This window comes from Eumetopias jubatus, unplaced genomic scaffold (assembly GCF_037043125.1).
Source record: "Eumetopias jubatus isolate StellerSeaLion01/CBP00866 unplaced genomic scaffold, mEumJub1_p1.0 scaffold_12, whole genome shotgun sequence".
In the NCBI taxonomy this organism is placed as follows: Eukaryota; Metazoa; Chordata; class Mammalia; order Carnivora; family Otariidae; genus Eumetopias; species Eumetopias jubatus.
This window is the reverse complement of record NW_028274818.1, coordinates 57,694,671-57,755,618: the sequence shown is the minus strand read 5'-3', so window position 1 is coordinate 57,755,618 and position 60,948 is coordinate 57,694,671. Positions and strand designations below refer to the sequence as shown.

Below are 60,948 nucleotides of genomic sequence, written 5' to 3'. Positions count from 1 at the left end.
TTCTATCCTTTGTCCAGTCCTTAGTGAAAGCACTTAGCACTTTCTGTTTTAATCATTAGACCTGCTAACCATACTCTGTCATCACCGCTGTAGTCCTGGTGCCTGGCACGGCGCTTGGCGCAAATCACAATGCTAAGCTACATTTTCCGAATGGATGGGATGAATAATTGGAAAGGGAAGGGGTAGAGAGCAAAAATTGACCCTTAACATTTGCAGCATAGTGAATGTTAACATTTTTATTCCTTTTATGATGAAGAGAGTACAAAGGGCTGGGGACAGAGACATCACAGGAGGGAAGATAGTGTTACCTCTGCAAAAACACCCCTGAACTATCAATAGAAGGGAAGTGAAGTCTCAGGGCAGCCTTTCCCAGGTGAGTTTGCCTGTAAGTCCCATGGCTGCAGGCATATGCCAGCCTTCCTGGGAGTCCTGGACACAGCTCCAGGTGCCAGTGACTCAAACTGCCCTTTCTATGCCCAAAGCAATCTGGCCACTCTTTCTTTCCCTCTAAGTTCCTAACACGAGTCCCATGCTCTCTGTCTTCTTCCTTGTTCCCGTCTGACTTGAGCCAGATTTGCATAGGTTTCTCTGAGTTCTGCATCGTTGTCATTACTGGGTATGCCTACAATCTTCCTTCAACTCAGGAAATTCTTCCAATGCTAAGGTTTTCAGCTCTGCCCAGACTCTTTTATTCCTCCATTTTACCTCCCTGTCTCCTCCCTCCTGGGGCACAGAACTCTGCACTTTGGACTTCCAGACAAGCATGGCTGATGTGGTGGGGGAGAGTGGGCACATGTCCCTTCAAGGCTTGGTGAGGACCCCTGGTTTCATTCAAACACACTGACCTGCTAAGAACCTTCATTGATTGCCACTTTCTTCAGTTTCTGCCGTTCACACAACTACACTGAACCTCTTCACAGATATTGCTCAGCCCCAGCCCTGCCTGTAGCTCACTTGGTAGCAAAAGCTGTGACAGGTGCTCTGGGAACCAGGCTTTTTTTCTGGCTGTGAGCATGCACACTGTCTATGCAGGGTGCAAGAAAGCCATTGTCAGTCATATAAAACGGTTGCTATGGAACATGTTGAAAGTGAGAACACGATTTCATTGTGGATTTTATTATAAGTGTGATACTAGTCAGAAAGGCCCAGAAAGCTGGTGCTACAGCCACTAACCAGCTCAGGGAGAAGAAAAGAGCAACAGAAACCACATCGGAGCTCCAGCTGATGTTGATGTCTGTGGACATCCTCAGGTCTCCTGGCCCCCTTCCCCTCACCTAGATTTGGTAAGTGGCAGATCTAAGCATTTGCAAATTCACAGTCATAGTCAGTCATCCGGCACATTATGAACTTCCACTGGCGATCCCTGTGGGGAGAGAGTCAGAAAGCCAATGCCAGTGAGAAAAATCGCTGCTGAAGGAAAAGCAATGAACAACCTCTGGAGAACTTAGGAACACAAGGGGCACCTGATCTCACTTTGTTCTGTAGGAGGTCTCTGGAAAACCAACAGGAAATCATCTGTGAAGTCAGGAGTCCTAGACCCCTCCTCCATCAGTGCAGGTGGCACCTTGCAGGTGACTGATTAGGTACCTCGCTATGTGGAGATCCTATTGGTCACTCAGGGTCAGCTGGCACTACCCTGAGTACCTCAAGGACAAATAGGTTAACAGCTTGGAATAAAAGCATTTATTTGACATTGTCTCCATTCCATTGTAAAGGATTTTCTCTTAAATAGGCCACCCATTTGCTCATTTATTCTTTTACTGAGAACTTACCATGTTCCAGGCTCCATACTATACATGATGTGTAGCCCTCCAGAAAACACTATTATAGGGAAATGAAGTGAAAGGAGACAACTCTAAAAGCCCCTAAAGTGAAAAAGAAAATGCCGGCCAACAGAAATCGAATTGCATGTTTGTTCTAGAGGTCAGGCACGTGTATGAAAGTACATAGAATTGCTCAGTCTTGGAAAATGTGGTGTAGATACATTTCAATGAATATTCTTTGCTAAGGGGAAGCCATTGTTCTTTGTTCACCCACTGAACAAAAATTTATTGAGTGCCTACTCTGCATGGTGTTCTTCCAGTGTAACATCGTTTAATGGCGATATGTTGATCGTAACCACTGTGCTCTGAGTGAGTTCAGTATATCAAGCATTGCAACCGTGTACAGAGGTATCTCCTAGATACCTCTGTACACCATTTAATCTTCACCATGATTCATGATTTGGGTGGAGAAGCAGACTCAGAGAAACATGTGACCTTCTTTAAGATAATGAGGTGACAACTTCAGATTCCAAGTGTGTTGAACTGAAATCTTGCTCTTTGTCTTATACTACAATATCCCCATAACTACTTGCCCATAACCCCATCAGAGGACATGGCTGTCACATCATTTGCAAAGTCCCAACAAAGGGCAAAAATAAAGAGTCATTCCATATATGATCATGCAAATCCTTCCAAAGCACAGCTGGGTAAGTTAATCTTTGAATTACCCTTCTCCCTTTCAACCTGCAAGGCTTCTTCCTAGGTTGGTTTATCTTAAACAACAACCAATACCTAGAAGGTCTCCATCCAGCCTCTGATCTGGAACGTGGGACTGACCCCACTTAGTTCTAGGAGATACCTCTTGCCAGCAGCTAGGGGACATGCTGGTCAGCCTAAGTCAGGCTTTGTAGTTCTGAGTCTGCTGCTCCAAGTCATTTGTTTGCAATGATTAGGAAGAGGGTCTCCTGGTACAAGTCCTGAGAGTCTTGGTGCCCAACTACGTATTAGTATTTATTCCTACAGCTGTCAACAGAGGACAAGGCTTCCTTTAGATGGAGATTAGCAAATCGGTGGCGTGCATGTTTATCAGATGAATTTCATTACTGTAGGCAAGTCTTACTTATCTGTATACCAACAGACTGATAAGTAGGCTCTTAAGCCAGGCATTCACACTACTCTTTCAAGAGACTGTTAATTGATGCGGAGCAAATTTTAAACTTGGTCCTAAGAGAACCAAGGGACTCAATCAGGCTCAGTCTTTGATTTCTTTCCAGGACAGTGGTTCTGAAGCAGGGACACTTTTGCTCCCCAGGGGGATTTTATTTGTTACAACTATGGGGGAGGGGAGGTTACTACTGCCATCTAGTGACTGGAGCCAAGGATGCCACTAAACATCTGGCATGACAGGACAGCCTCCTGCAACGGAGAACTTGCCTGTCCCCGATGCTCAGGCTGAGCAACTCCGTTCCAGGAGGAACCCACTCTGATTTGCATATGGAAGGAAAGTCCCTGCCCAATAGGTCCTGCACTGATGCTATTTTCTCCGAGGCGGTGGCCTTAGCATCTTTCAGCAGAGCTGAAGGAACACATGCTGTGGATCTTTAAGCCACCGAATGTTAGTGACAACAGCAAAATCACAAGGGCATGTTCATTTTAAACAAATGCATGACACGATAGCTCAGTTTTCCAAGGTTCTGGGTTAATCTACATAACTGAAAAATTTCAAGCCACTAGGAATTGGATATTTTGATATGTATGCAGTGAAAATATCCGATTATATATATGCATATATATGTGTATATATATATATATAATTTTGGATGGTATCCTTTATTATATTCCTTCTTGCCTTCTTAACCAGGCAATGCAGAACTGATTTTCTTATTGACATGGAGACATCATTAAGAATTTGAACGCCCTACTGCACTGTTTTCCAGTCTGCCCTTGGGGGTGACACACTTGCTAATTATCTCCAGGCTCCCATGGTTTTGAGTTCTTAAGTCTTTCCTTTTCTTAAATATATTTTGTGTGTGTGTTATGTCATTTAGCTATTCTCACTGGTGAAGAGTTTCATTTTATGTGTTATTTTCCCTGTTCAAATTTTGGTTTTCTGCTTCTAGCAAATAGATAACTAAGCTACTTAAAAATGGATCTAAAATAAAAATGATTAATGTGTGAGACATGAGGGGCTCTCTTAGGAATAAATATAAAGGTCTTTGTGGAGCCTGCACCATGTAGTGTGCCTTTTCAGAGCGATTTAATGTTTGTTCTATTGTTTGTTTGTTTTTTAAGATTTTATTTATTTATTTGACAGAGAGGGACACAGAGAGAGAGGGAACACAAACAGAGGAAAGGGAGAGGGAGAAGCAGGCTTCCCATGGAGCAGGGAGCCCAATGTGGGGCTTGATCCCAGGACCCTGGGATCATGACCTGAGCTGAAGGCAGACGTTTAACGACTGAGCCACCCAGGGCGGCCCTGTTTTTGTTTTTTTTAAATTCTGGGTCATGTTACTTTGGTTAGGTGAGATGTCATTTCACTTGAAAACATAAATATCCCTGAAAGATAAGTCACACATTCATCATAGTCCATTATTTAAGGAGTTAATGTAACTTTTGTTCTGTTTGCAAAACGTTTATTGGTGACTTTTCAGGAATTCAGGTGCTGTGTAAAGTGATTATCACCTGACTGAAAATACCTGAATTTATCGACACCTCTGTCTATACTAGTTGGGAGAAGAGTTCTCATGTTCTTATTGTTTTGTTTTGAATGTTTGGGATATGATTGGGGAGCTTATTAGGAAAGGAGATGGAAGAAGTTTGTTTTGCCTTCAGGTTATATAAATCCTCCCCTTTCCTCTCTAAGTATGGTGGAGTCCCTTCCCCTTCTCTTCTCTTCCTCCCTGCAACCCAAGATGGGGGTCATCTAGAGACCAGCATCGGCATCCGTGGGGGTCCAATTTGACAGTGGATACTCCTTCAACCATTTTTGCCCTCTCCTCCTAACATTAGGTCAGAAAAAGTGCTCTTTGAAATCGAGTGAAGGACAGAGCTTAGAACATCACGGGAGACCAAGCTGAGGCTCTTCTGCTCTGAGTGGCCTGGAGCCCATCCTCATCTCCAAGGGTGAGCTATTCCATGAAATGGGTTTATGAGAATAGCTCCATTCCCATGGCCTTTCACCACCCAGGAAACTCTCAGTGAATTCTAGACCAAGTAGAAATAAAGTAGGGACACTACATCAAAAACTAATGCTGTAATGTATGGTGATTAACATAACATAAAAAAAAAAAAAGAAATAAAGTAGGGAAAATCCCGGATATAAATTCCTGCTGACATGGTACTTGCTCAGAGCTGATCCCTGGCTCCTTTAGCTCCTAGCCCCTGGGAAGTCTCACCTTTCCACTGCAGAGAAAGTGGTGGTTGCTCCTCGCATATAGTAGTCGTAATTGTAGGAAATCATGTCCATTTCTTCCCCATAGTGGCCTGGATATTCTGTGGTCAGCCTATGCGGGAAGAATAAAAGTTTAGAGAAAAAAGATCAAACACACTATTATTACAAAGAAGAGATGGCATTTGAACTTCACAGGAAACGCAAGCCAGAGTTAGATGGCCTCCACCAAACCATTTCAGGCTATGAAAAGATGGGTGGCTTCCTCCGGCTTCTCCTTTCTTCTTGTCGTTAAACTACACACTGAAAAAGATGTAGCTAACTCCCCAGGCCTTGAGGAAATATTAATTAATATCAGTATTAGTCCATGCCATTTAAGTCTGCTGGAATCATGTTTCCAAACTATGGATTGGATCCAATTGGATTGATTATTAGTGGATCATGAAATCAATTTAATTGGTTCTTACCAAATGAGCTTTAAAAAAGAAAAAGTAGAGTAGAAAATATCAGAGCACACACTAAAGATAGGTTCTTGTGTATGTGTGTAAAAACTTTGTTTCAAATATACTGTATATGTGTATTTATGATGCATATATGGTGTGACAGTTTAATATGTATTTTTTACTGAGTCATGATTAAAATGTATGAAAAATATTAAAGTGATATTTAATCCCCACAAAATTCCCCTTTTCCTTGCCCACCATTGTTTTGTGGCACCTGAAATAGTTCCTGCTACGTAGTATTTGTTGAATAAATAAATGGCCTTGGGAGAGTCACTTAATCTTAGTTTGCCGGTCTACAGAAGAATGAAAGTTACCTTATAGGTCTGTCCTTGAGACTAGTACCGATGTGTGTGACGTGTAAATGGTAGGTCCCCTTTAATATTAAGTCAATTCCAGGCATCTCTCTAGGTTTGCTGTGGTCCGCCTGGAATAAATCTAGAATCTCTTGGTTCTCATAAGGGGATCTTTGGGACCAAAACAGTCCTTTCAGTGTGATATGGGTCTGTCAAAGTCTTTATCTGTATCTCCAAGGCAGTTATCGAGCATCAGTAATTTCAACTGATTTGGGTTCACCAGGTCATTGTATGTTGTTGTTGTATATCTGTTGATGACAGAAAGATGTTCCGCGATGTAGACTTAATATTGCAAGGATTGTCATGAAATCTTAAAAAGACTGATTTATAAACTAGAAGGTCTCCTAGGAGGATCTCAGTGCTTAGATGCAGCAAGATCAATGGTTAGCTCAGGATAACATGGAGTTAGCTAGAGCCCTGAAAGCCCATTCTCTAGGCTTACAATTGTTTCTTCACATTTTATAGCTGTCCTTGTTCTGAGACTTTTCCCAATACATAATTATGCTTTATTAGGATGTCAAGCCCAACCCAGATTGGGTTATATGTGTTTTCACTTAATGTATTCATGAAGGGAAATAAGGCTCTGCTAATTCAGAAATCTATTTTGTGCTTCTAAAGAGACCGAGAACAAGGACTTCTTCTTTCTAATAAAAGTGTTAAATGACTCATAAATGGACTTAATAGGGCCTCACTTGGATCCCATTGATTTGTGATCCCTGAAGATTCTAACAAGTGCTAGACTAAAGTTTATCCAAAGAAGAGGCATTGGTGGGAAATGTGAATAATGCAAATTAGGATTAAAAGACATAGGGTAGGAGGTGTTTTCCTTACTTCAGGGAATACAAAATATTTTCCAGAACTTGGAAGCACTCTTGGGATTCAATGTATAAAAGCTAATTGCCAAACATTTTGATATGTTCTAAGGCAGAATCTACATATGGCAATACTGCACTAAACTTAATATAATTGCCAAAATTATTTGGAAATAACCAGCCTAGATATTTATTTTTTAAGTTTTTGCTGATTTGATGTCAGATTACTTGGTTAGTTAAAGAAATTTGGAATAAAGTGGAAAAGAGAAGCTTGCATTTAAAAAAAAAAAAGCATGAAGTTTTAAGCTTCAAAGGGGAATAATTTATCCAATACTTTAACTGGCATTCTCTATTGCTTCATTTTTGGCAGTGATCAGATACTGGCCCCCCGATTAACTGGACAGTTTGTCTGGAAGCCTCTCTGGGGGTTACTGCTATTCAGTAGATTTCTAGATTGCCCTAGAGAAGGTGTGGTGCATGCTCATTGGTACATTTCCAACTTGGTCTCAGCTGAGTTTTTGTTTTACTTGATTTTTGGTTGTTGTTGTTTTGTTACAAAACTGTGAGATAAGTTTAGCCTATCTTACAGAACCTTGGATTAAGGGGACCAGGGAAGGAATTTGGATATTGACAGAAATTATGCCTACTTTATGAAACTAAAAACAAAGAGGAAAATGGCCCAAATCATTAGTAGAAAGTGAACCTCGCAAAGACCATATATAGAGGGGACTGCTGTTTCAATATGATCTAAGATTCTGAGTTTTAGAGCCAAATAGATGTGCCTCCATTCAGTTCTTGACAACATCATGCACACACAAAAGTTCTCAATAAATGAAAGCCCCAGTAATAGCACCTCTGAGAAAAAGCAGAATTTAAACGGTCAGCTAGACACCGAGACAGGGCATAGGGACTTGTCAAGAAATTAAAGGAGGCTACAAGGAAGTAGAAAATCAGGGTTTAAGAGAGAAAAAAAAAAAAAAGAAAATCAGGGTTTCATAAGCGGTGGCATTGGGCTTCCTGAGGGCAGGTGGGGAAGAGTTCTGTGTGGTTCCAGCTTCCTTGTGAATTACTAGGTCACTCCAGGCAGCTTTTTGGCAAAGTATACTTCGTACTAAGCATTGTCATACATTCTTAGACCAATTACAACAATCGAACAAGCCTTCAGCTTGGTAAGATGAAGGGAAGGGTCAGTCAGTAAGGCGCCTTTATTCAAAACACTGAAATGGGTATATAACTGAAGCTCTTCTTTTGGGATCCTTACATACCCTTTTCCAAAGAACTTGTGTGTGTGTGTGTGTGCGTGTGTGTGTGTGTGTGTGGTGTGTGTGTGTGTTCCTCCTATCACTTCTGGATGAGTGACTATTGGGGTACACTTTCTCACCCCATAATATTTTCTCTGCCAACTGCAGGCAAGACAAGACAGACAGAGAACTTGAAAAGAGCTTGAGAAAAGCTTAGCAGGAACTTGATAATGTAGAACCACTTGCACAACATCTTAGATGGGGTTGAATGAGATGGAAGAAAAGTAAATAAATCTTAGGAGCTGAAGACAACCCAATCAAACTGAAGTGATTTTTAAGACTGATAGAAGATATTCTCATCTAAGATTCTTAATGCACTGAAATTATCAACAGATCCGACTAGAATCAAAACATGGCAGCTGAGCGGTCTGTTATCAGAATCGGAGCTGCCTGCCGCTGAGAGATGACCTAGCTCCTATGCTGTGAAAATGGGACAGAGCCAGCCCAAATATACGTTCTCACACCCATTTTAAAGAAGGGAGTAGAGATACAATTTAGTTGGATAAAGAGTCCAGTTTTACTTGTTGTCAGAAGTTTGATTGAGGACCAGTCTTAATAGTTGAAAGAAGGGGTGTTAAATCTATTTCTCAGAAGAGAGCAACTCAGTGTAAAATGGCATCAAAATCCACCTCTAGGGTGCCTGGGTGGCTCAGTTGGTTAAGCGACTGCCTTCGGCTCAGGTCATGATCCTGGAGTCCTGGGATCGAGCCCCACATCGGGCTCCCTGCTCGGCAGGGAGTCTGCTTCTCCCTCTGACCCTCTTCCCTCTCGTTCTCTCTATCTCTCATGCTCTCTCTCTCAGATAAATAAATAAAATCTTTTAAAAAAATCCACCTCTATTAGTGATTAAGGGGCAGTTAAACCTAGAGTCAAATTTCACAGCAGCAGGATCTGTCTGCCACATGCCTGATCTGCTGCCAGTGAGGACAACTGGATTACAGTCAGCTAGGGTCACATCCTCCACCTTATTCTGCTTCATGGGACACCAGAGAAGCACACCCCACAGCCTCCCTACTGTAGGAATTGGAAGAACATCCATCATTTACACGTTAACAAACCAGAATGGGGGTGCCTGAGGAAGCTTCAGCTTTTCTCTAAACAAGTATAAACTGAGGATGTTTTCTGACCCATTCTTTGGTGAGCAATCCACGTTCAAATAACATTTTTGAGAAGCTTCTTCTGGTCAACCCAACCTCTAATTCTGTTTTGCCCCTATTTTCTCTACTTCCCAATCAGCACCTTATTTTAAATATCCTATTCTAATGTCCTGTTACTTATCAGCACCACATATGTAGCATTGATTAAAAAAAAAACAACAGGATTCCTCCCCCGCCAAAACAAAACAACAACAAAAACCCCCAGGATCCCATAAAAGCATCTTGTTTCATGATGCTGACCAATCTGGTGAGCTCTTTAAGGGGTCAGTGGTACCTGGCAGCATATAAATCTTAACAATCTAGTTCACAGTGGCATGGACGAGAAATTCAGCCTTCGTAGAATTGATGTGTTGAGGTTGGCTCGCATTCTACTACCAGCTACAAGGAGTATGTCCCTCTCGGACAGGCAAAGCAGTGAGAAGTTCTTAAATAAACAGAATTTGTTCATGATCGATCCTCTTGCATACTGCTTTTCCAAGGAAGCTAGCAGGAATGAGCATATTTCAGGTTAGGCTAATTTGCTAATGGCCTGGCATCCCCAATAGGAGCTGCATCAGAACCTGTTTGAATTATTTTTGCAAAGGTGAGAAAGATAAGACCCAAATGCAGTTATGCATGAAGGAAAGCACCTGCAAAGGAGCAGCCACCTGGCTTCCCCCACCAGAGAGCTGGGGAACTGACCCCGTGGTTCTGAATGACCAGGTCTCTTGTGGCCACCAAAGTGCCCTTCTCTGCACTCAGGAGAGACCCTAGACCCTGGGGGGATGAGAAAGAACCTTGCATGTTCATGTCTGTCTTCTTGCAGCATTTTGGAGATTTATATTTCAAATGGTTCAAATATGTATCACCACAGAGGAAAACATACTTCCAGAGATATCTCTGACTTAAATTAGAAGGAAGAAAACCTCTAAATATTTTCCAAATTGCTCTCTTGGAACCAAGTTTCTAGCTCACTGTCCACGCCCAGGGCTGCTCAGCAAGCACATTTGTTTCCATCCCTACTGGCTTTCATCAGCCACATTACGTCATGGTCACCTTGCTCCTAAACACTGATGGGGACAACTCAACCTCCAACATCTCTGTTCCAGCTGAAATAACGCCTTTCTTCTTTGTTTTCTCCCAGATGCCTACTGTGTTGCTACCTGATACTTCACCCGTGTGGGTCTTACTTTCTCCTCTGGATTGAGAGAGCTCAATACCGTGTGGAAGCATGCAGTTGGGAGGCAGACAGAACTGTTTGAACAGAGTTTGGAACTTTGAATGGGTCACAACTTCTGCACCTCACTTCCCTCATCTGTGTGAAAGTGCCATATTTTCTGTGTGTGAGAAGTGAATGAGCTAACACATGAGCACATGCTAGGTGCTCAATAAATTAAAGTATCACCATCATCATTACAGGGAACAAACGGAATCAAAGTCTATAAATTGTCCTATTTTATATCCATTCACATTGGCTGGCTGATTAAATATATTAATGAATGGAGGAATGAATGATTGTCTCTAGATTCCAGTAAAGGCAAGTAGCTAAAACGGAGTGTGGGTGACTTTATCTCTATAATAACAGCTTCCAACTTGCTCAGAGGAACCATCATAGAAGCTGCCCTTCTTACCAGCCTCTGGGCACAGTGCTGAGTGACACCTGACCAGGGGCGGGAGGCAACAGAGACAGCCGTAGGGGTGCCTATGACATCATTCTTGTCCCTGCCATGATATCATGGGGGACTGGTCATGCAAACATCACCCATCTTGTATTAAAATCGGAGCCATGAGGTGAGGAGTTACAGATTAGCTTTGATCGAGTTTTGGGGTGGAAAGAGGAGAAGAATGTTCTAGTTAGCTGATTTTGTTGTTGTTAACTAGAGCTACCTAGGAATTAAGAAAAATATTCTCTGGTGTAGTACTTGAGCTTCAGGGAGAGAGGGGAGATAGGCAGTGGAGGAAGTGATATGCAAGAGTCATCAGATCTCAAGGTTGGGAAGAAACTGAAATGTCATCTATGTTGATTCTGAGGAATAACATTCTTTTTTCATCAAAACATAATATGTAATAAATGTAATGAAAGGCCACAGGTCTGGAGGAGAACCATGGAAAAGGAAATCGATGCTCAATTCAAAACCGTCGGTTCCCAGGACCCAGAGCCTGTGCCTGGCCAGCCCTGCACGCCGGTGGGGGACAGTCTGGTGTGGGGCAGGGAGCAGCTGCAGCTGCTTGGAAACTGGGGAGTTATTACAAAAAGGCTCTGAAGGGTTGCAGCTTCTTCAGTGACATGTGTTTGTGGTTTGTAGACGACTGGTCTAAGAATGTGAATTCTCATATATAAATAAATATGTGTAAAATTTACATATGCATCCAACCCAGTGGGGACTGTTTGTTAACAGCATGTTTGAATCTATCAGAAATTCACTCTCTGGCCAGAGTTCAGCGAGGCTGTAATATCCAATGAGAAACTTCTCAGTCTGAAGTGAGAGCCGCACCTTGGTCCCCACCAAACAAATAAATCTCGTACTCATTTGGGAGTTGGTTGGATGATTTGTATTGTTTTCCTGCCAGAGCAGTGCCATTTCTGAATCCTTAAATGTTTGCAAACACAAAGATGATTGATGCCCATTTAGCTAGTTCAAAACACGGTCAGGCTCAGTGCTACAGAATGGCTTTCGAAGTGGGAGAGAAAAATGTCCCCACCCACACGTGTCCAGTTCCCTGGGAGGTAATTCAAGCCAGTTTAAGTGACATGAGGGAAGGCTTCAAATAGGAATGTTATCAGCAGTTTTCACAGTGGGAAGCTGTGGGAAAAAAAACTTCTCACTCTGACGGGCTGTTAGAAGGATCAAACAAAATAATGCTTGTGAAAGAATCCTTTTCAACTCTAAAACATCATCATATCAGTGTCAGGTTTCACCACTGTTACTGTTCCTACGGGCCTGCAACATTCATTCAAGAAATTTATTAAGGGTCTCTTTTGTGCCAGGCAGTACGCTGAGATGCTGAAGAAATGAGACTTAATTTTTGCCCTAGAGGTTTCATGTAGTTTAGAAAGACATAATATAATGTCATGACTCAGGCAATTTAAAGATGCCACTAAAACGTCTAGACACTGCAGTGGGATAGTGAGTCATGCACTGCATACCATGGTGCATACTGCAATCTCATTCTGCTGCTTCTCCAAGTTTCCCTTTGAAAAAATACCATTTCCTTAGATAACCACAGTGGCTCTCAGCTCTAACACCGTGCAGTCAGAAATAGATGCAGCTAAGCAAAGTCTTCCTCAGAGGGGACTTGCTTCCAAGTTGACTTGTTGTGTCTTTCTGAGTAATTCTCTCCTCTTTCCCCCCATGGGTTCTGCTGACTATTAATGACATGTCTCAGTGGTGGAGTGGGCGGGGGGGAGGGCGAGGCAGGCCATTGCAGACCAAGGCTCTGGGTAAGTTGTGCCACTGGGCTCTGAATGTCTCGGGTAACTGAGGAAAAGATGCTCATCTCTAACCTCAGGACTTTGTTCCTACGTATATATTTCCATGTTCATTAAATTCTTAACATCTTAGCAATTGGTGGGCTGCATCTAAGAGAACTTGAAAAGTCATTTCTAAAGTATGTGAGCCGAAGGACATCCAGTGCTTGTGGGGAGCAGGAGGAGCCTGGAACCCACCCTGCAAATGACCAGTGGACATCTGGAGCATCATTAGAAAATCAGTGGAATTTTGAGACATAAAATTCTGGATGTCTTTTGGGTCTCAGCATTCAAAGAAACAGGGTAAACTTCAAACAACAATGCTCGGGATAGTGATGCAGATCACAGACTCCATAGAGTCTAGGGACTCTGGGAAGATGAGCTATTTCCCCTTCATCCCACCCTTACCTCCATTCATCCCCACCTCTGCTGTGAGGCAATTTCTCCAAAATGAGTGAGACTCCGTTTCTTGCCTGCCTTGTCACCAAAAACCTTGGGCCCTAAGTCCACTTCCTGTTGTTACTCTGTTTGGCCAGAAGCCAGGTGACCAGCCAGTGACTGCGTGACCAGTAGAGGGGCAGACTCTCCCACCTGTCTTGGCAGAGAAGTTGGTCCTCACAGTGATGGAATGGGCTCCCTCCTCTTCTGCCTGGGGGGCAATGAGTCAGTGGCCCCCTAGTAGACTGTCCAAGTGGACCGTCTCTTGTTTCTCTGCACTCTGTGATCCAGCCACTGGTTCTGCTTCCTGCAGGGCGATCCCACCCCTGACTGTGATGATCTTGGGTAGAATCAGCCTTTGAAAGGCCTTTCAGTGAGGAGGCTGGGTCTACCCTGGAGCTGGGAGGGCTGCAGGGGACAGGTCAGCCCTGTGTGATCATAGCCAGTGGCAATACCAGACATATACTATCTCATGTTATCCTCGCAGAATTAGGAAGTAGGCCAAAGTTATTCATTCATTCAACAAATGTTATTGAGTGCCTAATAAGTGCTTGTTACTAGTTAAGGGCTTGGAATATATCAATATAGAGATCTTTGCTTGTGTAGAGTTTACATTCTAGGGCAAGGATGGGAGAGTGGGATTTAAAAACAGAATTAAAAAAACAACAACAACAAACTTTTAGAGTAAGTAAGTAAATTATATTTTCTGGACCTCTTCACCTTATTCTGCATGCCCTTCAGAATCATGTATTCCAGTACTCATTCAATAATTATCAAGCAGACACCACATTCCAAGTATTACACTGGGCACTGGGGATGCAAAGATCAATGAGTTCCCTGTATGCTCCAGAGGCTCCCAGTCTAGACCCAGTGCAAATGGAGTGCACTAAGAGCTGTAACACATCCATGAGGGCCAGAAGCTAGGGTCCCCAGACACCTGGTCCTCCCACTGCCCTTAGGCTGTGCATCCCCCCCACAGCAGCCCTGAGGTTTTCCTTTGGAGCCTAAGGGGAAGTCTTGCTAATGTGGTAATGGATTAACTATTAGTTTGTTGCTCTTTCAGATAATTTATTTACATTTTAACTGACTTTTAATGCCTCTCAACAAGGGAGACAGATTTCACCATGGGGGAGGCTTTCTGTTAGCAGACTGGGGACAGGAAAATTGGGGAAAGCCCTGCTTCTCAGGTCACAGTGGCAAGGCAGGCTCCTACGTTCTCTCCCCACTCAGTGGTCCCAGTCATCTTTAGGACCTTCACCCTGTCTTGGAAGTCAGTTCTGGGCATCTGGATTGCCTTTTGCAAAAGCACCTTTGGCGTCAAGGAATTTTTAGGGCTCAAAACAACCTCAAAGATCTTTTCGTGGCCTTCAAGGAGTTTGAGGGCTCCTGGAAATTCTGTGTAAACTTTTGTCTAAATACGCTGAAGTGGATTTTCTTTTTCCTGAAGACAAGAGTTCTAGCTTCCATCAGATTTTCAAAAATCTCAGAGACCCAGCAAAGTTGGCCATCATTTTAAGTGATGGACTTGAGGCCCAAAGAGAAGGAAAGTGGCATTCCAGAGACAGCACAGTTCTGTCCTAACACCCTAGCCATGCCTGCTCACCTGCCGTGGTGGGGTAAGAACTGCTTTACGAGGGCAGCTTTGGAGAGCTGGAGCAAGCCCCTGCTCTATCCTACAGCTACTGGCTTTGAGCTCTGAGTTTACTATTTATCATTACTTTAAACAGAAAACTCTTAGCTTTTGGAGTTGCCTATGCCGAGAGCCATGGTGCCCTGCTTGGGCATCCGTGAAATAATACTGTCTGGTGGCAGAAGAAAGCATAACCCACAAGGCTGTCCTTTCTAGCACCACACTGCAGAGAGATAAATCCCTTGAGTGAGCCACACTTCAAACACTTCAAAAAAGTTGACACTTAGGATCCCTTTGTCCAAGGCAGAAATGCCTGGCTTGTTTTTAGACTGAAGAACTTGGGACAAGTTGTGTTGTCAACACCCATTGGAAGTTATCTGGGTAAATAAATATATACACATTCTCCCAGTCAATTTGAAAGCTAGGTCAGGGGATATTTGGTATCAGCCCAGGGAGCAGGAAAGAGCAAAATTATACAAACTGGAATTACAAATTGATCTAGAAAACACTAGCCTCTTTCTTTGGTCTATAATTATAGAGTATGTTTGCTACCCTGACCGGTGACAAGGAAAAAATAGGTTCCCAAACAGGTCTAACAGCCTTGGATGTGACGAGAAGTTATTGTGATAGAGGGAAAGAGTACTGCAACAGGAGTCAGTAGATCTCAGCTCTAGGGGTGAAACTCCCACGAAATGGCTGCATAATTTTGGACAAGGGACTTCCTTGTTCTATAGTTCTGTTTGTTTCTCCCTGCCAAAAGAGGGGTGTAGATGCATTGGCCTGATGAACTGTGAGGTCCCTCCCAGGGAGAACATTCTTCTAGCCTTTTCATGAATTTTGTACATTCGTTTCCTTCTATCTGCTGCCTGCTGCATTCCAAACTTGTTCGTGACAGCCCAGGCTCATCTGAAGTCAGAAATGGGGACCGGAGCACCCCGCCCCCACCAAGCTGCCCTCCAGCCCCAGGAGTCTTGAGGCGTTGCTTTTGGCTGCCAGGCTCACCAGCAGGAATACGGACATCTCTTGCTGTAGCGACAGCAGTAAAATTGCCATTCCCGATCCAGCACGGACTCAAAGTAGCGGCTCTGGAACCCTGCCACCAGCCCGTTGTTGGAGCATGTCTGGTACCTGGAGAGAAGAGAACAAGTGAACTAACGGCAAGGACACCCAAGACCCCAGCTCCCACAGCTCCTGAGCCAGGCCATGCTTTGACTGACCTAGGTTCCTGACAATTTATGCCTCTTGTCTTAGAGAAGGAGGGGGAGGGGCAGAGGGAGAGGGAGAATCTTAAGCAGGTTCCATGCCCAGCACTCAGCCCCATGCGGGGCTCAAACCCAGGACCCTGAGATCATGACCTGAGCCGAAATCAAGAGTCGGACACCTAACTGACTGGGCCATGCAGGTGCCCTAGTTTCTTCCGTTTCAATGCAAATAATAAAGACTTTGCTATATTTCTGGAAATAACATATGCTCACCTTTAAAATTCAAATGATTCAGAATATTTCAGCTGAAGGAAATTGGGAAGCTCAGCTCTTGGTAGACTTCTATGAATTTATAGTTAGAAGCTAGCATAAACGGATGGGTGTAGAGGCATCTAGACTTTTACAAATGCAAGATTGTATTATTTATGCTACTTAAAAGAGAATACACTTTTACTTGAATTTAAAATAAAAAGAAGACAAAGAGAAACACAATGACTTGATTCACTTCAAACAACATTTCTTTTGCTCAAGAGCAGAGCCCTGGGAATTTGCACGGGGCACTCATTCACTCAAGCCCCACGTACCTGCAAAGCCCAGGTGGGCGTGGCACTTGGTGCAGGGCACCCGCTGGGAAGCTGGGACCACATCCCCAGGTTCTCACCACTTACCCAGGAATCTTCTTATTGCCCACTTGACTGTAAGCTCTACGTGGTCGGTGCGGGTTTTGCTTGGATTTATCCTAGTGCCCACAGTGGCTCCTGGCATACGGAAGCGCTCCTTACAGGGTGGTGACGGGACAACCGACCTCCTCAAATTCCCTGTAGGGGTCTTTTTTCTGTCTTGGATGTTCTGTTCTAATTCTTCAAAGAAGGTGACCCTTCCTCTCTGGTCTACAGACCCTCCCCGTGGTTGTTGTTCCAATTGTTTGGGTTTGTTCTGTGCACTCGGATCACCACAGGGGACAGTGTTCTCAGGGTGGTAAGTTCCCTTAAGTAAAAATACGTGTAGCAAGATAAGCTGGCCTGTTCCATGGAGTACCAGTTCTGAAGGAAATCCAAGTTCCATGAATTCTCTGCCAGCTGTCAGCCAGGCAGCCTGCCCCACGATCCTGTATGGGAAGTGTATGTGTCACTCCCTCACACACCACCTGCTGCCCTGTGAAGATTAGAAAACCAAGCAGAGTTCTCTTCCAGCTTCTGTCCCATGGTCATCCCGTTTGGTAGAGCAAGCATGCACTGGAGTTTGGCAGTGCATGTGGCCAACACAATGAAATCCAGAATTGGATTTTTGTTGGGGTACATTTTCACACTCATGTAGGGATCAGTAGAGCAGAATGGCTAAGAGCATGGACTGTGCTGCTGGACTGGCTGTGTCACCTTGGGCAGGCTTCATACTCTCTATTGGCCTCAGTTTTCTCATTTGTAAAATGGGCATCATTATAGCACATACTTATTTAAGTTATTGTGAAGACCAAATAAGACAATGCATATATATTCTGGTGCTTAATAAATTCTTTATTATTGTCATCATACTTTCATTTTGTCCACTCGACAATTGTGAATGTACCTGGCCAAAGCTGCCTTGGCTCCCTAGTCTCCAGTCAGAGCAAAGCTGGTGGACTCCAGTGTATTCCCTGAGCTGCTGTTTCCCTAAAACCAAGCTCACGGAGGTTGGCTGTCTTAGTTGTGACACACACCCACTTCGTAGCATAGATACTTGAGTGGATGGTAAAGTCCTTAAGGGAAAAGATCACTCAATCTTCAGTTTGAATTCCCCATGGGGCCTGAAAAGGTGGGTCTAGCAGATGTTTAACAGAAGAACGAATGAACGGATGACTGGTCAGGCGTCCTCCAACACCAGAGGCAGAGTTGACATTGAAGAGCCCATCACTCAGATCCAGAAAGGGCCCTGACACTCCCCCCCAGAAGTTTCCAGGATCTGGAGTGAGTGATGATCTCCCCACATCCACCTTTTCCCTCAGGAACCAAGCCTGCTCCGGCTGAGGGCGTGAAATGAGCAGAGCTTTGGGCCTTCCTCCCCTCCATTCTTGTCCCTTTCGATCAACTTTTTGTAAAAGCACCTTATTTGGCGAGACTCACTTAGACATTTGGCCACATCTGCAGGATCACAAACATGGGAGCAGGCAGGAGAGAAGAGGGGTGAGGGCAGCTGTGAACACGAGGGGCATGGGGAAGCAGGAGAGGGCTGGCATCACTGATGGGATTCAAACTCAATTTTTAAAAAGTGGCTGGTGATGAAAAGACACACCGAAGGCTCTGCTCCACTTCTCAGCACCAGCTCGATGCTCCTGAATGGGCCCGCAGAAGAGTATGGACCCAAGACTGCAGGCTTCTGGGTGGATTGTGACAGGACCCCAGCAGAGCCGTGGGCACGGACTCCCTGAGAACGTCCCCTTGGAATCTGAGTCCTTGGTGCCCTGCTTCAGAAGTTGTCTACTCCCCATTTCAGAAGGCAGACTTTCTTTCTCACCATCCCTTTGAAGGCTGAAGGCTCAATTTTGTTTCGCAAACTGGATCATTGTTGGCCCTGCTCCACCTAACAGAAGAAACTTTCTAGAAGGCAAATCACAAGGCAGTTAGTTATCCCTTCCCTGACAAATATTCAGGGACCTTCTCTGGGAGGGTGGCCTTTTGAAAGTGGCTTATCTCGGGACCATCCCCCAGAGAGCAAAGACAGAAAACCTCCTGTGTCTGCAGCAGTAAAACAAAGAAGCGACGGGGTGCAGACGAAGAGCTGTTGTTGAGGAAGCAGCAGACCCAAGTTCTGTCCCCACCCTGTCATTACCACACTGTGTGGAGCCTGTCACTCTTGGCCAAGATGGAACCAGGAAGAGCAGGATCCAAATGCATTTTTCTGAGGCCAAAACTGTACATGAGCTATCAGGGAGCACAAAGGATTGGTCGAAGACTGTCTTCTGCTTCTGGTCCATTCTCTGGCCAGGCTTTCTCTCTGTCTCCTGTAGTCTTTACTGGGTCCAGGGCTCTTGGTCAGACCAAGTGATGGAGGCGGGGACTGGAAGGTGTGCATATGTCTGGTCTTGTTGGTGAACCCTTCTGTGGAGTTTTAGTGCTTCCTTCCAGTCTTTACTGGTTTTGGCCCAAACTTATAAAAAGTTCAAACTTATGGCGATGGGCCTGGTGTAGAACAGGGTAAAGTAGCGCCATCTTGGTCAAGCTTTCATAGTCACATCAAATGGGTGGGCTGGTTGTTCTGGTCTCTTTCCTCCCAGTTCCACAGACATGCAAGGTGCTCCAGGCCTGTTAGCCAGTCCCCAACCACACAGCAGAGATGGAATAAGAGCTCTCTGGATTGCGGAGACCATGTGACACAGCCTCCATTACTCCCCCCCGCATTTTTTCCCCCAATCCAGCTTGATGAGGGCTTAAGTTCCACCAAGAGAGATTCTTTATTTTAGAATAAAGCTTTGAGTCCTGTTAATTCTCTTTTCCCCAGATTAATCCTTTGAGTTGCTCTAAGGCATTTATAACATAGAGCACAGGGTTTTAGAATGTTCCTTAAATCTTCTAACAAATCCTCATCAGAACCTACTCTCTGCCTGGTACGATGCTTGGTCTAGAATTCTTTCCAGAGGGCTATACCAGTTAGCCAAGGCTATGGCAATACAAGGGATTGGAGAGAAGAAGTAGACTGGCCCTCCAGTCAGAGAAGAGAAGCAAGAGACTGGGTGGGGACATTGGGCCAGGGAAGTGGCAAGAGGCAGAGACAAACCCAGTTTGGGGGCAAGGTGCGATACTGCAGAGTTTCCGGAGGTAAGTGCTGCGCTGTTGAGCGCTGGGCCTTCTGCCACTCAGGTGGGGACGTGAACAATCTGTTTGAAGAGCGCTGCACTGAATGCAGTCTCTTCTCTGCCTGCCCGCAACTGAGGAAGAGTTCTGTCTTCTCTGCGTCTGGTTTCAAGTCTGCCTGCCTGTCTACCAGGTTTCCAGATGGTGACGCACAAATGGCCTGCCGAATAGCTTCTCTGGATTAGAAAAACAACAACAAAAAACAGCGGGACAGAGAGAGAAAAACAAATTCTCCCCAAAATACCAACTCCTGCCCCATTTTGGAAAAATACAAGCAGTAGAGACTATCCCAAAGGTGTCTGAGAAGATCCGGATTATCTTGTGTGACGTAGTAATGTCTTGAGATCAGTTATGGCCTGAGAGCAAATCCAGGTCACGGAGGGATCTCAGCCTCAGCCACAGGAACCCACGAACATCAATTATCACAATATTTGTTAACCCAGAGATCTAACGCTGCCTCCCTGTCTATCTGAAAATGTGACCGATATTCAAGACACTCATAACGTACGCTTAGATATTTATAGATCATAACTGAATTATATGTTCCCCAAACAAAGTGGTACACATACATCAGGGGCCTTTGTAATGTAGCAATTTATATTTGAGCTCCAGCTTTAAAATGGACTGTGTGATATGTATCTCTTTGAGTTTCAGTTTCTACAGGCTAGTCATAAGAGTAAAAATAAGTAACCTTTGTCAGGGACTTAACGGCATGCCAGGTGTTGTGCTCAGCACTCTAACCCGGGCTCATTATTTCGGTCATCAAAACAATGTCATGAAATGGGCTCGCATAACCAGTTCTCGCCACCACCAGAGTGTGACACATAAGGAAACTTGGGTTTAGAGATGTTATGTGATTCTCTCAAGGAATGAGAGAATGAGAGAATGCTTATATAATATATAATGCCTATATATTATCTCATTTACTTCTCACTACACTTCTGTCTTTGTAGAGGTAGAAACTGGGGCTCAGAAGGTTGACATAACTTCCATGAGCATTAGTGGGGTGGCATTTTGAGAATTGCCCTGTTTGACTGCAAAAGTTATCTTTCCATTACTTCAAGATAACTTGAAGAAACACACACACACGGTGCACACGCACACGCACAGAGGAAGATATCCTAACTCTGTGGAAATCCTTATTTATTGGGAAGATTATGTCTGGCCGGTAACCCCCACAGAAGAAAATCCCCTACCGGGATTAGTGAAACTTTGCCAATCTTATCAGCACGGCCAAGAGCCATTTTTGCAAAACTCAAGTTCCCCCAGACACCTGATTCCTAGTACTTAGAAGAAGAGTGACCTTGATGGAGAGTTGGCAAGAATCCTGGAGCTGCCATAGCCCTTCTCCCACACTTGCCTTCTTGCCCTCAGAAGTCACTCTTACGTGGATGTGATATCTTCTTTAGCCCAGCTTTATCCAAGAACAGAAATGACACCAACATTTCACATCGGCCAGCACTGGGGCATCAGAATGTCTGGCTTGGGCCCTGCCCTCTACTGCTCACCAGCTCCCAGCGGGCAAGTCTCCCAATGCTCTGAGCTACAGTCCCTCATCTGTAAAACAGAGAAATAGTAGTGCCTGTCTCCCAGCAGCACCATGAAGATCAAATAAGATTAGACTGCAAGTAACTCAAGGGCATAGACCATATGGCATTCATCTTCATGATCTTGGAGTCTGGCACAATTTGTGATCAAAAGCATTTGGTAGTGAATGAATGAGCAAAGGAACATATAAATGGGGAATGCTTATAAACTACCAAGCACCGCAGAAATTAGGCGTAGGGTAATAGCACCTACATGGAATGCACCTATCTCATGGGTTTTTCAATTGCTGACTCTCTTGGCCTTCATTCCTCATCTACGATGCAAGGACATTGGTATGGATTTTTCTCCAGGCCCCTCCTGGCGCTAAGCTTCTTTGATTCTGTTGCTGTTTGCCTTTTAAACTACAAGTATGTACTCTACTAGCCAGCATCCTTACTTTTAAAAATCATTTTAGTTTGAAGTGATTTTAGATTCACAGAAGAGTTGTTCCCCTGATCTTATCTTTCAGAACTCTGGTTCCTTGATCAACACTAAGGAATTATCACTGGTACAACCCTAAACTCCAGACTTTGTTTGGATTTCATGTTTTCTTACTAATGACCTTTTCTTGTTCCAAGATCCAAACCAGAATACCATGTGGCATTTGGTCCATGTGGCTTTTGAGATAAAGAGCTCACTGTTGCATTTTTGAAAGCTTATTGGGACAGTAAGATTTGGGGGGTAGTGGGATGGAAATCTAATTAAGAATTCATCCTGAGGTAAGTGTGTCCAACATCCTCTGTGCATGTTTTAGAGAACTTCAGGAAGTCTCAGAAGACCATCCTGCAGGGCAGCAAATGCAGCTAGCCAAAATGAGAGGTGAACAATAAAGCTGGGCCCTATATTGTAGGTAATGGGACCCTGAAAACCAAAAATATGAACAAAATGGTTTCCCCTGCAGGAAAATCTGCAGGCTTCTTTGTTGAGTGGCAGGGCGCGGGGGGGCGAGGGGCACTGACTGGGATTTGAACTACCCAAAGCACTCACTAGTCTGATTTAGTCTTGCATACATATTTAGTGGTGCTACCATGCACCGACATTATTCTAGGCCCTGGGGAATATCCTATGCAGCGTCAAATAAGACAAAGTCCCTACATTTGTTAAGCTTGTTTTGAAGGAGACAAACACTATACAGATACAAATCAGCTAATGACAGGTGCACCGCAGCAAACATAAAGCAGGTTGGCGAGTAGAGGGTGGGAAACTTGGGTTTAGACAAGGTGGTCTGAAAAAGACTCTCAGAGGAGGGGGGCGCTGTGTGTCCTGAGTGCTTAGAACCATGAATCAAGGGGATTGCTCTGTACGACACAGAGCCCTGCTCTCCAGTAGAGTCAGATTATGGCAAACTGGGTTTCTGCCCTCTATTCTCAGCTTCAGATTGACCTTAATGCTAACACAGCTCTTGGGACAGTTTTCCTTTCTCCTCTTCTCCGTCGCATGACTGGTCTTTTGTGAATTCATAAATTTAAATTGTCAGCTCTAAGAGAAGCTGCCATTTGAAAACACCTTCCTGAGATCCTTTGAAACCCAGGGCCCTCGCCAGGGGAGGTTAGGGAAGCAGGTAACAACAAACAGAATGCTGTTCCTTTGAATTCAGGCTCCATGTAAATCTGGCTTGCCCCAATACCAGCCTCATCCAATTCCAGATTCATTAAACCTTTATTGACCACCTGTGATGTGCCAGACATTTCTTTACATTGAGATTTAGAGTCCCCCCTCTATACATTTCTCCTGCACACACACAGTGACACCCCCTATTGTGAGGCGGGTGCTGCACCCTCCTTTTTTCGGGAATGAGGAATCAAATGCTCAGGACCACAGGGCTAAGAGATGATAGAAACAGGAGCTGTGAATCAAGATTTCCTGGTTTTAAGACCAGAGCTCCATCTACCACACGACAGCTCAGCCTCACTAGTGAATTCCAGCTTCCATTTTGCTCCACACAGGACCCACCTGTCCTCTAGCCTGTGCCACATCGAGTTAGAGATTCCCTGAGAACAACCGAGGCGTGCCCTGAAATGGCAAAGTGCCACTCTTGGGACTCAGGGAAAGCCTCCTGGTGGTCATTAATAGGGGAGTCAGCTTGCACACTCCAGAATATGGCACCCGAAGAGGTGGTTTTCTACAGAGAAACCATAGCGAACAGCAGTGTTACAGGCCACCCAGCCCATGCTTGGAACATCTTTTATTTTATTGATTTATTTTTAAAGATTTTATTTCTTTATTTGAGAGAGAGTGAGCAGGAGGGAGAGGGAGAGAATCTGAAGCAGACTCTGTGCTGAGCGCAGAGCCCAATGCGGGGCTTGATCGCAGCACCCCGAGATCATGACCTGAGCTGAAGCCAAGAGTCCGACGCTTAACAGACTGAGCCACCCAGGCGCCCCGTGGAGCACCTTTTAAATCTGTGCTTCAGTTAGCCTGTGTCTTTAGTAGGTCCTATGTATCATTGTCAAATCTGTGTTTTAGACTCCTCCTCCCTCTTAAAATAAACCTGCAAGCTGATTCACTTATATGAGGCAGCCAAATTCACAAAACCGTCCACAGCTCTTCCCCCAGAGCAGATTACAAGCTTGCAGCCCCTGGGGAAGTCTAACTGCCCCTCACTCAGCCTATGAGCAAATTCTTTCCTTCCAGATTTTTCACTGGGACTGAAGTCTAAACTCAAAGCAATAATCATCTAAAAAAGTGTTTCTGGGGTAATTGGTATCAGACCTGGGGCAGTTGAGTTTTACCATAAAGTAACTGTTTTTCATGTTTGTGCATTTTTCACTCTGTGATTAGCAGAGTAGGAGGCAACAGGGGGTGGAGAGGAGAAGGAAAATCGTTTGAGTCAGCACAGCCCAAAATGTGGAGGAAGAGGGTGGAAGAGTGATCTTGCCCATCAGCCTCTTACTGGACTCCCATTGGCCAAACAAAACCATCGCATGTCCACTCCCTTCCTCTTTTGCTTTGCTTCAAACAGTCTGGGAGTTAATGACAAACCAGATGCAAGTTGGCAAGTTTAAAACTAAACATCATTTGCCTTCTCTCCCTAGCAGGGATAAACACAAGGATCAACAGAATGCAAGAAAAATCCAAATGCATTTTCAAGGCCAAACAGAGCATGCGGTATTGGAGTTGCGGATTCTTCTGAGATCATGTAGTGTGACCACTCATTTTCCAGATGAGGTGGGAGCCTAGAGAGTTGAACCCCTGGGGCAAGGTCACGTGGTCTTTAGAAGCTGGGTCTGAATCCAGGCCTTCTGACTCCGAGCCCAGGGCTCTTCCTTTGGGGTTAAGAAATCATCTCTGAGTGTTGTTTTACTATATGGCTTTAAAAAGGGGCCCCACCCATATAACGGCCCCCTAGATGGGTGGACTAAGGTGGTGCTGTGCTCCATGCCAGGCAATGGGCCTGGCTAAGGGGATCTTTGAGGTAAGGCTGGACTCTGAGTTGGTCACCTTTCAGAAGGAGTTTTGAATAATTAAATCTTCTCACCAGAGGCAGTGGGGTAGACAAGGGAGGCCCAGTAAAGGGCCCCACCTGCAGCTGCTTATTTGACCCACTCCCATTCCTTCCACGGGCTGAGTCCCTCCTCAGTCACAGTAACCAAGCTGGTCCCCAAACCTCCCGGGCTCGGCTTCCACTATGACCTTGCAGATCCCATCCTCCCAGGATGAACCACTTCCCTGAGTCCAGTCCCGGCCCCTGGCTGGGCCGATGGCCCACATCAGGCGGGGGCAGCAGGCTCTCGAGAAGCTCATCACTGTGGCCAAGCACATACACTTTGGAGTTAAGACTCACGAGATCCAAATCCTGCCTTTACCGCTTTTGGGCTGAGGAAACACTTGGGTGTCCAGACCACAGTTTGTCTACCTATAAAATGACTTATAGATTTGTTTTAAGCCTTAATGAGATAATCCATATAAAGCATCAGCATGATGCTACCTCAGGGTAAGTACTCAATAAATGGCAGTTGTTTTGACTACTCAGAAGTCCTCTCTCTTGCCCAGCTCCTGCACATACGCGTCAGTGTCTTTCCCTCCCAGGGTCTCATCATGGTTCAGTCTGCTGATTGCATGGTCCCCCAGAGTTTGACCACCCCTAACCCACTCTCCACCACGTGCTGCTGGAACCCTCACAGAGTCCTGCTCTCCAGAAAGCCCACTGGCAGCTGGGCCTCTTCCTCGCTGGACCTGCCTCCCCCAGAGCCCACATCCCCCATACCACCCCCCAGGGGTCCTGACCCCCATCCAGGCTGCATGAATAGCCAGTCTCACAGGCAGTAGTACTGGGATGGGCTCCTGACCAAGCTCTGGGGCTGCGACTGTCACACCCCACAGCCAAGCACTGGCTTGGACCATTTCCATGCCATTGATTGTGGCAGAGCCCAGTCAGGTAAGAACAGCATTTCTCCCTAAAAGTCTTTAGTAAACTATTTTCTGGCAGTGAAACCCACTTTAAATTCAGACAGAGAGAAGGACCTTGGTTCCTACAACCAAGAGAGCACATTTTACCAGGGCAATAGAGAGGTATTTCATTTCCCTTCTTTTTGCCTAAATTTCTTTGTCCCCTCTCCCGCATCCACTTGTTTTAAATCTGCATTTCTCAAACTGTCCACAGTGAGGGTCCAGTCATTTATTGTCCCCAAACTCTTGTGGACCAATACCTTTGCAAAATAGTAAAAATAAATTACTACAAAATGAAAATGCCATTTGGACATCACAACACTGTAAAGTGTCTTAAAAACTCTCAATTCCTGTACTGATCTTTTTGCAGGCTAGTAAACATTTTGCAGACCCACGGTAGTTCCTGGACGAAATTGAGAGGAGGGCTGCTTCTGGAAGGAACGGAACCACAGGGGAGCCCATCTGCCGTGGGCGCTCCCCATCCTGGGTTTCTGTCCTGTCATGTAGGCTGCTGGGCAGCCAGCCCTGCCCCCTGCCCCGAGAATGAGTTCCCGGCCCCGTCTTTAGAGGCTGGGGTCAAGTGGCCCCCGGGGGGTGACGAATGTGCTGTCATGGCCGTGGCCCCCGCCCAAGAGTGCAGGCTGCCCTTACCACTCCATTCCAGCTCTGTTGATTTCCTCCCACCAGCACTCCGTGGGCTCCCCGAGGTTCTGTGGCGTGGGCATGCAAGCGTAATTCCACTGTCTGTCTGAGCCTTCTTTCTTGTTGAAGATGCTCCTTACGGCCACCACCACCTGCCCATGGGGACACTGGTAGCTGAAGCCCTGCCGGTTCAGATTCACCCACCCATCATCACTGTAGTCGTGGTACTGCTGGTACGGGTACCCGTAGTCTCCATACTGGCCCCAGGCCACGGTGACCAGTGGCAGAAGCACCCAGAGCAGAGTGAGGTCCATGCTGCTGGGCTTCTGGCAAACACTGTCACCCTAGGTCTGCTGGGCTGACCGTTTTGTACAGCTGCCGCTGACATGTGGCTTCCAGATGTGGGTGAGCAGGCTCCAACTGCAGTGTGTCATCGTTCAAGCAAAACTTTTCGGCGTGGAGATCCTGGCCACAAGTCCATCCAGCTCATTTTAAGGTGGAATTCTAGGAAAATGTAAGGAACATACAAATGAAAGAAACTCCCTGGAGAAAGAATAATTCTGCGGATAGATTATAAAAGCAAACGGCTTCACACCCCTTAGAAGTTTTCACCTGAGAGAACCACTCATCTGCCCCTCGTCTCTCAGGGCCTTCCTTCCCTCTGCTCCCCTTCCCCAGCAAGCCCCTGCATTTTTTTGTCCAAATGAGCCTTCCAGGACCCCACAGATACCCAGAGTGATTCCAAAACACCAAAATAATAAGATGAAGGGATAGAGTCATTAAGATTTCTGCAGGGCTAGATGCCTGGTTTAAGTTCTCAGCCCACTGTCTTTTGACCGTGAATGTATATATGGTGTGCCAGTTTGCAAGGCTGTTCTGTGAATTATTAAGTCACACATGGCAGTGGTGTGGGCCCATGGGAAGAGAAGTTAGGCACTATCTCTGCCCTTGCGCATCCTCCTAAGCTGCTGAAATTGGACCCAGCTACATCTACAAGCTGTTCTCTCTTCTTAAGTGTGTAATGAGTTTAATCTGAATAATCTGAATTCATCCTTCAGTGGTTTTTTTACTCCATGTGAGGGGTTTTCTTTTTATTGAAGTATAATGTACAGATAATAAAAATCATCTTTTAAAATATTTAGCATATAGTCATTTAATCAGTACCATAAATGACACATAGAACAGGTCCATCAACCCCCCCAAACCCCATTTATATTCCCTGGTAGTCATATCTTCCCCGGCACCCTGTTCCTGGTAAACCCTGATCTACTGTCTGTCACTATAGCTTGGCTATTTCCAGAATGTCAAGTAAATGCAATCGTACATAAATAGTCTTTTGTGTCCGACTCCTTTCCCTTAGAATAATGCTTTCAAGATTAGTCCACGTTGAGTGGTATTCTATGGTATGGCTGTACTGTAGGCTGTTTATAAATTTACCAGTTGAAAGATAATTATTTTTGTTGTTGTTGTTGTTGTTGTTTTGTCAGGTTTTGGTAACTGTGGAAAAAAAGCTGCTATAAACATCCATGTGCAGGTTTTTTCTGTGTGAACAAATTTTTATTTCATCTGGGCAAGTACCTAGGAGTGGGATTGATGGACCATAAGTAAGTGTATGTTTAAATTTATAAGAAACTACCTGATTTCTAAAATGGCTGAGCCATTGTGCATCCCTACCAGAAAATTGCCATTTCTTTCTTTATTTTACCATTTTAATGGGGTAATAGGTTTCTAGTGGTATTTCAGTGAGATTTTGATTTGCATTTCTCTAATGACTAATGATTTTGAACATTTTTTTCATGTGTTTATCAGCCACCATATGTCTTCTCTGGTGATTTAGCTGTTTAGATCTTTTGAGCCCCTTGGGTGTCTCCTAAGTGCATAGTATTTCTCATTTTTCATCAGGATTGTCCTTAAAAACGTTTCTTTATAGGGCGCCTGGGTGGCTCAGTTGGTTAAGCGACTGCCTTCGGCTCAGGTCATGATCCTGGAGTCCCGGGATCGAGTCCCGCATCGGGCTCCCTGCTCGGCGGGGAGTCTGCTTCTCCCTCTGACCCTCCCCCCTCTCGTTCTCTCTCTCTCTCTCATTCTCTGTCTCAAATAAATAAATAAAATCTTTAAAACAAAAGTTTCTTTATATTGTGGTTGTAGACCAATTATCTCTTAGGCCCCTGTGAAGCTTGTTAAAATGCAGATTCCAGGGCTCCACTCCAGAACCTATTAAACCACAACCTCACAGGGGGAGCCCAAGTACCTACAGTTGAAAAAAAATTTTCCAGGTGATTCTTATTCAAACCAAGTTTAAGAACCACTTTCCTAACGGAATGTGGAGCTAGGGAAAAAGAAATCACACTATAAATCCCACGCCTTGTCCAACCTATAGCACATTTACCAGATGGCATTCAGGCTAGATTAATCAAGATAACCTTGAAGGAGAAAGAATGTCCCACATGGGAAGAAAGCAGGTGTGTGTGTGTGTGTGTGTGTGTGTGTGTGTGTGTGTGTGTGTGTGCATCTGTGTGTGTTTTGGGCATGCAGTTTGCTCTGAGATTATGGTTACTAAAGGGAGGGGAAGAGTCTCTGGGCTGAACAGGTAAATGGGCCTCAGTTTTCTTTTTAGCATCATCTTCTCCTACCACTTTATCCCTAAGTAACTCCCCACAGCTGACAACTGGTGTCCTCCAAGCTTAGGGTGACCACTTTGATTTTTAATATGCTAGAGCACTCATTCTCAACCCTGTCAAAAATCACCAGGCAAGAATAACCTGGGGAGCTTTTGAAAAACACCAAGGTCTGAGCCTCCTCCCCAACCCTCCAGACCAGAAGCTTTTGATCAGGGCCCAGACAACAGTAGCCTTTAACATCTTTCTGTATGATTCTTACATACAGCCAACATTAAGAACCGCTACTATAGAGGAATAGAGAACCACTATTATAGATTGATTGATAGATTGATTGGTTGATTGATTGGTTGTCCTCCATCCCTTTTCCCTAGAGGTTTTAAGTTCTAGCATCCTGATGCTCAGGAGTTACATCTTGCATTCTGGGTATGACATATGAGTAATCTTAAACCTTAAGGAACTCCCAGAGACAATGCAAGTCATTGAAGCACTTATCTTTTTCGTACATTCATTTCCCAACCATTTCCAGGCCCTGCCTGTTCCCTGTTCTGGGCAGACCTCTCCTGTCTTACAGCTTAGAGATACCATGGCTGGACTCCCTGCAATGTGCAGAAGTAAACATCTTGATAGTTTAGGCCAGTTTGGGTGTAGATTCCTGTTACTTAGAGCTGAAAGCATCCCAACTTATGCAATGGCTCAGGGGATTCCAGAAACTGCTGAGGGCTTTGAGCGAGTTGCTGGAGGCCTCACAGAGAATGGTTTTCCTGAGTAGATGTTAGGAACCTTTTTAACACATGTGCACTTTACCATGCATTTTCAACTAGGGAATCCTATTATCTTTCTCACAACCTTATAACATATATTAGTGAGGCCTTACTGGGGTTCATTTTTCACAGATGAGGAAACTGGCCAGGGAACATTTTGGCTCAGATTGCTAGAGCTGGGAGGTTATGACCTTCAGGTCTTTTGACTCCATTCTGTGATTCCTTTCCTTATTTCATCAAAAGTGCAGTCACTAACTATAAATCAGCACTTAGAACAAATTGCCACATAAAATATTTATGAGGTTATTTATATGAACACAGACACACACACACAACTAATTTGTACTATGGATTTCTGCTGTTATTGACAACATGTGCTCAGTAATCTGAGGACTTTCAAGAACTAAGTATGAGATCAGCAGTTTTCAAAGTGTGGTTCTAGAACCTGTGGCATCAGCGGCACCTGGGAACTTGTTAGAAATGTAAATTCTCTGGCCCCACTGCAGACCTAATGAATCAGACACTCTGGGGTGGGAACCAGCAATCTGTGTTTCAACCAGCCCTCCAGGTAATCTGATGCACACTGAAGTGAGAACCATCACACAGAAGATATCTCAAAAAAATCTACCCAAATTCCAGGATCACTTGGTAAGGAGTAATTGAATGATACTGAAGCCTATTTGAGTCCAAATCATTTATTTTATTCCGGAGCCCACACAGTAATCACTGGACTGTATCATTTCCTAGTAGCAATGAACCTGAGATGTTTTGGAGCGACTCAGCCATTGAGCTTTCCAAAGCCTGGATGATTCTTCTTTTTCCTTTTCCTCTCTTACTCTTCCTCCTTCTCCTTCTAACAGCTTTGTTGAGATACAATTCACAAAGCAAACAACTCATCAGTTAAGGCATATACAATGGCTTCTAGTGTATTCACATTGTACCGCCATCACCGCAGTCAATTTTAGAATATTTTTGTCACCCAACAAGAAATACTGTACGCATTAGCAATGACTCTGCATTTCTTCCCACCCGTTAGCCCTGGGGAACAACTAATCTACGTTCTGTCTCTATGGATTTGTCTAATCTGGACACTTCATGTAAATAGAATCATGTGGTCTTTTGTGACTGGTCTGACACTTAGTGTAACTATTTTCAAGGTTCATCCATGTTGTAATGTGTCAGGACTTCATTTCTTTTTGTTGCCAAACAATATTCCATTGTATGGATATACCACATGCTATTTATCCATTCATAAGTTGATGGACATTTGGGTTGTTTCCACCTTTTGGCTATTATGAACAACGTTGTTATGAACATTCATGTACAAGTTTTTGAGTGACCACAGGTTTTCATTTCTCTTGGATATAAACCCAGGAGCGGAATCGCTGGGGTATATGATAACTCCATGTTTAACTTTTTGAGGTTCTGCTTTCCAAAACAGCAGAATCATTTAATGTGCCCACCAGTAGTGTGCAAGTGTTCCAATTTCTCTACATCTTCACCAATGCTTTGAGTAGGCCTGGCTTCTTCAGAAAGCTGCAGAAAGCCACAGACACTCTGGTGACACTTTTAGGGGTCTGGATCCACTCCAATCTGGTGACTTCCTCAAAGATATAATTCCTTCTTGAGAAATACCGAATATACTGTTTTGGCCTGATCTCAGTGGGGAGCCCTCAGAATGATCCTAGAATCAATTTACCCCTCTGAGTGAGTTATTTTTACACTTTCTGGATTGCATGTTGGCAAGAAAATCAGCGTATACTTACGGCGTCACTCTCGAGCACACCGAATCCACTGCAGTATTCTGGGTGTGACCTGTTGGCTCCATGGACAAGCTATGGGAAAGGCAGAAGACATGGCTCACTGCAGTGCCTGGATGAAGGTGGTAGCCCCAGATGAGTGAGCAGATGCTTAGCCTGAAATATTGGTTGGAAATTATGCGAAGATTCCATTTTTCCACATTTTCTTTTTTCCCTTTTAACTACTGTCTATAATCAGGATTTAGCTTCAGCTCTATGTACAGGGTCTTTACACACATACTATGAGGAACTCCATGCCACGTGTCTGCTGAACCAGCCATGTTCTCTCCCCAAAAAGAACATTTCTCAGCTTCAGAGTTTAGCTGAGGAAGGTCTTAAATAGCTTCTGCATACCCAGGCTGTCTTGTCCCTCAAGCTCGCCACTGTTTGCTCGACCCATTCTGGGGCATCCACCATTATGCCATTTGAGGTGAGGCCTGAGAGCTACCAGTGAGGTTAAAAATGCTTGTATTGGAGGCAGCGGGAGAAAGAGTGAGAAGCAAAGTTAAGGAGAGTGAAGAGGGAATATTGGGAAGGGTAGAACACGGTGCACCTACTGTGTGCTAGTTACTCTGTTATGACTTCACATGCGATTGCCCAGTTAGTCTTCCCACAGTTCTAGGATAGCCATTTTATGGTTGAAGAAAATGAGGTTGAGAGAGGATTGGTAACTCACCCCAATTCTTATAGTTGGCACAAGACACAAAGGGGACTCAACTTCGTCCGTCTGTTTCTTTTAGTGAGGCGATTTTATTATCCCAAGTACCGAGCAGTCATGACCGGACTTCAGAGCAGTGGCAGATGATACTGAAACGAGCAGAGGTGCCTGGCATCCAAATATCTGCATCAAAATCCTGGTTCTACAAGTAAGCTAAATGACATTAAACCAGTTTCCTGACGTTGGCACTACTGATGCTCTGGGCCAGATAATTTTTTGTTGTCCTGAACGCCGTAGGATGTTGAGCAGCATCCTTGGTCTCTATCCACATGCAGCAGTATCTCCCTTCCCCACAATGTGCATGACAACCAAGAATGCCTGCAGACATTGCCAAACATTTCCTGAGGGACAGAACCATCTCTGGTTGAGAAACACCGAGCTAGACAAAACCTGTTTGATCATCTGTCAGATGCAGATGATAATCACAGTACCTGCTCCTCTCCCTGCCATGAGATTACTGTGAGAATCATACCGAATAACGGTCTTGCAAAGCCTTTGTAAATTGTAAAGCTTGACACAAATGTAGGTTGTCATTATCACCTCAGAGAAACACTAGACCCCGGAGCAGAGGGTCTCATCATGCAAATCGGTGTAATGAGCAGCCGGCTCTGCAGGCAACGAAGTAGTCCTGAGCCCACGAGTGCCAGGAGGAATTCGTTTGGGAATGGTGAAGCTAGGAATGCACTGCTTCACCACTCAGGGGCTCCACTACTCCATGCGGATGAGTGTGGATGGCAGAGCTCACTGAGACAGTGAGTTTGCAGATGTCAGGGGGACAGGGCTGGGCACTAGAGGCAGGGAGTAATGGAGGAGAATTCGGGAGGTCTGGGAGAGACAGGCAGGAGGAGGAGCCTTCATGGTGGAGAAGGAGATCTTAAGAGATGTCATTCCAAGCCAAAGTTCCTAGTTTCAAATCGGCTTTATGAACGCTCAGACCTGGTATATAAATCATGCCATCTAGCAGGTGGGAGACCCCAGTACATATTTGTTCTCTTCTACTTGCAGGGCTCCAACAAGAATCAGTTCGTCTTTGCATTGATGGAGGTGGTGAAGTCAGCTTCATTAGTTCTCTTGCGAATTTTGAAATGGAGGCTTTGAGAGGTAGAGTCATGTCCATAGTTACAGACGTATGGGTGAAAAGTGTGTGGATATAAACCCATGTCTCCCGGTTTCACATAGAGGATCCTGATGCACCTTACATCACTCTGACCATCCCAGCAAGCCCTACCAGGTTTCTCAGGGCTCTGGAGGACTGGACAGAGACCCGTGAACCTGAGTTGCATGGAAGCAAGATGACCCATCCTAGAGTGCTTTGGAAGATCCACTTATGCACATTTACCAAGCCCTTCCCTCTGACCTTCTGAAGGCTATGGGCCTGAGTTTGAGCAGCAGAAGTAGCCTCCCTGAACAGCCCTTCTCCTCCAGATTTCCACTGTCTCTGCCAGGTGCTTCCCCCAGCACTGCTCCTATCTGTTGCTTCCTCTGATCATGCCTGGTTATCCTTCAACTAAGCTCCACGCTCTTGCCCGCATTGCTGCAACTACACATTTGTACTTCCATTTGGTATTGATCAGTCCCTTCACCTCTAGCTTTGGGTGCTGGACATGGTCACCGAGGAAGCCCACGGCCTTTCCTGGGCCTAAGAACACACTCCCACCACAAACCAGCATTTCTGAGTGAGGTCCACAGACTGTAGCATCCCAGTCAGGGAGGGATGTGCTGAAGCAGAATCTCTGGAGACGGGGCCCTGGAATCCGTGTTTGCAGCGAGCTCTCCCCTGTGACCTTTATGCATTCCAAAGTCTGGAACCATAGGCTAAGGTGCATTTTCATTCCCTGAGAATTTTTCTGATTTTGTATTCTTCCCAAATAGGAGGCAGAACCAGGCAAGTCTCCTCTGCCAAGTACCCAGCTACCGGTCCAGGTCCAGGTCCAGGTGTACCTCCGGCTCTGGGGTGCATGGGCAGTGTGGAGGGCTCTGCATTGTAATCCCACTTTTGTGGAGCCCAGACTGTCTCCTGCTCACACGCAGACCGTGACAGGGCAGAACTGAGAACTGCAACTCTGCCCTCCTCCCATCCCCTGGCAACAGTCTGCAGCTGAGCTAATGACGTTCATTCTCCATCCCAGCTTTTTAAATGCTGCAATATTAATTCAGTTAATTCAAAATAATTCAACTCTCTTCAACTGTGGGCTTGCTTCACCTAAACAGAAACACTAAGAGAGTTGCACCATTTCTGCTCCTGCCAAAGCCCTGCAGTGTGTGTGTGTGTGTGTGTGTGTGCGCGCGTGTGATTGTGTGTGTGTGCACATATATGCATTCACACATTACTCTTCACCCATCATGAATATTAAATAAGGAAATACGTGGAAAGTGCTTGAACGTAGTCAGGTACTCAAAAAAGAAAGATTTATCATTTTCCAAGATGTTTCACTTTCTGGATCTCTTATTTGCACTGTGCTGGGGAAGATTTTTTTTTAAAGATTTTATTTATTTATTTGACAGAGAGAGACACAGTGAGAGAGGGAACACAAGCAGGGGGAGTGGGAGAGGGAGAAGCAGGCTTCCCGCCAAGCAATGAGCCCGGTGTGGGGCTCTATCCCAGGACCCTGGGATCGTGACCTGAGCTGAAGGCAGACGCTTAAGGACTGAGCCACCCAGGCGCCCTGTGCTGGGGAAGATTTATGTGCCACATGGTTGTGCCTCTTGCGCTCTGGTTCCTGGTGGGGTTTGGTCAATGGGAGGCACCCGCGGAATGCCAAAGGATGAGAGAAGAGGCTCAAATTATTAACTCCCCTGGCTCCCTGCCTGCCAAGCCCTGGTTGGCAGTGGCTGGGTTTCTCTCCATGAAACCTTGGCTTCTGCTGGCTGGTCCCCCTTCCAAGGCGAGGTTCCAGCAACATCACCCCCCCTCACCCTGCCACTTCAGGCCTGGAGTGGTATTCAGCAGTTTCTAGCCATAGCTGGCCCCAGGATGTTCCATCTTAACCCAGTTCCCACCTTTGCACACAGTTTTTTCATGAATTCTCTCCAGTCACCCCTCTTGAATGTGTGCACCTGCTTCCTGCCAGGACCTGACTGATCTAAGGGATACCTGGCTGGATTCAATACAAGGAAGATCCTGAAACAATGGGACTGTCCCCAGCACTGGGCATCTGTCTCCAGCTGCTGTGGTGTTAGCTACTCCCAGGGAAAAGAACGTTCTCACCAGCTGGGTGAGGTCAGTCTGACTTCCGCCCATGATTCTTCCATCCTCAGCTCTTACATCACTCGGTCCAAAGGCCCACCTTTGCAACCTGTTCCCTTCAGGAAGTCAAAGATAAATCTTGTCCTGACAACACATTGTCCCTCCCTTTGGTTCGTCCTTATGTATATGAGTCAGGCTTCTCCCCTAGGCAGTCTGTCCCTGAACAAAGGAAAATGACATCTGGCTGAGCTGCAGACTTACAGGGGCATTTCTGACTGTGCAAAATGTTTACCCTCATTATACTGGATGTCTTCTTTGTACTCTTTCAGGAACGCCTTGCCACGGCTTTAGAGGGGAACTTGCCTGAGGACACCCAGGTCAAGTCTGTTTGAACACAGAGCTTGTGCTCTCAAAATGACGGCTCTCTCAGGATTGTATCAGAATCACAGAGAGAGAGATCGCAAGAAGTACAGATTCTTGGCCGCTCTCATGGACTCCTGCAGGCTGGGAGTCTGCAGTGAGCTTGCCGGCTCCCTCTGCCCAGTATGCTCCTCCCGCCTGCCTGCTTCTGCAGAGCTTCTCCTGTGAGACCCAAGCTTAAGGCTACTTCCTGGGAAGACTTCACCTTCACAACTTCATATTTATTCGTGTAATTATTGGGTAACATCTGACCTCTCCCATTGAACCGTATATGCTCCAGTAGGGTGAGTTCTGTGCTTGGGTTTACTCACTGTTGTTTCTGCAGGGCATAGTATTGTACCTGGTACATTGCTGGCATTCAACAAATATTTATCAGCTGTCTGTTGAGTGAAATCAGGAGATTGGATCAAATGCTTCCTGAAGTCCCTTTCAGCCTTTGACCCTATAAATACCTTTAAGAGCAAGGGGTGAATTCTTTTTGTCTGATGCCTCTCAAGACATCAAATTCAGATCAAGGCATAGCTCAGAAACTCTGGTTTTTCTGACTTATTGTTGTCTGAGGATATCCAGGCAGCTGCTGTCTGGTGAGCTGGATGACTAGCCAGCTAAAAGCAGGGATACACCTGTGTGTGCTGAGCCCAGTGCAGGGACTGGTGCATCCACTGTGGGTACTGAATCAACATTTTCTTGCAAGGATGAGGTGAAATAGGCCAATGTCAATGAAGTAAGGCGCTCTCCACTCCTCCCTTCTCAAGTCATACTTCTTATCCCTCAGAAATGCTTCCAGGAGTAAAGGAAGCAAAACTGGAAATCACGTGGCCATCTGGCTAGTGACATTACAGAGAAAATGACCAACAATACAAAGCACACTCTGTTGCAAATTCCAAAAGAAGATGGACTTAGGACAAAATATAATTCATGGCATGAAGAGACAACAAAATTTCACACTTTGTAAAATGAAGTAACCAATGGCATCAACTAAAAGAAAAGCCTCCAACTGTACACAAATGCAAAGTGCTTTGGGGCTTTTTGTCTGTTTGTATATAATAATACTGGGAGTAATGTCATATCAAACCTATTCTTTCTATCGTCTATCTTTCTATCAATTATCTATCTATCTATCTATCATCTATCTATCTATCATCTATCTATCTATCTATCTATCTATCTATCTATCTATCTATCTATCTATCTATCTCTGTGTGTGTGTATGTGTGTACAGATGTGTCTGTGACCCACTTAGATGACTTCTACATCAAGTTATCCATTTTTTGTGACTGTGTCGCTAGATCACACAGCTCATTTCAGTTGGGGATGCCAAAGAATATGTACTTTAATTCAAAATTCTTAGTAGCTATCAAGTGGTTTATTCTGATAAGCTCAGTAAACCAAATTATCCATATATTCTGAGGTATTTTGATTTTAAACATTTGGCTCCATACTTTCTAGAGCACCAAATGGACCTTGTTCTCTCTTAGGTAGGGGCATATTTATTCTATTTATTTCACCGAAACCAACAGCAGTGATGGTTTCCTAAAGCCTGGTGAAGTGGGTGAAATAGTGTCCCCACAAATTTCTGTCTACCCTAAACCTCAAAATTTGACCTTATTTGGAATAAAGGTCTTTGCAGGTGGAATTAGTTAAGAATCTCAAGGTGACATCATCTTGGATTTAGGGTAGGCCCATGGGCCAATGACTGGTGTCCCTATAAAGAAAGGACACACAGACACAGAGAAGGGGGTGATGTGGAGACAGGGACAGAGACTATAGCGATGCATCACAAGCCAAGAACTGCCAGGACCCAGCAGAAGCTATACAGAAGCAAGGAAGAATTATTGGCTGGAGCCTCCAAGGGATCATGGCTCTGATAACACCTTGACTTCAGATTTTCAGTCTCTAGAATGGCGAGATAATAAATTTCCATGGTTTTAAGCCACCAGGTTTTGGTTATTTATTGCGGCAGTCCTAGGGAAAAAAATTCCTCTAGGTTCCAGGAGTTTTGCTACTGGAGTGTTGTCCTCCTTGCATGCCTGAATGAGACAGGATTCCACCAGTCTTCTCAGTTTCCCTCAAGCGCCTCCATCTTCCTCTCCCTCTGACAGCACCCCACCTGCTGCGAGTGGCCCTTCCACATTGCCACTTGGATGGAACATCACAGTGTTGGTTTCCCGAGCAGCTGCTGAGCTGAGGGACTGCGTGGGGTAATGAGCCCTGGAGGCGAGGGTCACCTCCATCAAAGGGGAGCGAGCAGATGCAGGGAAGGGGTCCTCCCTTCCATTGACTGCTCTAAGGTACACTTTCTCCTTGCAAACGTTCTGGAGAAGTCCAGACTCCCAGGGAACATGCCTGCCCATGCTTCACCTCATCTCATCTCACTGTCACTCAGGTTTGCATCCCCTGCATGAAGCCTGGACGTTTTAGTGCTTGCCTCAGGCTCTGAGTTTTAGCCAATCCTGGGAAAACATGGTGGCATAACCTGAGCAAATTAATGAATGTCTCTGTGCTTCGGTTTCCTCCTCTGTAAAATGGGAAAATTAATAGTTCCTACTTCATACAGTTAGTGTGAGAATCAAATAGGTCGGCGGATATAAAGCACTGGAAATGTGTCAGGTACGTAATAAGAGATGAGTAATGCTAACTGTTACAGGCTATCAGGAGATTTGGGTTTTGATACCAAGCTAACAAGAATTCTCCATTAAACTTTAATCCTTTAGGAACAATCTGATAATTATATAAATATCTTACTTCAAAGATGTCAGCAAAAAAAGAAAAAAAAGGAAGACAAAAGATAGAAAGCTAGCATATGGGGGAAGACCTATTAGTGGCAAAGGACCTGAGAAAGTAAATACTGTTTTTGCTAGGTCTCAGTTCATAAATCTTTTTTTTTTTAATCCTGATTATCATAACGGAGAAAAAAGAATTTCCCGTTGCTTTTTACAAAAGCAAAGGGTCCTTGGCTTAACTCCGTGAGCAAGTCTATCAGCAGCAGCCACTATATGGATGGAACAGAAGCTGCCATCCGTATGGTTCTGTGCTGGACACAGGGCTAAGCTCTTTATGTTCACCATCACATTTAATCCATACAACAACCCTCTGGATTGGGATTGTACACATTGTAGAGGTGAGAAAACTGACTCACAGAAAGAAGCTAAGAAATCGCCCAAGGTCACACAGTCGAGCACATGGGATTTGAACTCCAGAATTCTGACTTCAAAGTTCACAGTCTAGACACCAAAACCAGATGCTAATGACAAGGATGGGAAAGTGCCCAAGGAGTAGAGTCTGAAATGTTAATTTCCCCATAGAAGTAATTTCCCCGTAGAAGTAATCTCTTTTCTCCAACCACATGGACACCCTGCAAATAAGATCGCATGGTTCTGGAAGCAGGTCCTTGAATGATAGATTGTCCCCAGCACCGATCTTGTGGGGAGCCAGAGCCTCTTTCAATGCCACCACCTCAGCGACAATGTCCTACGGCCTGTGGAGGTCCCTCCTTGGCTCTGTCTTGGTTTGCCTTCAGGGTGCAGGAATCCCCTCTCCTGGCCTGGAGATGATGACTTAGCCTGTGTGTGGTGTCTGGGGAAGGGCAGTAATTTTCCTGAGCAACAAGAACTGATATTTTCCCATGGGTAATCAGAAAGGAACTAAGCACTGTAATGTTAGTAAATCCCTCAGAGCTCCTGGGATAAAAGACATTATACAAGCATTCATTATTATTGCAGTTGGAAGGAAGAAGAGCTAATACAGTATTTTCAAGGGCTGAATGAAGGCTTTCAGTCAGGGATCATGGGCACCACCTCTGCTGTTCTCCTTCCATGGCAGACGTCAGCACAGGCTCACCTGCAATCAGCTCACCGGCCAGCACACAGATTGATGGGCAGTGCCAAGGATGAGAACATTCCCCTGGGATGTGTGTCTTTAACATGTACTCATATTCCTTAAAAGTGGGATATAACATGAGAAAGTAGCTTGTGTGTTAAGAGGAAAGGTTTCATGTCTCTAACATTCTACCTTTCTGTCTAGAATGTCCTGTGGAGGGATGCCTGGGTGGTTCAGTCGGTTGAGCAACTGACTCGGTTTTGGCTCAGGTCACAATTTCAGGGTTGTGGGATGGATGCCCGTGTCAGGATCCATGCTCAGCATGGAGTCTGCTAAAGACTTTCTCTCCCTCCCCCTCTGCCTTTTCCCCTGCTTGCTTGTGTGTGCTTTCTCTCTCAAACAAACAAAAACAAATAACAAAATGTACTATGAAATAGACAATTACCTCGAATGACTGGAAGACTTCAGTGGCACTGATTTCTAGAGTGATTTGGTTGGATTGTTTGTGAATAATCCATTCATGAGCTGAACTGGGTGTATGAATGGTATACCTGGATCTGGAAAACATATTCACTCTGACAATACATAGTCTTCCCATCCAGGAATGGAATACACTCATGCATTTACTAAAGCAAAAGCATTTATTAAAGCTTATTGGGGACCTTGTATAAGTCATCAAACCTCCCTGAGCCTCAGTCCTCACATGTTAAACAAGGGGATTGCATTGGATGAGAGGCCCTTTCCAATCTGGAAATTTATTTACAATATAATCTTGAAAAAATTAATATTTTGTTTTGTGTTGACAAAGCTTCTGTTTCTAAAACTTTGAAGTCACCATTAAATTACTGGTTATGGAAAATAATCAGTGATTGAGAAGCTAGGAGATGTCATCTGATGGTCTGCTCCCTGCTTCTTCCCCAGAGCTGTATGATTCAGCCACACAAATGACTACCAGTTATCTAAAAACACCATGATCATTCTTATGTCCTGGCCTTTGCACAATCCTTCAGTGGCACAGGAAGGACACTCTCCATCTCCCCTTCCCCATTCACCTGGCCCATCCCAGTTCACCCTGCAGACTTTCGCTCCGGTGGCACCTTTCTGGAGAAGACTTCCTTGACCCTCCTGTCCAGATAGTGCCCCACCTGTGCATTCCTGTTTCAAGTGCCCTTATTATGCCACGTCCTGAACTTTAGTGTACTTGCTTGTTTGTTTTTTTAGACACTTCTAGATTGTAAGGTAGAAATTTTATGTTATTCACCCTTACATCCCATTTCTTACAGAGTATCTGGCCTAGTAATAGGTGCTCAATAAATATGTATCATTGCCATTATAGTTAAACTCTGAGTGGTTTTCAATCACTAATAGTTGTGTAAGAGTTTAGTCCCTCTGAGTAAGATTTTCGCATTTGTGGTTGTCAGTTGTTTCCTCTGAGGGCCACGGTCTTCAGAGAGCCACTCCATAAATCATCAGCATGGCATAGCTAACCACCCATGGCATTTGGAATTTACCCTATGACCAGCTGAGAAACATGCTATTTTTGTTTTTCTGGGATGGAGAAAGAAGCACATTTTGCAGAGTCTCCCCCATGGCTATGGACTCATGGGGACTTCCTTGCCTCCTTTGTAGAGATGGCCTGTGAAAGGGGCCTCAGATGGGGCCTGCTCCAACACTTCAGCAAAGAATTGTAAAAGGTAAATTCAATACAAAGCTCCCCAAACCCCACAAGAAATAGAACACCCCAAATCCAAACTATGAGGAAAGAGATCCATCTACAAATTCTGACTTTGCATCCTTTAAAAGAATAGTCCGAAGAGGCTAAGATAAAAATCTGAACACAAAGCATCTTACGTGTTGCTAATCTCTGTAGCCAAGGATGACTCCATCCCTACTGACTCTATATAATACCTCTCTGATTTTAAACAAGGTTCTTCACTGAGTATAAGTTCTTTCATGTGTAACATAGAGAATGTAGTACTTATTTTGGGAGATTACAGCGAGAATTAATGTACTCCCGTTTCTTTCCCATTGTCAGTTGATAATCCAACCTATAATATTCCAACTAACAATAGGAAGGCAACTTGATGGAAGGGATCTAGGATTTTTTATTTTTTTTATTTTTTATTTTTTTTAAAGACTTTATTTATTTATTTGACAGAGAGAGAGACAGCGAGAGAGGGAACACAAGCAGGGGGAGTGGGAGAGGGAGAAGCAGGCTTCCCGCTGAGCAGGGAGCCCGATGTGGGGCTTGATCCCAGGACCCTGGGATCATGACCTGAGCCAAAGGCAGATGCTTAATGACTGAGCCACCCAGGCGCCCCTAGGATTTTTTAAATTTGCCTTTTGGTCCTGGGTTGGAGAAAGGAAGGAGGCAAAGGTATAGTCATGGTTAAAAGCCTGGAGGTCTTTGATCAGGTTTGTGGATACTTGTCTTCCTCTAATGGATTAGGGAGGTCGGAAAGGACTCACTTTCAGGTCAAGGTCAAGGCCCTACTCTTTGACATTCTTTGAGTCTCAAGGAAGTAATTTCAACTCTCTGAGTCTTTCCAATTGTAAAAATTGGGATAATAATATTCAGTTCTCAAGATTATTATGAGGATGAGATGATAATGGTGTCTATGAGGAGCTCAGGCAAGCCTGGCCCAGAGGGACTGCTCTGGGCTCAAGAGGCATTCCTATACTATTTTCCAGGCTGCCACAGTCTTGTTCTCTGAGACTGCATTTCTGCTGTCTGTCCTATAAACAGGGAAGGATAGCCTGGAATGCTTTCCATCTTCGGTGGGTTGGAAAGCCTACTCAACTAAGCAGGCATGGTGGAGTGGTGAGGACAGGGGTTCCGGGGTCAGCAAGAAGTGCCTTCGCTAGTTGGAGTTATTTGAACCATAAGCCTACATTTTCCCAGTTGTAAGTGTCTACTTCATAGGATGTTGTGAGTGCGAAATGAGAAAATACACAATGCTTGGTAGTAAGTACTCCATAAATGAGGCCTATTAACTATTTTAGGCAATAAGAGCTCAATTCAAGCACATCCTCTTCTCTGAAGATTCTCCTGATCACACAACTAAGATGCAATTGCTCTCTGAGTTGCCATAACACATTGCCTGTGTGTCTTTCCAGCATGAAATTGTCATGCTGCCATGTGCTAAGATTAATAGCTTACACGAGATTTCCATACAATATCGTGTGCTCCTCGAAGACAAAGACTGCTTGCTTCAGCCATGAGTTCCTCACAACCAGTGGAGGTACGTAGTAAAGGCTCAGAAGCCATTGTTGAACAGAACTGCAACGGTGAATCAAAACAGAACTCCTGCTGCTGGACACGGTAACGAGGAACAGAGGAGCCATGTCCCCCAGACAACAGCTGAAACAGCAAGAAGCACGTCATGCTTAACAGTTGCCTGATGTGGGTCGTCAGGAAATCGGCTGCAAGTGAGGAGTGATTGAAGCCTGCAAGTGAAAGTTCTATTTTACACGAACATCGAGACAAATTCTTATGTGTTGGAATGAAAGGACTTCATCAACTCCTAGAGTTAATGATAGTAAACGGATTGTTCAGAGCACACTGAGGTGGATGATGGGAGTCGTTTTCCCCAGGTTTGCTGGAAAAGGGAGTCAAGGTCACTCAAATCCTGGCAGTTTAACCCTTCAAATCCAGCTTTGCTGCCTCCCAACTGGCTTGGAACAAAGCAGTTTACACTTTGTGCTTGCAGAGGAAGTGTTACTTGATGGATCACTCACAACTAGTACTTGCAGACTCTACAGTTTGTAGTACCTGTGCAGATAGGCAGGGGGCCCAGGGCCAGACTTGGAAGGCAGTGGAGACAAGTGGAGGGGAGCAGAGAGTGCAAATTCACCCCTGTAGGTTTCCATTCACACCACTTCCTCCTTATCTGTGAAATTTTATCTTCTCAGTTTTTATCCAACAGACTGTTTTGCAAAGGCCTCACGCCTGAACGACCTGTTGGATGAGAACTGTGGTATGAGGTTTCAGGTGTCAGGGCAGATGTGGGAGTACTTTTCCATGAAACTAAAGCAGACAGCATCTCCCCAGTCAAAGGAGCTTCATCAGAGGAGAACAAACACTTGCCAAGGCACCAAACACGTGAGCAACTTGCAGTTCCGGAGAAAGGGAAGGGGGTAGTGTTTGTCCAAGGACCTGTGCAGCCCCTGTCCTAAATCAGAACCAAACGGGGTGATGGTAAACCCTAGCAATGCAGTGTTTCACTGATCTGGTCCCAGATCTCCATCAATGTTAACGGGCCATTTACAAGTTATGGTGGAAATGATATTTTTAAAAACTAAATTTAGTATCTATTGTTTGCCTGAAAGGCCCAAGGATGTTGGTGCTGGTGGGGATGGTTTTAATTCTTATGTTCCTGGCAGTCCATGCCTGAGATCTGCCTTCCACTTGTGGAGAATGTTAGGCAAGTTGTTTAACCATTCAGATTTGGGAGGGGGTGGGCAGTTGCCCAACTGGTAGAATGACGGTTGATGTAGCATACCTCCAACACACTGATTCTTAGCATTTGGAGGATCATAGACAAGTCTGAGGATCTGGTGAAAACACTGAACTTTCTTTCCAGAAAAGAACATGCACATTAGACTTTTAACATACATTTCTGGGGAATTTGTGGATACTTTGAATCCATCCACAGACCATGGGTTCCTGCTTTAAAGGATTCTCTCCTAACATTATTTTTCCTCTTCTAATGTTTTATGACCATGAATTCATTCCAAGAGGGAGTAAATCACAAGGGTATTAATTCTGCCCTTAAGACACTGATTTCAAATTCAATATTCCAGAGGGTATCAGGTTAAAAATTTGAAAATCTGGTATTTCCTGATTTTTAACCCATAGAATATTACAAGATTTTAATCAAACAGGTTCCAATTAGAAGCCTTAGTTTTCTTTCTGTATATTTGTAAATTAAATTAAGTTTTCCTAATAAATCAATCTTTCTACTTGCATTATGATTTGAAAGATTTCCCCAGGAAAAATAATATTTTGACCCCAGGCTATGAATGTAAACAAATAAAATAATCACATGTTGATGAAAACTAATATTCTCCTGTGAAACCCCTTTGGCCTGATTAGGTTGAAGGAACCACTCCATGTGACCATTGTTTTAAAATGTCAGGAAGGTATGTACTATGGTGAGCGCTGTGAATTGTGTAAGACTGATGAATCACAGACCTGTACCCCTGAAACAAAAAATACATTGTATGTTAATTAAAAAAAAGAATGTTGCTACTTGAATAGGTATATCAGGGTCTAAAATTAATTTATCACAGTTGACTTTTGTGATGTTTCAATAAAATTTTTTTTTTTGTAAAAAAAGAGCCTTATAAACAGCATAAAGCACTGTATGTGTGGGAGGGTGGATGGACAGAGAGCGAGAGATTGTATATCATTATATTATATAAAGTGTTATATATGTGTATATTAAAAAAAAGTCAGGAAAACAGACTTAAGGATTGATCACTTAACGAAGCATGGTGTTGACACAATCACAAATTCCCTTGTAAAAACCAGCTTAGTGGACTGGAGCATTTTAAGAATTGATCCAACAGGTCAAACAGGAGACAAGTCAGGTGGGAGGTGAGAGATGACAAGCCCTGGAGACTTCAACAGAGGGGAAAATGTCAAGAAAATGTCACAGTCATAACATGGCTAAAGTCTCTATTCGGAGAAAAAAGCATTAGGTATCTTAGCACCTTTCAAGTCACATAATTTTTTCCTACTTAAAAATTTGTTCAGACTGTCTTATTCATTTATTTATTTCCAAAGCCCAAGTCAGCATCTGGCCCATTTTCTTCCTGCAAATTCTTTTCTTCCTCCTTCTCCCATCTTCTGGCAAAAATGTCAGAGTAGGAGGCAAAAATATCTTATGTACCTCGTCTTCTGTTTTAGTGTCTGAAATCCTATTAGAGTCAGTTCCTTAGGCCAAGGTGCTAAGCGCCCAGCCTGTTCTCTATACTGTAAGTATTTCTAGAATGATTAAGGCTTCAGTTGGATTATAATCATTACTATAATGTGAAATATTGTCTCTCAGTTTAATTTTTCAGAACTCACTGAGGCTGGAACATTGAGGAAACCAAAGATAGGATGAGCAAGGATAGGAATCTACTGATTTACATGAGGGAGGGAGGGAGACCTCAAGAAACAAGTGAGGACCTTCATGCCCAGATGGGATGTGGGGGGCGAGGAGGGCTCCTGGAGCAAGGAGGGTGCTGGGAGAGCCAGGGCGCACGGAACGGGGCAATCAGCCTTCTTTTTAGCATCACCCCACATGCTTCTGACTGGTTAACAAGAAATTGTATGTACCATTCTTGTCTGAATGTGGCAGTTACTTTATTTTGAAAACTTTGCACATGGTAGGCAGTAAAAATATTTGTGGAATGAATGAAATTATCACCAACACCCCTGAGCCATATGATAACTAAGTTAAAAATCCTTCTCGTTAAAATGCAGTTCTAAAGCTGAGGCCCCCTTAGAGCCAACTGACTTTTATTGGTTACCAGTATGGCCATCTGTCAGAAATAAATGCCTTTAAGGTCATTCTCCATAATTCTGCATCTCGTGGTTCTTTCTAGTCATGGAATCTCTGAATTTCATTCTGACAGGCACATACGTGCACACACACTTTTTTTTTTTTTTTTTGCTTTTCATTATGACCACATTGATAATAAAACTGTTCACTGACCAAACCCCACGTGCGCATTCACAGTATTCGCATTTTACAGATGCGGCAGCTGAAGTTCAGAGGGCTGAAGGTGGTTCCGTCAGTAAGCAGGGCAGCAGGTTTCCATCGCGTGCTGTGTGCTCAGTCCGGACCCCAGTGCCCTGTGGGGTGCCGCTCGAACTCGGCAGGGAGAGGGCACTCAGTCAAGGTCGCTGACAAGTGAGAAACAGGTCACCATATTAGTTGTAAATTACAGTAGAGCCGAAGGCTCCCGAGGAATAATAAATGTGGAGGCTCTGGTGTCATGTCAGCTCCATTTAGTCTGGAATCCGGAGGCTCTCACTCTTCCAAAGCTGAGCCAGGGGAGCCCGCTGCTCATCAGGCAAGACACACGGAGGTCATCTGCCAGGGGTGGGGACTGCTGTCTTGCTCTGCTCAAAATTGTGGGTGACACAGGGAGCACCTGAGGCTTGCAAGAGGCCTTGAGAAGTGTGTGATTTCCCTTTTACCCCTTCCCAGGCCCTGTAGGCCTCTCCAGACCCCACCAGCAGGTTGCAGCTCTCTGAGCAGAGCAGGGCTGCCTGTGCCCGGGGGAGGTAACCTGGCCTCGGGCAGCTCCTGTACTCACGGTCTCGTTCTTCTAAGTCAGCCTGGTGGAAACTGCCCGCACCAGCCAGTGAACCAGAACCACACCCCCAGCCTTCCCGCAGAGCACTCAAGGCCAGGGCTGGGTCTGGCTTATGCCGGTGACACCAAACCAGCCTGGGCTGCCCTCGGGTAACACCTCCCCTCCCCCCCTCCGCGAAGCAATTTGGCTCTCTGAGTCCTACCCATTCCAGAACTGGAAGGTCAAAAGTAGGAGCCAGTACCTGCTCTGGGATTGGCGCTTTAAACGTATATTCTCATTTCATCTCTGTCACGCACCCTAGAGAAAGTGAGTCTGAGACTGACACCTGGTCTGTCGGGATGTGAAGACCACGCTAGCTTCCCGCCGCTCCCCGATGCTCTCTCTGCAGGACGCTCGCATGAAGGCAGCGGTGCGCACTCCTCCAGCTGAGGGCTGAGTCCTTGGACGGTTCACCCCACAGAGCTGGGGCAGGTCCCACGCTCCTTCCTCACTGGCCCGCGTCCCACGGCAACTCAATGACGTTTGCTGCACTAGGAACACCTGGTTTTGCAGCAGCTTTCACCGGAGGCAACATTCACCTGTAACCATGTCCCTGGCACTCTTCTCTGAAATCCCCACACTCTGCTCGCAAATCTTTCAAATGCCAGTGCTATTCCCCTACCCCACAGCCACCGACCAGAATGCCTACGCATGAGGTAGTGCAAAGAACCCGGACTTGGAAGAAGACAGGCAGGTCCCAAATCCTGTCACTTAATTGCTGTGTGACCTAGGCAAGTCACTTAACCTCTGAACCTCAATGTGCTAATATTTACCTCCCAGAGTCAATGTGAAAAGCAGCAATAGTGTTTATAACAACATAGGCCTGACAGTGAGGGGAATAGTGGATTCTTGATAGCTCGTAGCTCTTTTAATCATTTCCACCACTTCATTGGTGTGTGGCTCAGGGGGCATCTGTGCCTGTGCCTGCCTCAGTTTCCTCCTCCGTAGAATGGAAATAATCTGAGTGCCCTGCCTGTCTCATCCATTCTTACAAAAGCTTAATAAGATATTGTACTTGATTACTGTAAAAGACTGGGTCCCCTCAGTGGCTAAGGGAGGAACATTCCAGACACCCAGACACACATACTTGGCCATTACAGACTATGTAACTTCTCTTTCTCCAGAGCTAATTGTTCTAGATAAGCATCAGTTTAGTCATTTTCTCATCTTCCCATTTAACACCACACACTGAGGACTTTGGGAAGCCAAACTGCCGGGAACACACCCCTGAGCTAACAGAACCCTTTGCTCATGCTGGAGGATGCTGCAGTGCGACCCCAGCATCATTAACTATGATCATCATTGTCTCCCCAGGCCGTGGGTGAAATGAAGCTAGGATAGACTAGAATAAGACAGAGCGGGGACAGGGCCACCAGGGACAAGATGAATGGTGACTTTTCAAGGTCAAGACAAAGATCACTGAGAAATGCTGTGAATATCCACTAGACCGTAAGCTCCACGAAGCCGGGGACTGTGTTTGATTTTGCTCACCGACCTACTGCTGTGTGAGGGGAAGCTGTGAGCCATCGCCCAGGCTCTGCCACAGGATGGCCACAGTTTCCCCCAGCTGCAGAGAGTTTAGGCTGCTGCTGGTCCACAGGTCAGTGCCTCCTCAGGAACTGCCCTCGGAGGAAGAAAGTTCCTTGCCCAGAGTTTTGTTCCCACCACAGTTGCAGCCCAATGACTGGTCAATACCGTAGTATAAAGGGTGGGCCTGTTGCCTCAAATTAGGACAACTCCAAAGGGCCATCCTCTGCTCCAGAGTGCTCTGTGGGGCTAGGTGGGGCCTTGGTTGACACTACATAAACCTTCAACTTCTCTCTTTGCCCAAGTCTGCTTTCCTTACTTACAGATGCTGAACCTAAAAGCACTTCTCAGTAAACCTGCCCACAAATCTATATTTCACAGTCTTTCCTGGGGAGCTCAAGCTAAGATACTCATTGTAGGATTCACATAATATTTGTGGAAGGCTGAATGAGCACTGGAAGGAGGTAAAGCTGCCTATGGAGTCAATTCCATTTAATCTAAACATTCTTCAAGGGAAGAGCAGGAATGGTGACCATGGCCCCTTTCCATAGTTCCATAGGTGAATATTTCATAAGATAGAGGATGGCCACCAATTAGTGATGCTGCCATAACGTGTTATTTCTTTGAAAGACAGGTTTTTGAATGATTGCTGCAGGGCAGGGTAAACAAAAATGTCCAAAGTGACCACAATCCCATAACCATCAGTTAACAAACTTTAAAAATCCTTTAAAATTAGAGATGCTTTGCCACATGTGAAATCCAGTAGACCTAACAATTTTCAAATGGACGTTAAGTTTTCATTAATTTTCATCTGGACAAATTAAGCAAAAGGAGAGAGGGCAGTCTGTGCATGACTCGGTGTCTATCAGGCCAGGTTCAAATTACATTAGTGTAAGTGGATCAGGAATATGTGAATTAAATTACCCTTTGGATGCTGTGGATGTAATCATTAGGACCATCACCTGGCAGATGGAGAATGCCTGCTTCACAGCCCAAATACCACTGAGCTAATACTCTTGTTGTTTTTCAAGATTCTGTTTAATGACAGTAGTTGGCTCTTTGGTTGAGATTCTCCCTACCCTATTTATTGTTTTCTTTTCAGAGGCAATCATTTGTACATCAGACAAGGTGTCATTTTTGCCACTGGATTATTTCTGATCGGGACACAGAATGATATATACAGAAGATGGAGAAGAAGATAAATCCCCTTTTCCACCACCCTCACCCCCAATGTAAAGGTACCACGCCTCTTCTTTGTTATTCTCACTCTGGGCTGAGTGGGCAGCAGGCCTGTCTGGAAATGGCCAGTTTGTAGTTTTTAAAGATTTCAGGACATTTATCCCAAGGGAATCTGCTAACAAAACTTGTAATAATTACAACTGGTTAAGTGCCATTCAAGATCTCTTTGTTCTAGCCACTTTGCATTCATTATTCTTGAGTCTGCATAAGAGTCAAACATGTATCTCAGTATTATTTGTTCATGTTTTCCAAATGACAAAACAACTTCAGGAAAGCAAATAGATTACCCGAGTTTGCACAATAATTAAGATAGCAGACCTGGGATTCAAACCCAGGAATAGACTAACAGGCACCATTAGGATGTTCCGATCCTTTATTTTTTATAAGCAATTTCAACTTGTTGAAAACAAATTAAGTACAGGAATCCAACAGGAGATAAACTTTTAAACCACCAGCTATCCTGGAACAATCCACTCATTCCTGGTAGCCTTGGTGACTACCCATGTTGTAGGAACCCACTCAACTAAGGAAGGTAAAGAAAACCAGAATGCTAAAGGGTCACCTATTCTTCACAGAAGAATAGACTAGGTTAAAAGGAAAAAAAAAAGAAAAGAAAAGAAAAAAGAAAAGAATTTCACAAAGAGGATCTACAAGGAAAAATCATCTGCCTTAAACTTAGCCATAGAGGGAGAAGGAAAAAATCTTGTCCCTTGAGAATTTTTAACTAAAAGCTGGCTTTCTTGAAGGTTTCATACCAAATTTATATTACCTGTTTAATTAAAAGAAACCTTCTTGCTGAAATTTTATTTTCAGGTGGTATTCCGTCAGTAGCCCTCCATCGTCTGGCTAAAGCAACACAAGTTCTTTATGGAAGAATATACTTTCAGCAGGACCCTCTTTCCCATAAAGTTAAATCAAACAAGAATTCACTGAAAAACCATGGAAGAAATGAGGTGCCATGCATGAGAGCTAGCCGAAAGATTATAGAATCAGACCCACAAGGACTTCAGATACTGGATTTATTAGTTGCAGTTTATAAGGTGTGTATATTTGATATGTTTAAATATGTAAAAGGAGTGCCAGAAGTATGAGCAAGGGATAAAAGACTATGAAAATGACAAGGGACAGTCAAAGAAGAGCATATAGAACTTTTCTAGAAGAGAGTATGATACTTGAAACCTACAAGCTCACGGGCAGGCGAAACAGCAGATTCCAAGCAGCTGAAAGGAGAAGTGAGGAGCAATTTGCAGAAATGAGCCAGGACGCAGCTCAGAGACACAGTGGGATGGAAAACACCAAAGTGTAGACAATGGAGACTAGATGACTAGCTGAGGATCACAGATCCAGAACGGAAATGGAGAGGAGGCAAGGCCACTTTTAAGACCTGATGATTGACATGAGCCTGCAGGTTCAGAAAGCCTAAACGCAACCCAGGCAAGCTTCAGCCTTTGATGTTGCTGTGGTTATTTTCAGGTGCCGCCAGCTTCAGATTCTTCTGGCATCATCCTTGGTGAGGGATGACCGCCTGAAAGTCTTCCTCAGTGTCCCAGCACCACATGCACCCCTGCACCTCCTGCTTTTCTGTGTGCTTGTGCATCGGAGAGCACCTCCCTCCTTGCTTCCTCCTCATCCCCAGCACCAGACTGCTTTTGCTTCTTACCACTTGCTCTTAGGCATGTCCTGGGGCATGGGTTGTTAGGGTGGTCCTGCCCCAACACCAGCAGAGGATGCTTCTACTGATGTGGCCCAGGGATGCTTCCTTCTCCTTCACCCCGGGGGCGGAGCTTTTTTCCCCTTCTCCCAGCCCTAATGGGTCTTCACTCTTGATCTGGGGGTGACAGGGATAGCTGTCCTCCCACAGGCAACTTAAGGCTTTTGTTTCTTAGGGGAAAGGGTCTGAGTGATGTTTCACGGTTTGTCTGCTGTTGGCCTGCACCACTGAGAGATGATGCTCTCTGGCCCCTGGCCCTGCCTCCGTCCTTCTCATGGCCCCCAGTGGATGTTCATAGTGAAGAATCCTGAGTGGGTGGAAACTCCTAGTGTCTGTGGTTCCCAGAGGCTCCATCTTTCCTAGTAGCCTACACTTGACCTCTTATGAGTTATTAAAGAAACACAGGTGCTTTCTTATACACATGTGAGGTAGCCCCATCTGCCGCATGTGCTCTGCCACAGGTGACTCAGTGCTCATGTCCCATCCTTCCTGGTAGTCCCTCTCTCCAGCTCCCATCAGTCCAGGATTGGTCTGGTCCCAAAGCCCCATTGGCCAGTGGCCAGTGATGTGATCCTTCCTGCTCTCTGCGCAAGTATGCAGAAGTAAAACATCCGTAAAATGAGGATAATGATAGTATCTACCTCATAGGATGGACATGAGGATCAAAAAGGCAGCCATAAAATAAATCCTAAAAAAAAAAAAGTACAAATGCTCAGGCCCCATCCCCAGAGATTTTGATTTTCTCCATTCAACTTAAGGTAGAGGCCTTTTTAAAAGCTCCCAGGTGGTTCTAATGTAAATCAGGGCCAAGAACTACTGCACACAATAAATTCTCCAGCCTCAACAGGAGCTATTTGCCTCTTAGCAGTTGCAAATAATTTGCACCTGGATGAATGGAGGATCTTCTCTCAGGTTTCTGCCTTTCCCAGTTGCTGCAAAGGTCTTTCTCCACGTCTCCTCTTTACCTTGACCAGCCAGTCCTTCCAGTCCGTTAGCACTTGTCTCTGAACGCAGTCCCTGCAGAACTGGACCGCAGTTCTGCAGTTTTCCTGCAGAACCTCACTGCAGGTTTCCCAGCATGCCTCTCGCTTTCCGCCAGCGCAGCCCTCATTCCCATGCGCTGTAATCGTCCAGGCAGTCTTCGCTCATGTATTGTGAATCTCCTCAGGTCACATATTTTATTTTTACATCCTTTGTGTCAAGAGTAGCACTTGGAGGAATGACTGGATCCTTGCTGGAGCAACATGGGGTATCAGCCAAAACGCCAACCTAAGTTTGAATCCTGTCTTCAACACTGCGTAGGCAACCTTTAAGATGATCCCCAGTGACCCCCGTGTCCAGGTATGGGCAGCCCTATGGAACCCTTCCCTCTTGAGTGTGGCCAGATTTCCCGACTCCCCTCTAGTGAATGGAACGCAGAAGAAATGACAGATGCCACTTTCAAGACTAGGTCGTAAAAGACCGTGGCTCTGGGCTGGGTGTTTGCCCTCACTTTCTCACTCTCTGGGAGCGGCCACTGCCATGTTGTGGCCTAACAAGGAACTGAAGAAGGCCTCTGACCAACAGCTGGTGAGGAACTGAGGTCCTGAGTCCAACAGCCTGCAGGGAACTAAATCTTACCCCAGAATGAGCTTGGAAGCTAATCCTCCCCGAGGTGGGCCTTCAGCGACAGTTGGACCACAGCCTCAGGAGAGATGCTGAACCACAGGCCCCTAGCTCAGCTGTGTCCTGATTCCTCACACATACAAACTGTGAGATAATCAATGTTTGTTGTTTTAAATGGCTAAATTTGGGGGTAATTTGTTACACATCAATAAATAACCGATACACTGGCTGTATATCCTTAAGCGGTGATTTAATCCACTACACTCCAGCTTCTGCCTCTATAAAAATGAAGATTATACCACCCGCTCCACAAGGCTGTTGTGAGACTCAAATGACATGCAAATTAAAGTGATTTGTACTGGAAAGTGTGACACAAAAGTAAGATATCCACTCCAGAAACATCACAGTTCAGACACTTAGAGGCTTCAATCTTAATTGTTTAATATCACAAATTATGAGCTCCTAAATTAACAAGCTAGAGGTGTATAGCTAACTTCATTTTATCTGCTGGAATGATGCTGTAGTGCCCAGCTGTGCATTTAATTAATTTAATAATAAATGCCTATGAACACGTAACTTTCTTCATTTGTCAGCTGATGATTAACTCCTGTAGTAAAAATCACAGCATCCTCCATGGGTGTTTTAGTTCTCTAATTATGTTAAACTTAAGGGCTGCTTTTGTTCCAAGAATGCAAACAAGGAGAAAGCAAAGTAGGTCTTATATTCAAAGCCCTAGCCCTGTTTCTGCTTGGAGCCCGGACTGTTGCATGGGTTGCACGATTGTAGTCAGCAACTGACACTCAGTGAGGGCCTTCCCTTGCCCCGCATCGTGCTGACCCCTGAGAACGTGAAGAATGTGAATGCGGACTCCGTTCTCATGGAGCTCAGCGTCTAACAAGGGTGATAGAGCCTCAGAAGCCTTCCGTGCAGCGGAACCAAACGGTGTGTAATGGGTAATACAACCTACGGTCTTTAGAAGTGGAGGAAAAAGTCAGGAAGAACTCAAGGACTGAGACCTGTTCACTGGGCTCGAGAACAAGGAAAATTGGATGACATGATATTTAGGCAGAACTTGAAAATGTTTACAGTGGTTCCTATCCCTTAATTACCTGCTAATATTTTTTAAAAAGTCAGCCATTCCTTCAAAAATTGTATTTGGGCACCTATTATTTGCAAAACACTCTGCTTGATGCCATGGAGCACAAAGTTCATGGGAGAAGATGTTCCCAAAGAGAAAGAGTAATAGCAGTAATAGCACCACTACCTACCACCACACAAAGTCCTGAGGGCCAGGCATTGCATTAAGATCTTTTATACCCTGTCTCCTTTTATCTTCACAAAAACTTTAAGAGGAAGGTAAAAGTGTTGCTATCAAAGATGAGGACTAAGGCCCAGGAAAAGGGAGCAATTTTCCCCAGGTTATACAAGCCTACTTGTGGAAGCCACTTCCTAATGTGGCCTCATCAGGACACAAGCCAGGACCTTTCTCTGTACCTCGCCACCCAGCCTATCTACTGTGGCTGTTGATAGCATCAAGTGACATCCTATGGAATATTTTACAGTTTTACAAAAGCATCTTCATACACCGTCTTATTTATTTTTATGACAAATCTCTGACCTAAAAGTGAGAAAATAAAGCTCAGGCAGCTTCGGTGACTTGTCCAGGATCAGTCAGCAAATCTGAGGTCACCCCGAGATTCAGTATGAGATTCAGACCCAAGATTCAGACCTGAGCATACAAGAGTATTACAACTTAAGGAAGGAATCCAAGGTCAAAGGTAAGGCCAGAAGGCAGGCTGCAGATGCTACAGAGTGGGGTAGAGAGAGATCATGGTGGGAGGAAATGAGGAGTTATCAATGGAGGAGTTGTGTCTTTAAGGATGGAAACAGCAGGTAGAGAGGTACTTGGGGGGGCTAATCCTGTGAGGGGGTCTCCCTCACTTCCACAGAGTGAGGAAGGCTCTGGAGGTCCAGGTGCTAGATCCACCCTGCACCTTCCCCTCAGAATCAGTTCCCTCATGTCTAATACCGTGTGATGCTCTTTATGCCTGCATAGCCCTGGTGTGAGAGCTTGAGGAACAAGGGAGGAGTAATCTGAAAGATGTGAAGCATTTTACAAATATCCACCCTTCTTATCCCAATTTTAAACAAGATGAGCCTGAGGTTTGGAGTCTTGAGGAGCTTGCCCAGGATCACACAGGAGGCCCAACAAAACCCAGGCATCAGTACCAAGCTCTTGAATGACCAGCCAGGACTGCATGCTCTCAGCCTCAGTCGATATTTGGAGAGACACCAATTGCTGAGCTTTCTGTCCATGAAGACCTGCTGCTTTCTGTGATCATGAAGACATAAGCCAGCTGAAGAGAGAAACCTATCTGGTTGGAGCAAGGTAGATGCAATGAGTTTGTCAAGGATGGTCTGAGGTCAGGCCCCCTTGCTCTGCAGAGTTTGGGCAGTCTTACCCTCTCTGTACTCCGGCCCCCACCTGTAAGGAAAGATACCTCTAAGGCAGGGCAGCAGTTCTCAAACTTTCTATGGTAAAGTCCATGGGTGCACCTCAATAATGGTTCAAATACATAAAATAAACTGCATAGGATTACAAGAGAGACAAATTATATTGAAATGCACTTACCAAAATATTGAAATATTTGTGATATAGTAGTATATCATATATGCTTCTTTTTTTTCCAGGTTCATAATTTGTTGTACAAATTGAGTATCACATGATGAATTGACATTAGCTTCTCCAGGCATGGGAACTTAACTTAAAATCCTTCTATGTTGCTTTCATAGCTGCTGTTTTTTTTAGACCTTAACTTGAAGTATAAGGGCATCAAAGCAATGCCTCCATATGTGGCCAGTACACAATTCATTCTACCTGTGAGAGTGTAAGAGTTGAAATATTTTTTGATACCAGTGAAATGGAATTGGGCATCAGTTTCTGGACCTGCCATGATTTCAATCTTGCAAAAGGCACCAATTCTGCTCATATGCTTCTTTATTAAATATTAAATAAAAGGTCTAGCAGTGGGTCTAGTAACTATTGTATTTCCAAGTAGACATAAGCATAAATGATATTTTAAAACATTTGTCATACCTGTAAATAATATTTTTAGATGTGCAATTTCTATTGGTGACACAGTTAGATACTTCTAAATATACTACAGTAGTGTGTTGGCAATATTTACAAATGAAAAATATTACATTTCAGTTAGAGACTAGTGAAGCAAAAATGTCATTTTTTTCTATTCAAATTCAAATCTATGTATATCCTCCATTTTCCACCCAAGAATTCTATCCACGAATCCTTTGGGACCCAAGATTAAGAATCCCCAGTTTAGGGGCACCTGGGTGGCTCAGTCGGTTAAGCATCTGCCTTCAGGGTCCTGGGATCGAGCCCCACCTCAGGCTCCCTGCTCAGCGGGAAGCCTGCTTCTCCCTCTCCCGTGCCCCCTGCTTGTGTTCCTTATCTCTCTGTGTCTCTCTCTTCAAATAAATAAATAGAATCTTAAAAAAAAAGAATCTCCAGTTTAGAGGAAATAAAAGAAGGCATTTAAGTAGAAGGCAATAAGTTATGGAGGAAATGACACTTATGATATGATTGCACTTACTGTTAATTGTTTTTTATTTATTAATAATATACCATGTTCCATTATACTTCACTGCAGATACTAATTATATTAATTATTACTCACCATAAATATTAGTAAAATGAATGGCTGGACTATTAAGCAAATGTTTGTTTTTAAGTCATAAATTTATCCCAACTGTTACCTTAATGAATTAACATTCTGTGCCTCAATTTCCCCAGATCATTGATGGTCAGCATAACAGTAACAAAAAGTGCAATGTGAGGGTCAAGAGTATGGTGTCTGGAGTCTGAAAGAATTGGTTCTAGCACCACCATGCACCAGCTGGGTGGTCATGGGCAAATGCTTGACCTCTCTATTCTGTTTTAATTATATAAAGTAGGAATAATGATAACAACTTTTGAGGGTTGTTTGGAGGATCAAGTGAGATGAGATTTTTTTAAAGCATTTGGTGCTGCATCTAACACATAGTAAGTGCTTAACTAGCTGTTGATATCACTGCAAGTACAATTATTATTATCTGTTATCATGGGGCATTTTGGTGATTGATTGAAAGTCAGTATCTCTGACCCATAACACTGACAAGCTATAGGCTCTTTCTCAGGCAGACTTAGAGGTGGTGGGCAGGCATAAAAACCCGTACCTTGCTTCGGTACCATCAGGCGTAGCTAGAAAAATGGCCCAGAGAACAGCCCTTGTGGGAGTAGTGTGACTGGAAAAATAGGTTACGTTTGCCGCGGAGAGTCTGTTATCACCCTTCCCGAGTGTCTGCAATTTTGTGTTGCCACCTCTTCTGGAATCCAGTCTCTGGTGTCCAGCCTTCTCTCCCTAACATTCCCCGGTGCGCCTTGTGCCAGACAGGACGGGAAGGGGGTTTTATCGACTGGTCCTCTCCCGTGTGCTTGTGCTCTCCTTAGGTGGTGAGTGTCCCAAGTGTGGGAGCCTTGTTATTTTTTGGTGCTTCATTCTTTTAAGGTCCTGCTTTTGAGGCCACATCTGCCTAATTTGAACCAATGAATAAGACCGAGGTCCTGAGGATGACTCAGTTTCCAAAATGCGGCATAAAATACATCTGTATCTTAACAGAGGCTTTTAATACCAATATGGAGATGGTGTAAGGCTCCACACGTGGACCCACGTACACCTGAGTTGCCTCTTGGGTCTGCTGTATCTTAGCTGTGTCACCTGGGGCAAGGCAGGAACCTCTCTGAGACCATTCTTCACTTGTAAACTAGAAACGATAGTAGCTAATTAGCCGTTTTGTTAAAATTGTGAAATGAGATTCTGTTTATAAACAGCTTACTACCTTAAGATACTGAAAATGGTTGAAGAATAGAATTAATAAAAATAACGGGACTTTCAGCTTATGGAGGAACATTGGATGTGCGATTGGCAGGCCTTCCGAGGCCTCTTACTACCTCATGGAGGAAGCTGCCTGCTCTGTCCAGGAGTGTTGTTTGCCCCACACTGCAAAGTTCTCACCAACACAACACTCACGAGGAAAATTTTACCCAACTAATCATATCCAGTATGGAGGAAGGACAAGATCTAAAACAAAAACATAAACTATCCTGGGTAATGTTTCACCTCTTGCTTTTGAAATCCTCCTAAGCACCTGGGCAGCCTATGAACGGACAAAAATCAAAGTCAGGCCAGCACACAATGGCAGGGAAAGGCCAAGACTTGAGAATGACCGAGGGCTACCAGTCTCTTTCCCTCTTCAACTTATAAAGGCTTGAAGAGGCAGTTAGCATAGCCTCTGGGTCCTCCTTAAAGTTTAGGGCTCTTCAGCTATGGAATCCAAATTACTCTTCTGGATGCTTGCCCAGAGCAAAGCTCTGGCTTCGAATTCTCTGGACGGCAGCCATGGTAAAGACATTTGCTCCTGCCAGCATGTAAAGGAAAAACATGGACTCTATCACTCAGGCAAGAACACAAATCAAGCGTTTCTAGGATACCTCAGTCAGGAAGTTTTGTCACCAGCTTCTCAGGATAGAGAAACCATGCCCTCTGCTCCCCACTTGGCTAATCTTCACTAGTGTGGCAGAATGGAAAAGAACTTCAAGAGATTGAAGAACACTCTGGAAGAACCATGGTTCATGAATTTAAGAACAGAGACTCAATCTGCATTTTCAATCCCGTGGGCCTCATGTGTTTCCACATGCTCAGGAACAGTGTCTACTGAGATCCAAGAGTACCTTTGGTAACACTCTGTTCTGTATTCTGTATGTTCTTTTTTTTTAACTCTTTGGATTTTAGGTGTAAAGCTTTGATTTAATCAAACACCTCTCTGAGTTGATGATGCACTATTATGTTTACTCCCACAAGGTCTCTTTTTATTTTATTTCAGTTTCCCCTTCATCCCTCATTTCCCATTAATATTCACTACCATTAAGTAGGCACCTCCTCTAGGATGTTTAATAGATGTTCTCAATATGTATGTATCTGTGAGACATGTGTAATGGTATTTTGTGTATGTATGTGCCTTTAGTTTACATAATAGCCTCTCATTATATTTCTTACCTTTTTACTTGCCCCTTCTAATATGTTCACTAGTGTATTGCTTCCAACAGCTGTGTAATATTCCATTTGATGATGGACAGCTACTTGCTGCTACAAATAAGTCTGCAGTGTACATTTTTCTTTGCAGTGCCTTATGGGCTTATGCAAGATTTTCTTATGCAAGTTTATGCAGGTTCTCAGGAGAGAGACTGCTGTATTGTAGGATACCCAGACTCTAATTCCCCAAAGAGCTGCCAGATTACTTTCCAGAAAGACTGTGCCAGTACCACTCCTGCCTGCTAAGCATATGTGTTTTGGTTTCTTTCAACTTCTTGAAATCTTGCAGTCCTCTAATTTTTATTTTTTCCAGTTGAGTGGATATTAAGTGGCATAATATTGTTGTTTTAATGTTGAAGTTTCTCATTATGGGTGAGGTTGAGAATCCCTCGAACTTTAGCCATTCAGATTTCTTCCTTTTGTGCATTGCCTATTTATATGCTTTATCCATTTTCCTATTTTTTCAATGATTAACAGGAATTCTTTTTTTTTTTTTATAGAGAGAGAATGAGGGTGTGAGCAGGGAATAAGGGCAGAGGGAGAGAGAGAATCTCAAGCAGACTCTGCACTGAGCATGGAACCTGAGTTGGGGCCTGATCTCATGACCCAAGATCATGACCTGAGTCGAAATCAAGAGTCGGGTACTTAACCAACTGAGCCACCCAGGCACCCCAATAGGAACTCCTTTTTTTTCTTTTTTCTTTCTTTCTTTTAATTGTTATGGTAATCACATACATTACATCATTAGTTTTTTAAATTTTTTATTGTTATGTTAATCACCATACATTACATCATTAGTTTTGGATGTAGTGTTCCATGATTCATTGTTTGTGCATAACACCCAGTGCTCCATGCAGAGTGTGCCCTCTTTAATACCCATCACCAGGCTAACCCATCCTCCCACCCCCCTCCCCTCTAGAACCCTCAGTTGGTTTTTCAGAGTAATCAGAACTCCTTTTTAATCTAAACATTAATCCTATTGATTTTAAGCTTTGAAATTCTCTTGGTTTGGTACCCACCTATTAACAACCACTTTCTGTGCCTGTGTTGAAAAGAGATTTGTAACATTTATGTAGTCAGACCCAACACTCTCCTACCTTATCGTTTGTGCTTATATGGTCTTGTTGCAAAAAAATCTCTTTCCACCCTATGGGCATATTTCCTCCTTACTAGTTTTAAAGAGCCAGCTTTCTTAGCACCATATACTAAGCAATTTATCTACTCCCCACCTCTATAAGACATCTTCCTTCCACCCCTCTCTATTTCTGGGCATTCTTATCTGCTCTGTTTTGTTTCTCTGCTGCTGTTCTAGTATATATTCTTGTCTCCTTGCTCTTTTGTGCATGTGTGTGTGTTTGTGCACACATAAAATTAACAACTATTTGTGAAACTTAATTCTTCAATGTAGACTTTAGAATCAGTTTGTCTCAAAAACTTCTGCTGGAGTTTTTGGGAACATATGGAATATATAGATTAATTTAGGGGAGAACTGACAGATTTATAATATCAGATAATTCCATTCCTTCATTATTCATGTCTTTTTCTATGCCTTTTATAGAATTTGAATGATTTATCCATATACTTGTATGCCTTCCTTTTTCT

The 60,948-nt window shown here is 44.4% G+C and overlaps 1 protein-coding gene and 1 pseudogene across 1 annotated transcript; both read right to left on the bottom strand.

The window, feature by feature from the left end:
- Nucleotides 1-218: 218 nt before the first annotated feature.
- On the bottom strand, nt 219-26,850 carry DPT (dermatopontin). The gene is made up of 4 exons (XM_028123071.2): nt 26,450-26,850; nt 15,796-15,921; nt 5,159-5,266; nt 219-1,363 (listed from the first exon to the last, which is right to left on the bottom strand). Exons 1-4 carry the CDS (start codon nt 26,752-26,754, stop codon nt 1,297-1,299), a joined length of 606 nt encoding a protein of 201 aa, XP_027978872.1. The 5' UTR covers nt 26,755-26,850; the 3' UTR covers nt 219-1,296.
- A 29,112-nt stretch (nt 26,851-55,962) lies between these two features.
- Nucleotides 55,963-56,151, bottom strand: LOC148162814 (ATP synthase F(0) complex subunit k, mitochondrial pseudogene; annotated as a pseudogene).
- Nucleotides 56,152-60,948: the final 4,797 nt, after the last annotated feature.

What these genes read in the sequence shown, in the direction of transcription:
- DPT (XM_028123071.2), bottom strand. Translation starts at nt 26,754, where the DNA reads ATGGACCTCACTCTGCTCTGGGTGCTTCTGCCACTGGTCACCGTGGCC. An exon ending in AACAGAGCTGGAATGGAGTG is followed by an intron (nt 15,922 to 26,449) that starts GTAAGGGCAGCC and finishes TCTTCTCTCCAG; the next exon opens with GTACCAGACATGCTCCAACA. An exon ending in AGATGTCCGTATTCCTGCTG is followed by an intron (nt 5,267 to 15,795) that starts GTGAGCCTGGCA and finishes CTTCCCGCATAG; the next exon opens with GCTGACCACAGAATATCCAG.